We start from the raw sequence: 71491 nt of genomic DNA, 5'->3' as shown, positions 1-71491 counted from the left end.
GCTGGCTAGTAGCTGGGTGGCAAGGCCCAGACCCTCTTTAGAGCAGCATTATCCATTAGAAATACAATTTGTTGTTGTTGTTCAGTCGCTAAGCCGTGTCTGATTCTTTGCAAATCCATGGACTGTATATAGCACACCAGGCTCCTCTGCAGGTTATGCATGGAATATGATATGAGCTAACTATGTAATCTTGAATTTTCTAGTAACCACTTTCAAAGTAAAAATAAACAGGAGAAATTGATTTTATAGCTATATTTAATGCAATTGATCCAAAATATATTTTAATATGTAATCTATGTAAAAATTACTAATAAGATTTTTGCATTTTTTTCAGCTAAATCTTTATGTATTTCACACTTACATACACACTTTCACACTTACATTGGGAATTTCATCCCAATTCAGACAAACCACATTTCAGGTGCCCAAGAAGAGCCACATGTGGCTTAGTGGCACCCACACTGGACAGGGTAGCTTTAAGCTGATTTAGTGAAATCAGACGTGAAAGAGAAGAATATCTCTGCTTCATTCTTGGCTGGGGATTCCCTGGTGGCTCAGGTAGAGAATCTGACCACAATGCAGGAGATACAGGTTTGTTCCCTGGGTTGAAAAGATCCCCTGGAGGAGGAGATGGCAATCCATTCCAGTATTTTTGCCTGGAGAACCCTATGGACAGAGGAGCCTGGCGGACTACATTCATGGGGTCACAGAGAGTCAGACAAGACCGAGAGCCTGAGCGCACACGCATTAATCCGTGGCCAGAGTGGCTGGCTAGAATGGTGTTCCTTCTGTCCTCACTGCCCTTCAATGCCCCTCCTGAGGCAATTTTAAAAATGGGCAAAGACATTTAAATAAAAAACCCAAACTTTAAGAAAAGGAATGGCAAGGCTTCAGGCAAAGCTTGCTGAGGGGGAGGGGTATTAGTCTGCTCCAGCTGATGTAACAAAGCACCACAGCCTGGGTAGCTTAAACAACAGAAATTTGTTTTCTTACAATTGCAGAGGCTGGAAGTCCCAGATCAAGCTGTTGGCAGGGTTAACTTCCTTCTGAAGCCTCTCTGCTTGGCTTGTGGATGGGAATCTTCTCCCTGTGTCTTCACAAGCTCTTCCCTCTGTATGTGTCTGTGTCCTGATCACCTCGTCTTATCAGAACAATTACAGGGCGTAGGGCTCACCTGTGTGACCTCATATTAACTTAATCGCCTCTTTAAAGACCCTGTCTTCAAATATCCACTCTGAGTTGGGACTTCAACATCTGAATCTTGGGGAAGACAATTCAACCTGTAACACAGAAAAACACAGGGATACTCTGAGATTAAATGTTAGCTACAAGTCCCAAGATCCTTGAAATTTCAATAGGAGAGGCAGAAGCTAAGAACAGGAAGGAGCCTATATTTTCAAAGCTTCAAGCAGGTCTCCATGTCACCAGAGTTGAATTTGCCTCTAGGGAAGACAGCCTTTTATTTGATGACAAATCTACACTGTATGTCTCACAGTTGTGAAGACATAAAGCAAACATTCCTGTAGCTATGGAGATGGTAGAGACAGCTGTGGCTCCGAGGAACCAGATGAATCCATGAGATGCAGGGAAAGGTCATCTGTGTGAGTAAGTGGTACCCTGCAGAGTGGGAGAGAAAAGCTTCTTGCACTAGTCAAGGATGTCACTATCCTGTACAAAGAAAAAAAAATTTATCCTTAGGAAGCTCTGTGGTCTTATTCAGGCAATACTCGCAGAAGATGAGAAACTGAGGCCTGGTCTTCACTGAGAGCTGGAGAAAGAAAGTGAAGTCGCTCAGTCATGTCCAACTCTTTGCAACCCCATGGACTGTAGCCTACCAGGTTCGTCCGTCCATGGGATTTTTCGGGCAAGAATACTGGAATGGGTTGCCATTTCCTCCTCCAGGAGATCTTCCCAACCCAAGGATTGAACCCAGGTCTCCTGCATTGTAGGTAGACACTTTACCGTGTGAGAGAGCTGGAGAAGAGACTGTAAAAGGAACCTGGGCCAGACTGTTAACGTCCACCTCATGATGCCATTCAAGACTGAGGTTGCTGGGGACTGGTATGGTTCTACTACCCAGCTGACTAAACAAAAAAAGAAAATTTATTCAGGAGGAGATTTGAGACGAAACACCTAGAAGTAACACCCAAAACCACGGCCCAAAAGGAAACTACCAGCCATGCCAAGCTCTATAAGCTTCAGGAACCAGCCCAGCTGCAGTCACTACCATAGCCAGCACTGTTTTCACTTCTGCATCAGGAGCTTGACTTTGCCACCTCTGGGACGCACCATCATGGCAGCCGCCACCACCAAAAGCTGGGCACCTGTGCTGCCATCCACACCAGCAAACATGGCAGCCTCACCCAAGCCTGCTTCTTCCTGTGGCTCCCATCTGAAGCAAGGTCCGCATGGATGCATCTGACAGGTGGAGCCGGGTCACAGGCCTGCATCCCAGTCCCAGGGCAGGTGGGAGTGTGGCTTCTGACTTCCTCACTGGGAAGACAGAGGAGGAATTTCCCCAGATACACAAGGACACTGGGCAGCACTAGATGAAAAGAGTTCTGTGGATGGCTGGTGGCGATGGTTACACAATAATGTGAATGTACTTGATACCACTGAACTCATGCTTAAAAATGGTTAAGATGGTAAATCTTATATGTATTTGGCCACAATTAAAAAAAAAAAAAGACACTAGGCAGCTATGAATATATCAAATGACCACTGCTGATCTCAACGAACGTTTAGTGAATAAGTAAATAAAGGGAATGGGTGGGGGTGCCGGACTCCCAGACACACAGCAGTTGTCACCAGCCACTGTTTAACATTTCTCAGTGTACTGAACAATTCCTGGTATACTTAGTACTTCCTGCTATCAGAGCTCATACCACACAGGATGACTGTTGTTTACATAATTACAGCTAATTTGTATAAGTGTTTACAATGTGCCTGGTGCTTACACACGTTATCTCAATTACTCCTCGCAATAACCTGGGAGGTGGGTGATGGGTGACCTCATTGCTCAGAGGCAGTAATTCATACTGGAGGAGGAAGACGGTATCAGTCAACAGAAATAGAAAGTGAACTCAGGGCAAACATCCAGAAGAACCTGTGGAGAAGCAGTGATTATAAAAAGAGAAACATCAGCCTGTTTTGGGGGGACCACAATAGCAAGGGGCCTGGAAGAGGCTGGAACAAAGGGGAAGTGTAACTAAATAAGGTCAGGCTAAAACAGCATATGCCCTATATCCAGTAGCCCTGGCAACAAGCCCTCACTCTACAGTCTGATATTATAATGAGAAAAGCCACATACAAAGAAAGCAGTCAACCCAGACGGGGCCACATAGAGTCCAGCTGGTACTACACTAAGGAAAGTTCTGGGAGGAGTTTGAGAGGAGTTTGTGCCACAACTGGAGGTCAAGAGAGATATCATCTGAACCGTGCATGATAAAGAATTAACCTGGGGCTTCCCTGGTGATCCAGCAGTTAAGAAACTGCCTTGCAATGTTGGGGTCACCGGTTCGATACCTGGTCTTGAAAAAGCCCACATGCCCCTGCGCCACAACTACTGAGTCTGCACTGGTGAGCCCTCAAGCTGCAACTACGGAGCCCACAAGCCTTTGGGTCTGTGCTCTGCAACAAGAGAAGCCAGCGCACCGCAACTAGAGAGGAGCCCCTGCTCGCTGCCACTAGAGAAAGCCTAAGCACAGCAACGAAGAACCAGAGCAGCCTACATAAATAAATATACAAGGGTCTGAAAAACACCCATCAGACTCTTAAAAAAAAAAATTAACTTGAACTACACACTCAAGGGAACCTATTGGTCCAGGCTGTAGCTGTTGCTTCTGCCACAGAGTTTGATCCAAGTCTGTGAGATGAGTCGACTGTGCGTGTGCTCATCCAAATGGTCTCACTGGATGTTCCTCCCTGGCATCTCTGCCTGGAAGGAACTCCAGGCTGGAAAAGTGTAGAAGTTCACTCCCTAGTTTGAAACTGAGCCGCTGCAGCCGCCCTCTACCTACACTGCTCTCTTAACCCCCTACTACAACCCAGCTGGAAGTAAAAAAGTGAGTTAGTCACACTCAGTCGTGTCCCTCTCTTTGCGATACCACAGACTGTAGCCTGCCAGGCTCCTCTGTCCATGCAATTCTCCAGGTAAGAATACTGGAGTGGGCTGCCATTCCCTTCTCCAGGGGAATCTTTCCAAAACAGGGATCAAACTCGAGTTTCCTGCGCTGTAGAATTCTTTACCATCTGAGCTGAATTCTTTACCATTCTTTACCATGGGAGGCCCATGACCCAGGTGATGCTAGTGGTAAAGAATCCACTGGGAAGATCCCCTAGAGGAGGGGAAAGCAACCCACTTCAGTATTCTTGCTGGGAAAATTCCATGGACAGAGGAGTCTGGAGGGCTACAGTCCAGAGCGACAGCAAAGAGTGGAACATGACTGAAGCGACTTAGCACACACACACATGGGAATGCAGAAAGTACGAAATCTAAGGATCTTCCACAAAAAAAAAAAATTAATTTTATTTCATCGAGGACAAGATAGCGGGGCAAGATGAGGGTGACCTGGCTCTGTCTTCAAGGGCAGTGATGTGGCCAGTGAATGGGCCTGGGGCAAAATCTGTAGGAAGGGTACCCTCCTATCTCCTTCCATCAAGGAAATGGGTTTAGCTAAGCCAGAGATTCTTAACTTTGGCCACACATTGTTATCACATGGGCAGTTTTTTTAAAATGCTGCCACCTGGCCCCACCTCCAGATGTTCTATGTTCAATGGTCAGGCATGAGAACCCCTAAGCCAGGCAAAGATGCAGTTCTTGGGCTAACTGGGGTGCAGGAGAAGGAGGGAGCATGAACACGGTTTTTTGTATCAAGGAAGTAAAAGGACCAGTGAGGAGAATATCGCTGAGGCCCTAGACACAAGCGCTGGGCATTCATGACAAGAGCAGAACAGAGCCCCTGCTTCCCAGCGGGCAGCTGCAGGTGTCACGGGCAAGACTTCAGAGCCGCAGACACGAGGTACATGCCTCCATCAGCCTGCATGGGTGTTAACTGTGTCCAACTTTTAGTGACCCCATGGGCTGTAGCCCACCAGGCTCCTCTGTCCATGGGATTCTCCAGGCAAAAATGCAGGAGTAGGTTGCCATTTCCTACTCCAGGGGATCTTCCCAACCCATGAATCCAACGTTCATCTCCTGCATCTCCCACATTGGCAGGCAGATTCTTTACCACCGAGACACGGCTTATTGCAAGAGCTGCTCACCAGGCTACATGAAAAGGAAGGTTATAACTCCAGCTCTGTATCTGGCCTGCCTGACCATGGGAGGAGAGCTGCATGGCCGCCTGGAAATGGTCTGTTGTGTTTCCAGAGTCAGATAAATAAAATGCATTATTTTATTAGCGACTCTTAAAAGCTCCTGCAGTGGCGTGAGTTACAACAGATACCACTACTTTCATATATTCATTTTATGTGTTTAGTGCTTAATTCACACTCACTTGCATTGCAAAACACTCAACTATAACACATTTTTACTATGTTCTGTTCTTCTACATTCATCAGACTTTATTGATTACTCACCGTCAGGACTTCTGGAAAGCAGCTGCCTTGTTCCTAATCATCCCCTTCTTGTGTCGGTCTTAATCTGTCATCTTTGTTACCATAGAATCTGCTCTCCACGTTGCTTTCTTTCATTAGTCTTTCTTCTATGGTTTCTCAGAGTTCTTACCATTAGTCCACCATTTTGTGCTTCTTAAAATACTAAGACATAAGATTTGATTGAGGAAAATACTCAGGAAACTTTTTTCTTATCCCCCCACCCCAACGGCAGGGCCCCAACCATAAACCCACACCCCTGTCTTTCAGTGTCATCTTCCCCATCTTCCACCCAGCTTCACTGGTTCTAGAATTTCTGAGGCCCCGCCTTCTGCTCCCTCGTTGCTCATTGGACAAACTCAACCCCAGGTTCCTCTCCTTGGACCCATCTCTGGTTCAGCTGTTCCACCCAAACCCCTCCTCAGGCTCCTCCTCCACCCAGGCCCCGCCCCCACCAGCATAGGCTCCTCCCTAATCCCCGCCCCTCAACCCGAGAAGCACCGCCCTCAGAGCCTGAGCCCTAAGTCCTGGCCCCTTTCGCTCCGACAGCAGGTCCGAAGGTTCCAGAATCATGGCTCCCAGGCCTCCGGGGGCACTGAACTCAGACTTCGGGGCTCCCGGCTCTGGCCACTGGTCGAAAACTCAATTCTTATTTAAAAAAAAAAACAAAAAACCTTTCATGCTCTATATAAAGCCCAGAGGATGAGATGGTTGGGTGGCATCACCGACTCAATGGGCATGAGTTTGGGTAAACTCTGGGAGTTGGTGATGGACAGGGAGGCCAGGAGTGCTGTAGTCCATGGGGGTCACAAAGAGTCGGACACGACTGAGCAACTGAACTGAACTGAACTGAGTAAAGCCCAGAATTGATGGTATGTTGAACATTGCCTGGTGTAGAAATTCTATGCTTAGCTTTCCAAAAAAGGAATAAAAGTTCAGAAACAGGCATAGACCTTTTCATCAGTAGTCACCACCTCTGTCCATCTGGGTCCTCCAGGAAGCAGATGATGGACTGGAATTAGCAGACCCAGAGCTGGGCTTCCCAGGTGGCACAGTCGTAAATCCGCCTGCTAATGCAGGAGGAGATGCAGGAGACGAGGGTTTGATCCCTGGGTGGGGAAGATCCCCTGGAGAAGGAAATGGCAACCCACTTCAGTATTCTTGCCTTGAAAGTCCATGGACAAAGGAGCCTGGTGGGCTACAGTCAGTGGGGTCGCAAAGAATCTGACACGGCTTAGCGACTGAGCACACAAAAAAACACACAGGTACAGGCTGGAGTTAGAAGTGAAAGATTTGTTGGAGAGCCATAACTGTGAAAGATAAAGGGTGAGGAGGCAAGACGGAGCAGGGAAAGCTTTCCAGAGGCCATGCAGACCCTATCTTGTGTAACAAAAGACAGAGAGAAAGAAAAAAAGGCCGGGATCTTCTCAGACCACAGCGCAGATCACGCAAAGTCTTGGGCAACGCAATGGGAGGAGAAAAAGTTGCCTATTGAAGGGTCTGCCAAGGGGCATGGTAGGTGCTGGCAACTCCACCACGCTCAGACATTGGTTTGGGGGCTGTCGGGGAGGAGCCTGAAGCTGGCTGAGGAGCTGCTGCTGGAGGCGATCAGCTAACCGCGTTCTTCGCAGCTGAAAGGAACACAAGTTCTTTCTTGAAGGGAGATCCGAGCGCTGCGGATCTGCGGCGGCCGCGCCCCCTCCCATCTCCTGACAGTATAAACCTTTATAAATGAAAGGCTCGGCATTCGCCAAGGTTACTAAATGCCTGTCTTTTCCCGGCCTGGCAAGATCAAGTAAACTGCACTGTAGGAAAAATGCAATTAAACGTTGTACAGAGGTATACAATTGATTGACAGTCAGTGGTAGGGCCCTGGGTAACTTTTCTTTCTGCTTTTCTCTACGTTCCAAATTTTAGACCTTGATTATTTATTTTCTTCTTGATTGGAAAACATTTTTCAATTAATTTTTTTTAATTAGAGGATTATTGCTTTACAATGTAGTGTTGGTTTCTGCCATACAACTAGAATCAGTCATAATTATATATTTACCAGTCTTATTTATCAGGCTTCCCTGGTGGCTCAGCTGGTAAAGAATCTGCCTGCTATGCGGGAGACCTGGGTTGGATCCCTGGGTTGGGAAGATGCCCTGGAGAAGGGAACAGCTACCCACTCCAGTAATCTGGCCTGGAGAATTCCATGGACTACAGTCCATGGTATCACAAAGAGTCGGACACGACTGAACAACTTTCACTCACTAATATATATGTCCCTGGAGAAAACAACAGCTACCCACTCCAGTATTCTTGCCTGGAGACTTCCATGAACAGAGGAACTATATCTCCTCCCTTTAGAGCCTCCCTCCCACTTACTCCACCCCAGTCCTTGATGGAAAACCTTTATAATGAACATTTTAAAATCAGTCTTCATATCATACCTTTTTGATCCAAAATGGCATTTCCCAATTTGATAGCCCAACAAATTGCTTTCAACAAAGAGAACATGGTATTTGACCAAGCATGGCTTTGAGCTCAGACAGATTTGAGCTTGAATCCTGGCCCTGGGACTACTCTTCTATACTCCGGGCAGACCTTTCATCAGGAAAGGGAGATTCATGTCCTTACTTCTCAGCTTTGCTTTAATAAAACATTTTTAAATTGATTTTTAAGGCTTTCAAAACTGCTAGTGGCTTCCCTAATAGCTCAGAGGTAAAGGATATGCCCACCAATGCAGAAGACTTGCAGGAGACACGGGTTCCATCCTTGGATCGGGAAGATCCCCTGGAGTAGGAAATGGCTAATTTCTCCAGTATTCTTGCCTGGGAAATCCCATGAACAGAGGATCCCGGCGAGCTACATACAGACCATGGGGTCGCAAAACAGTCAAACACAACTGGGCAACCAAACAACAAAGCAATACAACTGCTAGCAATTTCTAAAAAATCACATTCAAAGGACAAAAAGTGGCCATAGCTTAGGAAATCCAAAATAATTTCTGGGAAAGTCCCAAAAAGGAGTTCTAAAAACCGCCTTGGTAGCAATTGCTCTTCTAGGTATACAGGCCAAAGAATTGAAAGTAGAGACTCAAACATGTATTTGTACATCCATGTATTCATAGAGCAGCATTATTCTCAATAGCTGGAAGGTAGAAACAATCCAAAAGTTCACTGACAGATGAATGGATAAACAAAGGGTGGCATATTCATACTATTGAATATTATTCAGGCTTCAAAAAAAAAAAAAGAAGGAAATTCCAATGCACACTGTAACACAGGTGAACTTTGAAGACATCATGCTAAGTGAAATAAGCCAGATACAAAAGGGTACATACTGTATGATTCCACTTATATGAAGTACCTGAAATAGTCAAGTTCATAAGGACCAAAAGTAGAATAGAGGTTACCAAGGGCTGGAGGGAGGAGAGAATGGGGAGTTAGTATTTAATGAGTACTGAGCTTCAGTTTGGGATGAGAAAAAGTTTTGGAAATGGATGGTGGTGATGGTTGCACAACAGTGCGAATGTACTTAATGCCACTGAATTGAACACTTAAAAATGTTACAATGGTTTTGTAGATTTCACCACAATAAAAAAAGAATTTTTAAAACTGTGTTAAACTTCCCCCAGAGGAACAGGGTGGATAGGGGTCTGCCTGCTGATGCAGAAGACATGGGTTCAATCCCTGGTCCAGGAAGATTTCACATGCCGTGGAGCAACTAAGCCCATCTACCACAACTGCTGAAGCCCACACACCCTAGAACCTGTGCTCTGCAACAAGAGAGGTCACGGCAATGAGAAGCCCACACACCACAAGGAAGGGTAGCCCTCTGCTCCCTGCAACTAAAGAAAGCCCAAGCACAGCAACAAAGACCCAGCATAGCTAAAAATAAATGAATTTTAAAATAATGAAACAAAATAACTACAACCCACCCCAAAAAAACTCTTTTGTCGATGCAGTGTTACTACTTACAGGAAGCAAAGCTGAGCTGCCTGCAGGAGTTTCTCAGGTAGAAAAGCAACACACACTTTCTGCAATTCATTGTATTTTTCATCACTTTTAATTATAAACACAAGAAAACCACATCACAGAAAGATTTGAAAGTAAAGAAAAAATTCATAATCCCCTTTCTTTTCTTCTTTACAGGAATTTTTTTTTTAGACCTAGTTGTAATCATACTGTTGGGACAAGTCCCAAAAGTGACTTCCGGAAATCGCCTTGGCCCAGAGCAAGATAATCACTATGATTTCTCTTGTGATGCTTAGCCGTGCTTCTCCCAGAGTAGGAAGCGTCCATTCTCTGGTGGATGTGGAGGGCTGAAGGAGAGTAGGAAGAGAGAAGGCTGATGGCCCTCTATGATCCCTTTATACTGTCACCGGGTCATTGGCACACGTGTGCATGTATGTGTACAAGTACACGCATGCACGTGGGTTCTCCTCAGGATGAGGGTCTATAACATACCCAAGGCTCTGTTTTGGGTTAAAATCCAAAAAGAATGTTGAGGTAGCCCCAGACCCTGAACACAAGGACAACCTAGTTGATGGCTGAGACCCTCTGCAAGGAGCCCAGGACAGGGTACCCTGGGGAAAATGAAGTGGAACTATGGCCTCCTATTCAGTTTGATTCACACCAGGACAGCAGAATACAAGTCTAGGACTGGACACACCCAGGTTCGAGTCTCAGTACAGCCTTAAGGATGTGATTTGCTTTCATCCGAACCTCAATTTCCTTAGCTTTAAAATAGGAGTCATATTTCCTACCTCCTGATGGTATTATGAGGCCTGAAAGAGAAACCATGCAAAGTGCTTGGCAGGGAGCCCTCGCTAAGTGGAGGCTATAGCAGATACAGCCCTCCTAAAGCCCCAGAAGCAACTCCACTGACCCAACAAATAACTGAAAACCTTTCCACTAGGGACATGGTTGTGAACTCAAGTGAAGAACTCACCAAAATTATTTTAACATTGTAAAGAAACACTGGAAAAACATAATAAAAGGTTTACTTAAGTATTTTCAGAAATACATGGAACACTTAGGAAATTTAATTATATTCAAACCTTAACAAATTTCAAACGTTTGGCTTCCTGTCACTTTTTCTAATGATATAATTAAATTTGAAATCAGTTACAAAACTAGGGGGGAAATGTGTTTGGAAATTAAGGAGCACATTTTCAAAAGTCATGGGTTAAATAATAAATCAGTGGAAGGACCTCCCTGGTGGTCCAGTGGCCAAGACTCTGCATTCCCAATGCAGGGGACCCAGGTTCAATCCCTGGTCAGGGAAACTAGATCCCACATTCCACAACTAAGAGTTCTCATGACGCAACTAAAGACCCAGTACAGCCAAATAGATAAACAATTTTTTAAATAAAATAAACCAGGAATTTTAAAAATACTTAGAACTCTACAGTAACAATAATACTACATGTTAAAACTTTTTTTTTAACCTAAAGCATTATGGTGGTAGTAGGAATGTACACTTTTACGTTTTTATTACATAATAAGTTTTTTAAAAAAGACTGGAAAACTAATAGTAGAACAAACCCAAAGAAAGTTGTAAGAAAGGGAATAATACAAATAAGAACACAGAATGATGAAAAATAAAATAAATATATACCGAAGAATCAACAAAACAAAAATTATGCTATTTTAAAAGATTAATAACACTAACAAACCTCTGGCAACATAAATCAAGAAAAAAATAACATAAGGCATAATATTAGGAATGAAAAATAGCATATAACTGCAGGTGCCACATAGATTGAAAAGATGGAGAATATTATGCACAATTTTATGCTAATAAATTTGAAAACTTAAAAGCAAATGTACAAATTCCTAAGAAAACGAGCTGACTCAAGAAGAAGAAATTTAAAATCTGAATAACCCTATAACCATTGAAGAAATCATAATAGTAGATTAACATCTCAAAACAAAAAAAAAAACAGGTTCAGATGGTTTTACTACTAACTTCTATCATTCAAGGATCAAATAACTCCAATATTTAAACTCCAATATTAATTCTTTAAATTATAGTAAATGAAGAAACACTTCTGGATTTTTTTTTTTTTTGGTATTATAATTCACACCAGGGTTTCCCTGGTGGCTCAGTGCTAAACAATCTGCCTGCCAATTCAGGAGACACGGTTCGATCCCTGACCTGGGAAGATCCCACATAGCAAGGAGCAACTAAGCCCTTACGCCACAACTATTGAGCCCATGCTCTAGAGCCCCGGGAGCCACAAACCACGAAATCCTGCACATGCTAGAGCCTGTGCTCTACAACAAGAGGAGCCACCGCAATGAGAAGCCCATGCACCGCAACTAGAGAGGAGTCCCACTCACTGCGACTCAGAAAAGCCCGCAGAGCATCGAAGACCCAGCACAGCCAAAAATAAATAAGACTTATAACAAAATTAATACCAAAACTGATAAGAACACTGCACAAAACTTACAAGACAATTTCACAGATGAACACAGACACAAAACTCTTCTTTAAAAATTACCAAGCTAGTTCCAGCAATGTATAAAACAAGCTTGACCAAGTTTGTTTTTGCAGGAATCCAAGACTATTTAATGTTAAAAGGCCAATTCATATAATTCAAAGATTTAAAGGAAAAAAATATGATCATCTCAGTAAATGGAAAGTTTTGATAAGTTTAAATATTCATTCATGATTTAAAAAAAAATATTTTAAAAAGCCTTAGAAAGCTAGTAGAATCTCCTCAACCTCCTAAAGTTGACAACAAAAATCCTATTTACTGTGAAACACTGAATGTTTTCTCTTTAAAGACAAAAAGACAAAAAAAAAAAAAGACAAAAAGAGAATACCTGCTAATATCTGAATTCAACATTATATTGGAGTAAGAGAAGAGAACTAAAGGTATAAGGATTGGAAAAAATGAATCAAACATTTATTATTCTTATATATTATTGCTATGCAGAAAACACAAAAATCTATAGAGAAATGATTACTTGTAATAAAAGTTTAGCAAGGTGAATGAATAAAAAGTTAATATACAAAAGTCAATGACTTTCTACTATCAGTAACAAATGAAAAGGTAATTATTAACAAGATAATCATGCCAAAAATATTAAATGAAATGAATAAATCTAACAAAAACTATGTAAATGCTTTACAGAGAAAATAATGAAACTTTTGGAAAACACTAAAGATCTAAATAAATGGGGGGTTGTGGCTACTTTTTCATTTTAATATATTTTTCTTCTAAAAGCTCAAAATCAATTCTTGGGAAACATATATAAAAACAATTTTAATTTTAAATATTTTATTATATTCACTCAAACATCTCTGGCCAAACTACAGAGCATCCAGACAGAAACAATTACAGTTAAATTCAGTCATATCTACTGTTTTGCAAATTTCAATAATAGTAATTACATCGTTGTCCATGTATTTTTATGCATAGGTATGCATATCTATTTTTTGACCTTGCTATTAGGAGGGTGCATTTGTCAGGGTAGGAGGATGGAATACATTTAGCACTTTGTTAGCCTGATTCACAACTTTTAAATATTTGGACAGAGGGTATTTGAGCCTTGGTATTTTGTCTTCTTGTCATGGGATCCTCTGACATTAGGGGCAGGCCTGAAGGCATTGCAGAGGTCCTGGCTATGGGCAAGGAACACATTTCTGGCTCCTATAGACTCCCTCAGCAGGTGCCAACCCAGGTGAGTCAGGACATGTTGTACTTGGAAACGTCAGTCAAACCCCATGAAGTTGGTTCTTGGGAGGAAGCTAGAGCACCTTCAGGGCAAACCTATTCAAGCTGCCAAGAGGGAAACTTAAGCATTTCAAAGCTTCTCACTCTGGGGCTATGTTGAGTCAGGGCTGGGAGACAGGCATGTGTGGTAAGAAGTTCTAGACAGGAGGCTGGGGATCACAAGAGGAGAAAGAAAAGCCATTGCCCCTTTCTGTCTGTGCATGAGCAAAGCTGCAATTCATTCAACAAACATTTCCAGAGTGCTAGTCATGGTCACCATCATCAAAATGGCTAAAATTTATCAAGCACTTATGTCCTGGGACCTGGTGAAGCGACTTTTACACAAAATCATGCGTAATACATGTTATAAAGGATAGTCAGTTGAACTAGATATAATACTATTATTTTCTCAATTTTATGTCTGAGGAAACAGAGGCTGGTGGTTAAATGACTCATCCAGGGTCATGGACCCTGGACATTTGGACATTTGGACCCTAGAATTTGGACATGACAGAGCCAGGATTTGAATCTGGAGAAACTTGGATGTGTGCCTGGGTCTACACATCGGGCCATGAGCCAGTGAAGAAGCTATAGAAATGAGTCATGGTCTCAGTTCAGTTCAGTTCAGTTCAGTCGCTCAGTCGTGTCCAACTCTTTGCGACCCCATGAATCGCAGCATGCCAGGCCTCCCTGCCCATCACCAACTCCTGGAGTTTACTCAAACTCATGTCCATCGAGCTGGTGATGCCATCCAGCCATCTCATCCTCTGTCGTCCCCTTCTCCTCCTGCCCCCAATCCCTCCCAGCATCAGGGTCTTTTCCATTGAGTCAATTCTTCGCATGAGGTGGCCAAAGTACTAGAGTTTGAGCTTCAGCATCAGTCCTTCCAATGATCACCCAGGACTTATCTCCTTTAGGATGGACTGGTTGGATCTCCTTGCAGTCCAAGAGACTCTCGAGAGTCTTCTCCAACACCACAGTTCAAAAGCATCAATTTTTCGGCGCTCAGCTTTCTTCACAGTCCAACTCTCACGTCCATACGTAACCACTGGAAAAACCATAGTCATGGTCTAGTGGCAGTCAAATATGCACACGGAAGTGTTCTGATAACCCAACTTGGATAAAACTAGATGATCAGGAGGGACGTATAGGAACTTCCCTCATGGTCCAGCGGTTAAGAGTGACAGATCATGCTAGAAGTACAGTGAGGGACATATCAGATTCAGCGGGGGTGGGGGGGCGGGCAGACATAGAAACAGCATGAATAAGTAGCAACCAAGTTAGCTTAATATTGGATTGTGGGTAGGGCTTGCAGCTGTTTATCTAGCCAAGGGAAACTAGTTAAGATAAAGACCAGGAATAATAAGAAGGTACTATCAGGAATGAGACATAATCTTGAAAAATGAGTTATGAACACTACATAGCAATAAAGGAATGCTTGTAAGGATAAGTGAAAAGACCAGAATTTTTAAATTCACATGTACACAAGAATACAAATCTCTCTTTAAAGCCTCCCCCCAAAAAAAATACCCAAACAAATTAAGTGAATTAGCCTATCCCAAAATCCTATTTTTAGTTCATTAGTGTTATGGAATGAATTGTGTACCCACCCCACCATTGGACTTCCCCGGTGGCTCAGCAGGTAAAGAATCCACCTGCAATGATGGACGTATAGGAGATGCAGGCTCAACCCCTGGGTTGGGAAGATCCTCTGGAGGAGGAAATGGCAACCCACTCCAGTATTCTTGCCTGGAGAATCCCATGGAAAGAGAAGCCTGGGGGGGGGGGGGGGGCACTACAGTCCAAAGGGTTTGTGACTAGGCACAAACAAAAACAAATGCCTACCTAAAATTTGTAGGTTGAAGCCCTAACCCCCAGTATAGCTATATTTGGAGATAGGGCCTTTAAGGAGGTAAATACAATTAAGGTTAGATAAAGTTAGAAGGGTGGGGCCCTGATCCAATAGGACTGCTGACCTTGTAAGGAGAGGAAAAACACCAGAGTCCTCTCTGTGCACATAAAGTAAAGGCCATGTGAGCACAGAGCAGGAAGTCACCATCTACAAATTAAGAAGAGAGACCTCACCAGAAACTAATACCACCAGCTCCTTGATCTTGGACTTCTACCTCCAGAGCTCTGAGGAGATAGGTGTGCATTGTTAAAGCCACCAAGTCTGTGGTATTTTGTTATGACAGCCCAAGCAGGCTAATATAGTTAACCAGCCAGCCACCAAGTCCTGTCCACTCTTTCTTTGCAATACTCACTTTAAAAAAAAAAAAAAAAATACTGCTGAATTTTTAAATAATACTTTCTTTTTCTTAATTATTTTTCTTAATTATTAATTTTATTTATTTACTTTTATTTTGGCTGCGCTAGGTCTTCACTGTAGCACATGCAGGCTTTTCTTGTTGTGGAACACACAGGCTCTAGAATGTCCAGGCTCTCTAGTTCCTAGGCAACGTGTGAGATCTTAGTTCCCTGATCAGGTATCAAACCTGGGTCCTCTGCATTGGAAGGCAGATTCTTAACCACTGGACCACCAGGGAAGTCCCTGTAAGTCTTGCTTTCTTCTTCACTGTGTCTACTGTCAGCATAGCTCAAGATCATCTTATGCCCGGATGAATGCAATCAACTCCGTTATCTTCTCTGGCTTTGCATTTTCTGACTTGCTTCTTTTTTTTTCCCCCACATTCACCCTTTGGTCCTAGTTTAATCCACTTTTTCCTCAGAAGTTGACAAGCATCCCTATTGTTCATCACAGTTAGTTACTCAAGAACTTTTAAAACAGTTGTAATTGCTTTCTTGAGCTCTCCTTTTCTAAATCCTTGCGTGCTCAATCACTAAGTAGTGTCTGACTCTTTTGAGACCCCATGAACTGTAGCCTGGCAGTCTCCTCTGTCCATGGGGTCTCCCAGGAAAGAATACTGGAGTGGGTTGCCATTTCCTTCTCCAGGGCATTTTCCCGAAGCAGAAACTGAATCCAAGTCTCCTGCATTGGCAGGTGGGTTCTTTGCCAATGAGCCAGCAGGGACACTGACTTTCGAAGAGATGGATTTGCTCACATCTCTCACAAGTCCTGAGCGTGAACAAAGGTTGACTCCTGAGGGTCCAACTGACCCGTACTTCATTAATCCAAAAGAGTGGAGAAGTGGATGGATCAGGATCATGGGAAAAGGAAGCTCTTCTGGGGTACCCACCTGACCAGGATAGACCTTCTGTGCTTGTCCCCTCTGACCCAGTGGGACAAGAGGCCCTTGATGCCAGCTGGGAACACAAGGCCAGTGGGCAGGGAGATGAGAGCAGAGGTTCTGGGGAAAAAGGGGCCCAGCATAGACTGGTACCCATAGGGCCTGAGACATGGCAGCACCAGGGGGCCTCCCCTGTCCCATCCCAAAGACAGGTATGTATTATTACAGCAACAACCACTGAGGGACTGGCTCCAAAAGACAAAGACAACCAGATAATGTTTATATAATTTTTCTTCCAGATTAGATTGTTCACATTAGTATTTTTCTAAATAGCCTCAATCATATCAGTTATTTTACATCTAAAGCATTTTGAATCTCTTTAATGATCCAATCTGTTCTCCTTTTTATTAATATGTGCTTTGGATTGGCAAAGACAATCTTAAATTATGGCAGTTACAAATCAGTGATTCTCCGAGTCTGGCTTTACCGGTATAGATTAGAGTTTACATAAGACTTTTCTCCATCTATGTCTTGTTTAAAAATATGACAACATCCTTGTTTCCAGTCACAAATGGTTAGACTCTAATACTCTTCTACGTCAATTTTTATTTATTTCAAAGACCTTTTCCTCATCTTCGGTTCCTTTTCTGATTTATTTTCTTTACAGTAAGTTCTTGTTGGTTATCTATTTTCAATAAGACAGTGTGTACATGGCAATCCCAAACTCTTAATCTACCCCTCCCTCTCACCCTTTCCCCCTAGTAACTATAAATTCATTCTCTAAATCTGTGAGTCTACGTCTGTTTTACAAATAAGCTCATTTGTCTCATTTTTTTAGATTCCACATATAAGTGACATCATATGGTATTTGTCTGACTTCATGTAGTAGAATAATCTCCAGGCCCATCCATGCTGCTGCAAATAGCATCATCTCACTCTTTTTAATGGCTGAATAATATCCCATTGTGTGTATATACAACATAAATACAATGACTTGCTTATCATATTCCCAGCCACTGATCCCTACCTTGCCTATCATTTCAAACATTTGAAATGTTTCAATCTGACCCCTAGTATTTGCCTCGAGAACCAACATTTGGCCTCCCTGCACTCACCTCTCAGGGGCAAGTTCTCTGGCCTCTCCAGATGAACTAGAGTTTTTGCTCCTTTTTTTTTTTTTTCGGCCACACCACGTGGCATGCGGGGATCTTAGTTCCTGACCAGGGGTCGATCCCATGCCCCAGGCAGGGAAAGTGCAGAGTATAACCACTGGATCACCAGGGAGTTTTTGCATTTTAAGTGTGCCCTACATGCATATGTGTCAGTAATATCAGAAGGATCTGTTCTTAGCAATGACATTTTGCTAGGGCAACTGATGTTCTTTCAAATGTACACTTTAAATTTTGATAGACACCAGATTGCCTTCTACAGGACTTGTACCAAATTAAACTCTACCCAATAACATATAAAAGAGCCTGTTTCCCCATAACCGTCACCAGCAGTCTTTCCCATGTCTTTGATCTCTGACAAACCAAAAGGTAAAAATAGTATTCTGCTTTTGTTTCAATATAAATCATTTATAAATATAAATGACAAAGGCTGAGTCATCCAGTTCAGGCAAGCACTCAAATAGCTGGCATGAAGACAGTCTCTTTCCACCTTTCCTGCCTCATCTCTGTGGTCTTTCCTTCATTCCACATTCCCAGACTTCTATTTCAGACAGAATTTTCCACATGGAAGGAAAGAGGACCACCAGCAGCCATAACCCTAAATCATCCCAACCTATCCAGCAAACTTCATAGGAAAGCGAAGTGTCTTTCTCTCACCATCCATAAGTCAAATTCCAGGAAGGGCTGTGACTGGTGTTTCTTGGGTCAAGGGTCTGCTCCTGAGTCTGGCCAAGAAGAAAGAAGATTCCTCTAGGCCAGAACTAGGTCTTCACACTATTGTTTGCAAGAGCAAGAGAAGTCCCTACTACCAGAAGAGGAAAGAGATATTGAGCAGATAAAAACAAATGTCTACTCCATGCTATATTTTAAATGGATAACCAACAAGGACCTACTGTATAGCACAGGGAGCTCTGCTCAATGTTATGTGGCAGCCTGGATGCGAGGGGAGTTTGGGAGAGAATGCTGTACTGAGCTAAGTCACTTCATTGTCCAACTCTGTGCAACCCCATGGACTGTAGCCCGCCAGCCTCCTTTGTCCATGGGATTTCCCAGGCAAGAATACTGGAGCGGGTTGCCGTTCCGTTCTCCAGGGGATCTTCCCAATCCAGGGATCAAACCCATGTCTCTTATGTCTCCTGCAGGTTCTTTACCACTAGCACCACCTGGAAGCCTCTAGGGGAGAATGGATACATGTATATGTGTGGCTGAGTCCCTTTGCTGTTCATCTGAAACTATCATCACATTGTTTGTTAAACAGCTATACCCCAATACAAAATCAAAAGTTAAAAAAAAATGTTTACCCATCCAGGTGACACCTGAGCTGATGCAACCCAGCACACAGAGCACCTTTCCCAGGGTCATGCTTACTGACTTTGCCACATCCCAGCAGAAATGAATCAGACGGCACCCACCCCCACCAGACAGAGCCTGGCATCCTGCGCTGCCCCACACCTTTGGGGCCATAGGTAACCTATTCTGATTGCTAATCCAGGAGAGAAGCATTTGAGCGCTTCTTGGAACAACAGGAATGTTTTTCTTGTACAGTGATTCACATAAATTTGGCCGTAGGGTTTTTACAGAGAAAGGAAAATACACATTGGCATCTCTGATGCAGAACTGTGAGTCCTCTCAGAACAAAGTTGAGCCTCAGTTGGACAGGAAGGATTGGGGGGTGTGACGCAAAGGAGGAAAGTCTGTTGGTTTTAAAGGTTAGGTTAACACTGGTATAGAGCACAAAGTCAGTCTGCAGAAGCTGCATCCTGGGGGATCCCTTTAAATACAATGAGCCAAGGCTGGCAATGGAAAAGTGAATTGGGCACATGTGTATGTTGTTGGTGGGTTGTAAGCTACTATAAGCCTTTCCAAGAGCAGTTTGGCAATCCTGTCTCTAAAATGCCAATACCCTTGAATCCACAAATTTCATTTCTGAGAAGCCACTCCAAGAAAACAATACAAAGTGCTGAATATGTTTTAGACCAAAAAAGATGTCCACTATGCTCATTATTTATAACAGTGAAAGTTTATAAACAACATAAAAGAATAGTAAGATACATTATGGGGAATCCTCCCCATGGGATATTTTTCAGTAACTAAAAAAAGAAGTCTAGGGCTTCCCTGGTGGTCCAGTGGTTAAGAATCTACCTTGAAATACAAAGGACACCAGTTCCATCCCTGGTCCAGGAAGATCCCACATGCTGCGGGACAGCTAAACCCATAAGCAACAACTAATGAATCCCTCGAACCTAGAGCCTACGCTTTGCAACAAGAGCAGCCACCCTAATGAGAAGCCTAAGCGCTGCAATTAGACAGGAGCCCCTCCTCGTCGCAACCAGAGAAAGCAACACTCCAGCACAGTCAAAAATAAAACACCTAATTTTTTAAAAAAGTAAAGTCTAGTCAGTCCACAGAGAACAAAATATAAGTGGCTTGGAAAGATTAGTCTTTCTCGTAAGAAAAATTTGTATTAAAAATGAAATACTATTTTTACCTTTCAGTTTGTCAAAGGTCAAAAACATTGTGGACACTGTGCTGGAAATAGTATGGAGAAACAGGAAATTTTATATCTTGTCGGGTAGAGTTTAGTTCAGTACAAGCCCTGTAGAAGGCAATCTGATGGTGTCGATCAAAATTTAATGGTGCACATTTTAAAATACATCAGCTGCCCTAGGAAAATTTCTCCTCTACAAATTTATCCTACAGATGCTACTGACACATGTGCGTGAAGGGCAGCACTACTGCTTGAAACACTGTTTATAGGAACAAAAGAAAAGAATAGTCTTCAATAGGAGACTAGATAATACACTGTGGTACATCCAGGCAATATATTTTATCAGCCGTTAAAAAGACCATGTCAAGATCATATGTGCTTTTGTGAGATGATTTCCAAGATACATTAAGTGAAACAGACAAGAAAGCAGGTGCAAACCAATATAACTGGTATTCTACCTTTTGTGTTGAAAAGCCTGTTTATATTTGAATAAGCATAAAATTTCTCTGGATATACAAGAAAATTGTGACAATGTTTCCTCTGGAAAGAATACCTGAGGTCAAGGGTGGGAAAGAGATTTTTTATTGTACACCCTGCACTATTCAAAAATTTTTAAATCATAAGTATGTATGCCCATTTCAAAATAAAAGACAATAAAAACAATAAAATACATAAGCTATAAAAAGGATGTCTACATATATTTAGTTATATAAATATCTATATTGTAACAAGCAAAAAAATAAATTAAAATTATTCATATAGTATATTCAGTTATGTGAAAAGAGAAAAATGGTCAGAAAAAAATTAGAAGAAAATACTGTCCTAAAATGTTACCCTTCAAACTAAGAGTGACTGACTTATCTTTCAACTTTTTCTGTAGCTTCCAAAATGTATTTAATAATCACATTTTACTCTTACAAAAGAAAAAAATAAACTTTAAAAAAACTATGTTAAATTAAAATATAGTATCCATCCATCTTTATAATCCAAATGCAGCAGGTAAAATCAGGTGAGACAAGAAGTATTAACTTTTCAATTCCATGATTCTGCATTAAAGAAGTTTGTTGTGGTTTCTTAACTCCTTTTCACTTTTCCAGCTTGGCAACTGCTACCAATAAACACAAGACCTAGTTCATAAATCAGTCATGAGCAAACTGTATTTATAATACCCAATATCAGTGGATATGGAGATGGATGAGTTTTATCAGACATTAACTGCAGGCAAATTGATACCACTTTTTTTTTTTTTTTTACTGTAGGCAAATTGATACCACACCAAAGCAACCTGGCTATATGAATCTGAAGCTATAAAAAGTGTTTAGGCCCCATCATCCAGTAATTTGACTTTCGGAATCTTAAAGAAAAAAAAAAAACCTGAAATACTGGTGAAGTTTACACATAAAGGTCTTAATTAAGAGTGGTATGCAACCATAAGAAATTATAATGATGAATAACATGTAGCAACATGGGGGAAATTTATGATACAGTGTTGAATAAACAAAAAGAATACAGAAAAGTGTATATCCTACAATTTACAACCACTTCATAAAATGCACATGGAAAAATCCCAGAAGAGCTTTACACCAGCATGCTCACAGTGCTTGTGTTCAGGTGGTGGACTCCTGGGGGAATTCTTGGTATTTTTCTCCTTTTCTCTTTTCCAAAATGTTTATAGTATATTTTTAAATAGTATATGTTTATAAACACTTAAAAATTTGAAGTCTTGGCTGTTCCACAGGAAATAATTACTCTCTAAGTCACCATGTCTCTAGTTCCATTAACTGAAAATAAAATTCCTTCATCTCACATAACAAGTCACTGATATTTATTAAGCAACAACTTTCTGCCAAGCTCTTTACATTTTCGGTTCCATGAATTCAATGAAGAAATTCTTATTACCATGCAGATGTGGAAAACTGAGGCTCAGGCTGGCTAGATGGCACAACCAACACCAGGACTCAAACCCAGGTTATTCTAGCTTCCAATCCAGTTCTTTATACCACGTCACAACAAAGACCCAAAGCAGTTCTCAGGGTTCAGGGTGTGTGCAAGGGAGGGTGCTAGTGCATTACACACATTCTTTCATTTAATAACCTTGCAGATGTAGGTGGTGCCTTCATTTTATAAAATGAGGAAATAGTGGCTGGGGGAGGTTAAGTCATCAGTACAGCTGGTAAGAGAGAGAACCGGGATTCTTTTTTTGCGGGGGGTGGAGGTGGGGGGGAGGGTGCAGCTCTGCAGGGTATGCGGGATTTTAGTTCCCCGACCAGGAGTTGAACCTGTGCCCCCTGCAGCAGAAGCTTGGAGTCTTAACCACTGGACCGTCAGGGAAGGCCCAGAACCCGTGTTGGGAACCACAACGCTGTGTGGTGCCTTCCCACAACAAGGAAAAACCCAGAGCCTCCGAGCCTGGGGCGCAGGGCATCATCATCTCTGGTGCAGCCACTATCGAAAAGGAAGCACCTGGCAGGAAGGTGGCAGACAGCAGGAGGAGGTGGGCTGCCCAGCTCTGCGGCCTGCGCTCACCGCACACCTGAGGCCCGGGCCGGCTCAGCTGGTGCTGCGCACAGACATCCATGTGGCCTGGCCCGCGGCCAGCACAGATGTCACGTCCTCCTGCCAGAACTGACAGTGCTGGTGCTAATCTGCCAAAAGGCCTCCAGTAAAGCCCTTAAAGCTCTCTGTAAGGATTCCTGGTTCTGGGAGGCGTGGAGAGACAATGCACTGCCTCTTCCACGGTGGAAAATTCCAGTGCCACCTGGCTTGGCAAGAGAAAGGGATGTCTAACCTCCTTGACCCCCAGGAGCCAGAGGGCCCTGTGGGGCTCAGGGTCCAGGACAAGGCTGAAGCCATGTGCCTCCACCCAGAGGCTGAGCCAACAAAAGGAGCCAGGGCTCTAACTCTCTGGGAAACAGGAAGTTCAGATCAGCCTGGGGGGCAGCAGGGGAATCAGATCAGAAGAGCTCAGGCCAGAGGCCAAATGAGGCCTGAGTAAGGCCAAGGGGCCCCTGAGACATGGACACAGCTAAGTGGACAGACCAGCACCAAGGAGCGCTCTGAGATCACGGAGTGTTAGGAACACTCATACCCTGCTGGTGGAAGGTCAGTGGACTCCAGCACTTGGGAGATAGTTTGGCGTGGTCCAGTCCACACTCTATGACCCAGTCAGTCCTTCTACTCCTCACAGTGCTCCTAGAGAAATTCTTTCACCACGTGGGCCCCAGGATGTTCACAGCAACAGTGCTCGTAAGCTCAAATAGCCCAGACCCCTGTGGACATGAGAACGGGTTAAAAAATATATATTCTCTCTTCAAAAATAGACCTTGGTTGCCAACGGGGAAAGGGGTAGGGGAGGGATGGACTGGGAGTGTGGGGTTAATAGGTGCAAACTATTACCTATAGAGTGGCTAAACAACAAGGTCCTATTGTATAGCACAGAAAACTAAATTCAATATCCTGGGATAAACCATAATAGCAAAGAATATAAAAAAGAATGTACACTCGTGTGTGACTGAGTCACTCATCTAGACAGCAGAAATTAACACAACACTGTAAATCAACTATACTTCAATTTAAAAAATTAAAATTAAAAAAATATATTCCCTATTCATACAAGGGGATACTATATAGTCTTGAAAATAAATATGCTACAACTTCATGAGTGAATCCCATAAACACGAAGTTAATCACATAAGGTAAATTAGAATATAATATATACAATGTGATTTTATTTAACAGAAGTCCAAAAAACTCTCCAGACTAAACAATGTATTGATCAGGGACATATGCCTATGTGGTGTAACTATACAAGCAAGACAAAGACAAATACAAAATTAAGGTTGGTGATTATCTGCCAGGGGTAAGGGGTAAGGGTAGGATTTGAGGAGAGCATTAGGGGCAGGGGGTCAGGAAGTACTGGAAACATTAATAAATTAGGGGCTGGGTATGTGGGTATTTATTTTTATTATTTGCTAAGCTGACCCTATTCATCTTATACACTCGTGGATGTATTTTTTGTTGATTAGTCGCTAAGTCATGTCCAACTCTTTTGCAACCTTCTGGACTGTAACCCACCAGGTTCCTCTGTCTATGGGATATCCCAGGCAAAAATACGGGAGTGGGTTGCTATTTCCTTCTCCAGTGGGGATCTTCCTGACCAAGGGATTGACCCTGTGTCTCCTGCATTGGCAGGCGAATTCTTTACCACTGAGCCACCAGGGAAGCCCAATGTGTCAATATTTTCTTTATGAGTTATAAGAAAGGCATCATACTAAATAAGAAGCCAATAATGGGGGAAACTAGGCATGAGATGCATGGGACCTCTCTGTGCCATCCTCTTGATTTCTCTGAAAGCCTAGAAATAAAGTCTATTAATTCAAATTATACATAAATATATTTATGTATGCAAATATATAGTTATATATAAAAATTATAAAATATACATATATTTAAGACAACGGATAAAAGGGACCAAGGGAAGGAGGAAAGGAGGAGAGGGGGTGTTGGCCAGGCCCTAAGCCTCTGTCTTCAGGACCTGCTTTTCGGCAGGTGGGTGGCGGGGTTGTCCGGCAGACCCTGCCGCAGACTCACATGTCCTTACTGCTGTCGCCCCTAGCGACCGTGACGCTACCCCGTGTACACTGTGTCTTCCCTACACCCCTGTCCCACCCTCTTCGGGGAACTGAGAAATTGCTCTTTATTTCATAATTCTCACCATTGACATTTCACATTTGTCATCTCCTCTCCCAAATCAGACCCAGAGCCTGGCAAATCACTGTGCGCACACAGAAAGTCCCCCTGAACTGGGAGCTTTCTCCCCTCACAGTCAGGAGCTCCCATCAAAACAGAGATGGTCTCTCAGTTAACGTGGAATCACAGGATCTTTGAGGCCACCCACCCTCAAGCCCTCATGTTATCAGATAAGCTGAGGCCCAGAGGGTCTATGTGGTTTTGTGTAAAATCATAGCTAGTTTGAAAGCAGGGCTAGAATTGGGATCAAGGACTCCTGAGCCCCCGTCTCTTCCCTAGCATTGTGCTCTCTCCCTGTGGCTGATGTTGAATGGACTTCTGATTCTGGCCGACTAGACACTCCAAACTCCTTCCTACTGAAGCATTCAAAAGGCTGGATAAAATATTGTCAGTCCTTGAAAGCCATCAAGTGAACCTGCAAGAAGGGTTAAGAATAATCAGAGGCCAAAAAGGAAAGGAAAGCAGGAACCCAGAGAGGATGCAGAAGCTGGCTTTCTCCCTGAGGAGCCAAGCCAAAGCCAAGCTGAGCATTCATTTTCAAGGCCTTGTGGAGTCCAGGCACAAGGAGACAAACCCTGGCTCAGTCCAGGTGAAGAATTTTTGGAGAGCTTCCCATAAGGCTGGGCCCTATCTCCAGTCAAGAGTAGGCTAGAAATATACTTCTGTTCCCCAGAGGGGAGCAAGGAAAATTATCTATGTTAAACATTGGAAGTAGGTGGGAAAAAAAAAAAAAAAAACTTTTACCCTGAGAATTCTTTAACCACAAGCCAGCTCTTATACTTCAATGCATAGATAGTGGGTGAAAATCCTCAAGCCGATTGAGCAAGGCTGTAGGGGAGGGCAAGAGTTATTTCTAAGTCTCTCTGAGACAGAACAGTCCAGGCAGGCGGAGATGATCGCCAACTCAAAGGCCCTAAGGCAGAGTCATGCCAGGCTTGTTCCAGGAACACGAGAAGGCCCAAGGGGCTGGGGTGGAGAGAGCCAAGGAGAAGAGAAGGAGATGAAATCACATAATAGGAGATCCGGTTGGACAAGTCCTGACGTGCTGTTCTAAGACCCTAGATTCTCCCTAAGACCTTGGACTCCTCCTCCGGAGTGTGGGGTCCATTAGGGGACTTTGAGCACAGGCGTGAGGTGGTCTACTTATATGTTACAAGGATCACCCTGTGGTGATGGTTGTACAACGATGTGAAGGTACTTAATACCATTCAGCCGTACATGTTAAACTGGTAATTTTGTGTTATGCACATTTCACCACAATTGACATTCCAGGAATCTAAGTAAGAAATGATGGCTCCAGCAAGGATAGCAACAGGGTAAGGAATGAGACCATATTCTGGATGTGCTAAAAGTAAGGCAACAAAAAAGGGAGGATTGTGGTGACTGCAAGGTTTCTGGCCTGAGCAACTGGAAGGATAAAGTTGCCATCAACAGAAGAGGGATCAGGTTTATAGGAGAACAGAACAGTTAAGTTTGGGACTTGCTGGTTTTGGGGTATCTACTAAACTTTCAGGTGGAAACATCACCTGTTAGTGAAGATGTGGAGCAAGTGAAACTTTCACACACTGCTGAGGGAGTGAAAAATTGAAACACTATTGGAAAACCCTTTGGCCTGAAAGCTGAAAACGTGCATAATCTATGACAGTGATTCTAGTCCTAAATATATGGTAGCAGTGGTTTGGTTGCTAAATGGTGTCCAACTCTCTGCAATCCCATGGACTGTAGCCCACCAGGTTCCTCTGTCCATGAGATTTCCCAGGCAAGAATACTGGAGTGGGTTGCTATTTCCTTCTCCACCCTAGGTATATATCTGACAGCAAATCTGTCCATGTGTTCACCAAAAGATAGGAACAAAAATGTTTATAGTATCATTCTTCATAATACCCCAGAACTGGAAATGACCCATCAAAAACAGATTAGATAAATGATGATACAGTCACATAATGACATTTTATCAAGCAATGCAAATGAGCGAGCTACTGCTGTGCAATAATGTGGATGAATCTCTCATTAGAGAATATAATCTTCACAAAGTATAAAGTCAGACAGAAAATGAATCTGATCCAGCAATCCCACTCCTGGGGGATATATCTGGGCATATATCTCCTCTGTCTATGGGATTTTTCAGCCAACAATACTGGAGTGGGTTGCCACTGCCTCCTTCAAGGATCTTCCTGATGCAGGGATCAAACCCCTGTCTCCTGTGTCTCCTGCACTGCAGGTGGACGCTTTACCACTGAACCATTCGGGAAGCCCCAACAATTAAAAAAAAAAAGAAAGAAAGAAAGAATGTCATTTGCAGCTAAGTGAAGTAAGTCAGATAGAAAAAACAAATATCATATGATATCATTTATATGTGGAATGTAAAAAGTGATACAAATGAACTTATTTACAAAACAGAAATAGACTCACAGGTATAGAAAACAAATGGTTACCAAAGAGGGAGAAGAAAGGAAGGGACAAATTCGGAGTTTGGTGTTAATAGATACACACTATTATATATAAAATAGATAACAACAAGGACCCACTGTATAGCATGGGGAACTACAGTCAATATCCTGTAATAACCTATAATGGAAAGAATCTGAAAAAGAATATATATACATAAAATCATTTTTCTATGCACCTGAGACATTGCAAGTAAACTATACTTCAATTTAAGATAACTGATTCTTTTTTTTAAAAAAAAGCATATGTATCATGTGACCAACTTAAAAGTTTGAAAACAGATAAAATTGGTGCTGAAACAAAAATCTGTGCATGAATGTTCATAGCAGCACTGTTCAAGGTGGCAAAAAGGTGGAAATAACCCATACATCCATCACCTGATGAATGGATAAAGAAATGTGGTGCAGAAATACAATGGAATGCTATTCAGCCATTAAAAAGGAATAAACCACTGACACATGCTACAACATGGGTGAACCTTGAAAACGTCTTGCTAAGTGAGAGACACCAGACACAAAAGGCCATGAATCATGTGATTCCATTTACATGAAATGTCTAGAAGAGGCAAGTCCATGGAGACATAAAGCACATCAGTGGTTGCCAAGGGCTCAGGAGAATGGGGGCTGGGGAGCACTAATGGGTGTGGGTTTCCTTCTGAAGTCATGAAAAGGTCCTGAAACTAGGTCATGCTGAAGGCTGCACAACATCGTGAGTGTACTCCATGCCATTGAATTGCATTCTTCGAAAAGTTTAAGATGGTATATTTTATAAATATTTTACTGCAATCAAATTTAAAAATGATAAAACTCATCTATGGTGTTGTTAAGTCTGGATACTGGTTATACTGGGGTGTAGGGAGGGGTAAGTGATTGGGAGGAGGACAGGGCTTCCGGGGGTACTGATAATAGTCCTTCTTTTAAAAAACCCAGATGGTAATTACACGAGTGTGTTCCTTTTGTACAGATTCATTGAGCAAAAGAGACAAGTACAGACAATACTTGCAAGGTGTCTTGCTGCAGAGCGGGGCTGAGAAAGTGGGCAGGAGTTAGATGGAGAAGCGGGATTACGGGAGAGTTGTTTTCAAATGGGAGAAATGATAGTGGTTTCTGTGCACAGTCTAAGCAGAATGATCTGGTGAGGAAAGAGAAACAGACGATGTCAGAAAGGGAGGAGAGAATTGCTTAAGTGGGTCTCAGTGAGGGAGGCGACCTCACGCATGCGCATGCGCGGTGAGTCCGGCCGCGAGCCGGTGACAGGAACTTATAAGAAGCCGGAAGCTTATCATAGGGTTGTCAGCGCTGGGTTGAAGGGGCTGGGGAGGCAGGGAGGTCAGTGGTGAGTCTGTGGAAGTTCACTCCTGGCGTATTACCAGGTTTCTTGCCCCCAGTTTACTGGTGAGCAAACAGACTCGGGGAGCAGAGAAGATGGCGCACCGTCACACCGCTGGGGCCAGGCGTGGGAGGCAGGGCTCCCTGACGCCACGTGCAGGGCACGGTGATGCCCACGGGCCTCCGGCCCATCTCTCCACCATGGAAAGGAGCTGCTTTCTGTGGTTTGCCCTGAAACAACTTCCCAAACTCAGAAAGAGCACCCTAGGCTTCCGAGGACTCCCGTTCTGCCTTGTGGCTATGCCGTATATACAAAAAGACTGTAGTTCCATCTCCTCCTCAGCCTCCATCTTTCCCTGCTGGAGAAGTCTCACTGTAGAGTTTGCCCTGATGGTAAAAGCCATGCGTCACTCCATTATCTGGCCCTTTTCCAGTTCTGTTACGTCTTTTTTGGAATGCAGAGGGCATAACAACAGAAACCACAGTGGCTTCCATTTTGAAGAGCTGTTTACAGGGACAAGGGCCCCATTTATGCATTCAAGCCCATGGTCAGCGAGCCTGTGGTCTGCCCAAGGTCACACACAGTGTCAACAATAGAGCCCAGAGGAGAATTCCAAGCACTGCGCTCTCCCCCCCACATCCCACTGCCGGCATGCAGGACTCCAAATGGACACACGTGTCAGCCAGGGCACATTCAGCAGCAAAGGACGGCGGGAAAGTCATGTAATGTTGGCTGAAAGCAGTAAGGAGGATTTACTGAATTACATAACCGGAAGTCCTGAAGCAGGCAGGCTTCCGGGTTGGTCCACAGAGGCTCGATGATGTCACCTTGGTCCCAATTTCATTGTCTGGCCACCCACGGAGGCTGTAGTGGGTTAAATGGCAGTCTCCCAAAAGATATGTCTCCGTCCTAACCCCTGGACCTGGGTAAGTGACCTTATTTGGGAAAAGGGTGTTTGTAGATGCAATTAAGGATCTTGTGATGAGGTCATCCAGGATAACCCAGTGGGCCCTAAATCTGATGAAAAGTACCCTTATGAGAGACAGAAGAGGAGAAGACAGGCACGGATGGAGAAGTAAGGCAGTGCCTGGGGTGAGTAGCTACAAGCCAAGGATGCCAGCCGCCAGCGCAGGATGAAAGAGTCAAGAAACAGCGTCTCTGCTAGAGCCTCAGGGGCTCAGCCCTGCCAATAACTTGATTTTGAACTCCTGGACTCCAGAACTACAAGAAAATTCATTTCTGTTGTCTAACGCCACCAAGGTCGTAGTTATTTGTTAAGCAGGCCTAGGAGAGGAATACAGAAGACAGGAAATACAGATCAACTTAGGCCTGATCCCCGGGCCCCACCCCTACGCCCAGGGGCGGAGTTAGTTTCCCCCAAGGTCCACAAGCGGCGCAAGAAAGGGGTGGTCATCAAGAGGAGGGCCACAGATATTAAGTGAGGCATCCAGAGTGTCCACCCCACACACCACGTGCAAGAAAGGGGCCATGTCTGAACATCTGCTCTCTGAGCACAGGAAGGACAGAGGGTGCCCTTGACGTGTGACCTTCACAGGCGAAGTTCAAGGTGGAGGGCTACACAGCGCCCCGGGGGGGAGTCCTCCACACCCTGAGAGCAAAGTAGAACATCTGCAACAAGGAGCACCTTCCTCTTGAAATAGTGGGTGTGAAAGGTCTTATGAATCTAGTGGTCACTCACTCTTTAGAGACCATTCCATCCACCTGGTTCTCCAAACCAGGACAGCCCTCGAGGTCAGCCCAGACTCTTTCCTCTCCCTCACTGTACCCTTACAGGAGACCTGTCCCCCTTAAATACATAGTCCCTGTCTGTTCCTCCCCATCCATCTCTAGAGCCGTCACCCTAGTTTAGGCCCCCCTCCTCCCTTAACTAGATTACAGCCCCAAGACTGGCCTCCCTGGCTTGGGTCTCAGCCTCCTCTCACCAAGAACTAGGAGGTTCTTTTGAAAATGAAAATCTACCCATCACACATTCCTGCTAAGAACCCTTCAAGCTTCTTGGCATATCTTTCAAGGACTCTTGCTTACCTGACTTCATCCCTCACCATGTCCCCAAATACATGAGACCTTCTCACACCTGGAGGCTTCTCTACACACAGCCCCCTCTGCCTGGCTGATCCTCCACCCACTTCATGGCCAAGTCCTCTAGCTCTCAGCTTCTAGGTTGTCTCCTTTTAGGGGTCTCCTTGACCTGTCACTCCTTCATCAGGGTTCCCACCATACCCTGGGCCTACATAGTTCTCCCGCGGTGATAGAAGGGTCGATGTCTGTGCTGTCAGCTTCCCCATAGACTCTGGGCTCCCTGAAAGCAGGAACCATTCCATCCTGAGTAGACAGTATGTAGCAGGTGTTCAGGAATAAATTGATGAATAAAGATAGAGTCTATGTGGGATTCTCCTGGTTTTTCTGAAACAAAATTCATTCCGCATGCTAAGTTGATTCAGTCGTGTCCAGTTCTTTGTGAACTATGGACTATAGCCTGCCAGGCTCCTGTGTCCATGGGATTCCCCAGGCAAGAATGCTGGAGTGGGTTGCCATGCCCTCCTCTGGGGGATCTCCCCGAACCAGAGATTGAACCGGTGTCTCTCATATCTCCTGCATTGGCAGACAGGTTCTTTACCACTAGCGCCCCCTGGAAAGCCTAGATAATGAAAGTCGCTCAGTCATGTCCAACTCTGCGACCCCATGGGCTATACAGTCCATGGAATTCTCCAGGCCAGAACACTGGAGTGGGTAGCCTTTCCCTTCTCCCGGGGAGTCTTCTCAACCCAGGGATTGAACCCAGTTTTCCTGCATTGGCAAGTGGATTCTTTACCACTAGCACCACCTGAGAAGCCTAGGCTTTTGCTAAATCTAGATGTTTCCCATCCCAGTAGAGCAAGCATACAAGTCTGAAAACTTGGGAGTCAGATGACTTGCGTCACGATCTCTCCTCTTTGTGACTTTTGGCCAGTTCTCTTACCTCCCTGAGCCTCAGTGTCTCTTTCTGTAAAACAAGAATTATAAGCTTTGTAAGAAAAACCACGGAAGGTGTCATCTGGCAGAGGGATGTAGCACGATGCATTTGACTTTCCTGCGTACATACGCACACTTTGGTTGAAGTCAGCAAGCATATATTAAGCGCTTACTATGTGCCAGGCTCTGGGGTGGGTGTTGGGGTGAGGGGCGAGGGTGGGTGATGATGGCTCTTACCCTAAATTTCACAATAACCTTTTCTGAGAAAACTCCTCTAACAAATCAGGAGTAAATCCTGCCCGTGAACTCACAGGTGAGTCTGCTGATCAGCAGGAAGCCCACTAACAGGAAGGTAACCCTGAGCAAGCTGAGCGGCTCCTCCAGGGCCCCTGGCCCTCCCCGCGGGTCACACGGCACACAGCGCGTGGATGAGTCTGTACTGCCACCTGCTGGAGGAATGGGGTAAGGCTACAGGCGGCAGCCAGCAGAGATTCAGGCGCCTGTCTTGAGTTGCCAAACACATGGCTCTAAGGTCTATCTGCCACATTTGTTCAACAGCTCATGAGAAGCTGTCAGAGGAAATGACTTTTGAAATCACAATCACCTCACCGGAAAGGCGGGGGAAAAAGAAGAAAAGGAAAGCCAACTGTACCTTGCAATGGCAGAAAGTGGGAGCATGCCTCCTGGGGAAACCTCTCTCTGACTCAAAGTGGGAAGACCGGAGAACCCTGTAAGATGGAGAGAAATGCCTTCCCCTGAAACTGTGGCTGTGTTTTACTCCCCAGGCCCTGAGTGAGGACACATCCTGGTGGGACTCTCTCAACCCTGGTGCCCTGGGACCCAGCTGAACTCTCCTCCTGCCCATCAACACCTGCAAGATCTAGCTGAGTCCTGGAACCAGCGCCACAGAAACTGCCGGAAGCTGGGAGGCCGTGCTTTTCCAAAGGCCTTGGCTTTGCAGCCAGACTCGCTAAGTCAACACAGCAGGAGCCAGCCGTGCAGCTTGCCTTCCTGTTACACCCTCCCACTTCTCCTGGGCCTGCCACGCTCACACACACGTGTGCACATGCACACACGGAGTCCTGCAGATCCAGCAGTCTGTTATTTGGGTGGGGAATCTGCTCTGGGAGAACTGGGAGGCAGAATCCACATGGGCTACAGCCAGGGCACTGGGCTGTTGTGGGTTGTTCTGTTTTGTTTTTCTCTTTCTCCATATTCCAACCATCCTGGGAAAAGTTGGGTCCAGGAATGCGAACTCCGGAAAACCAAGGGCAGTGCAGTGCCAAGGTATTTACTAAGCCAATAAGCATGCTTCCTTCTCCCTGGAAGGCGATCTCGGGTTTCCTCAGGGCACTGCAGCCTTGCAGAGTCCAGTTGCTCCTGTACATAAAGACAGTGTGGTCTCTGCAGCCTTCACAGTCAACCCACCAAGCACCAAGCACCTGAGAGAGAGCTACAGGAAGCACCATCCCCCAACCCCCCAGGGTCTCATGATGAACACGCTGTCCCCACTATAAACACAGCACCAGGGACTTCCCTTCGCCTTCCAATGCAGGGGCTGTGGGTTTGACCCCCAGTTGGGGAGGTAAGATCCCATATGCCTCCCAGCCAAAAAACAAAACCAAAACATAAAAAGCAGAATCAATATTGTAAATTTGTAAATATTTACATAAAACATAAAAAGCAGAAGCAATAGTGTAAATGTTGTAAATTTGAATCTTGTAAATAATTCAATAAAAACTTTTTAAAAATAAACACAGCACCAAACTAATTTAGGGGTGAGGTGAAAGAGCACATTCCTCCAGACCTTCCAAAAGGGAAGAGAGCCATAACAGACAGAAACATGCCAGAGCCATACAAAAATACGCAACATAACTCACACAAATTGTGAATGGCACAATTCTGTTTGTTCTGCCACAATACAAAAATGGGGAGTTTTTCATCCAGATAGAAAATAAAAACGAAGCAAAAATTAGCAGCACTCTGATATGAATCAGCCCATGATGATACTTTCAATACACCATCATACCTACCCGATGATCTGGCCCCCTGCCCCCAGCAGTAATTCATTCTCATCTTGGCTTCTGTTAACTCTACGTTTCAGGGGTTCAAGAAGCAAAACAGTCGTCTCTTTGACCATCCCAGTTCCCGACCCTGAGCTTCCAAGTGTACCTTCTGGGGTTCACACTTTTTCAAGCACCTCAAGCAGTGCAAGACATCATCCGACATCCATCTTCACAGGTCTTTCCTGTCCCACGGCCCCTCTGGGTCCCTCCAGTTCTCTGCATGCTGAAGACCTGGGCATCTTTTGGGAGATGGTCCTGACTGCCTAGAAGCACCAACATCTATCATTCTGGGGACCTAACCCCCCGGGGTTCATAATTCCATCTGCTCTTAGCGTTTCCAGAGTGCTCTCTTTGTTCTCTCCATCTTCCTTCTCATAGACTAGGGGACTTTTTTTTTTTTGGCCTGGGGAAAAGTCTTTCTTCCCAAATTTCTACAAGATTCATAGTCTGTTGGCCCCAAACTCCTTTGCCTGCTTACCAAATATATACACATTTCTTTTTTAATTAAAAAATGCCTTTTTGTAAAACCGAAGCTAAAAAAAAAACAAAAAGTGTCTTGGCTGTTTTTGACTCTGTCATGTGCCTTCATGAAGGCAAGGAGCCTGCTTGCATAGACACAGGGCAGGAGAGAAACCAGGCACATCAGAAATGTCACCCAGACACACAAGAAACACGTTTTTCCTCTCCTTTCCACCCAAGTTTTTAAAGTGGTCAGATGTGGTTCCCTTCCTGGTTAATGAGATTGTTTGAAAGAAACACCAGAATAAGAGTTTCTCCTCTGTCCCCACTAACAGTCCCTTCCTGCCTCTATTTCTCCAGCAGCCTCTGCCCACGTCTGCCCCTCTCACTGGTCACTCCTTTTCTCTCCCATCACTGCCTCTTCCTGGCCTGGTTTGCACATTCTGAGAGAAGCTGGCCAGAAGTCACCATTGCCCCCAGTCCAGCCCAAGAGAAACAGCAGCACCAAAAGTTCGGGTGCATCCCTCAAAATGTGTTAGCCTGTGATGCTCCATCCCCACCCCTGCACCGACCCCAAGTCAACACGTTCTCCGAGCACTTTCTGATTCCCGCATCCCCAGACACCCTCTTCAGCCTGCATCTTACTTGGCCTCCAGAAGAGATGGCCACTCCCTCTTCCTTAAAAGTCTCTCCTCCTCAGATACAGCTTGAGTGGCGCCCACACTCGCCTGGGCTTTCCCCCTCCTGGGTCACAGCCTGCCCTCAGGATCCGATCCTTCTGTCAACCCGGGAATCCCTAATGCTCCCCAGGGTTCTGTTCTTGGTCCTCTTCTATTCCACCTGCCCTCCCTGAACAAGTTCAACCTCTCTCAATGCTGCGATGGCCTGCCAAACCCACAAAACATTCCCTTCCCCCACTTCCCCCCTCCAACCCCTCCCCCTTCCCCCCTCTACCTTCTTCCCCTCCCCCAATCTCTCAACTTCTGACACATGTTTGCAAGTCCCTAGAAAAGGAAAAGCTGGAGAGAGGATAAGAGTGCTCATTTCCTACAATGGAAAAAAATATCAGGACCGCAGTGCAGACCAGGACCACCGGATGGCTAGACTCCAACTCCACACCAGAGAGGATTTTCCAGCAAGTAGCACTAACCAGCAGTGGACGGGCTCCTTCTGAGGGAATGAGCTCCCCGTGCCCGGAAGTAGGGAGAGATGATTCCTACACACACAAGCAGGCCAAACTAAGCAACATCCATGTTCTCTCCCTATTCTGAGATTGTACCGCTCAGCTCAGAAATCAGAGATTCAGATATATAGTAGCTTTTTGGCTTTGGGTTTTGTGGTTTGTGTTTTTTGAGTACCAAAAATGAAAGTTCTTCACTACAGGATGCTGGCTAGAAGTCACTGTGACGTTTCCTTTTTATTCAATTATTTCTTATATAACCATGATTTATTGTTTATCTGATAGTCTGTATCACAAACTCATTTGTCATACACACACTCTATAGTGTTTGGAGAACAAAGTTCACATGGTCATTGACTGAAGGCTTTCAGAGTAAAGGATGGTTGCAAATCTGACCACTTCTGGACGTTTCTCTCTGTCCTATTCCTATACACCTTCTTAAAGAAACAGGGAGGCTGAGGAGTCAGACATGGTCCTGCCTTCAGGGAGCTCTCACTCTGAGGAAGGAAGTGGACCCAAATGCCGGCGACTGCAGCAGAGGTGGGCAGGTGCTGTGATACTTGTCAGAGAGAATGGGGAAGACAAGGCAGAGGCGGCATCTTGTTTTATGATAACAACGTGTCTTTAAATACATCACTGCAAAATCTATATTAAAAAAACAAAAATACAAAAGCAAATTGCCAACACCTCCACTGTCTGATCAAATTGTTTCCATTTGTCCATGTTAATCCTTATCCCTTACATATGCCATTTTTTCAGGTTTCCAATAATATCAGAGTGGTTCTAGAGTCTGGTATTTTCACTTATTATATCATTAGTATTTTTCCAAGTCCCCATTTTTTTTTTTTTCTTACTCGCACTTCACCCCCTTGAGATAACCAGGGTTCACAGCCTGGGGAGTCACCCACCTGTCTACACCCTTCTGTTTGATCCACCCTAGAAGAGGGCATCAGAATGAGACCTAAACCAGAACAACTGACTAACCCCTCCCCTCTTTTCCTGTTCTCCTGACATACCCAACTTTCAATTGTAAAAACCATTCTAACGTCTTTAAGAGAATATTGCTGGGAAGACCCAGAAGAATGGCAGAGAGTAACTTTTAAAAAGCAACAAGAGTCCAAACACACCACCATTCCATGGACCACGGCAGCCTGTCAATTTTCTTTGCTCAGTTACTCACGCACATGTGCTTCTTACTTTCTTCCTTCCCTCCGACATACATGCAATCTCCCCACCTCGTGACTTCTGCTTCTACTGTTTCAGCTGCCTCGTAACTGCACACGCACCCACATAACCTGCCCCTACCACCAGTTTTCTTTTTGGTGACTCTGCCATGGTCCCCAAGTCCTCAATGTTTCTTGGCTCAATTTCTCAAGGTCCTCTTTTCACATCAGACATACTCATGGTCTCATCAGCCATGCGCTGGGAGGAGTACAGCAATAGTGGTGTGGGGGTGTGGTCTACGACTGTCTCTCCAGGAAGGACAGCGGAAGAGACCGTTTTTCTCCCTAGGACAGTCTTGGCCATGAGGGCTCCTCACAGTCAAAGCCACTGCCCTCCCTCATATGGTGCTGCCTTATTCACGCATTTTACACATGCATCCTTAGTTGTTCAGTCGTGTCCAACTCTTTGCAACCCTATGGACAGTAGCCCGCCAGGCTCTTCTGTCCATGGGATTCTCCAGGCAAGAATACTGGAATGGGTTGCCATGCCCTCCTCCAGGGTATCTTCCCAACCCAGGGATCAAACCCACTTCTCTTTCATCTAACCTACATTGGCAGGCAGGTTCTTTACCACTAGCACCACCTGGGAAGCCCAGCACACTTTTTATGGGGCCCCCAAAAATTTGCTTAAATGGTTTATTGTTCATTTAACTGCTGTGAAGTGGACTCAGGTTTCAAGTCTGAAACTTTTTCTTGATTCAGTTTCATTAAGGAGGCAGGGAGGTAAGACACAATTCCTCAGGCTGCCAAGGGGCAAGTGTGACTGACTCGGTCTGGGGCATCACAAACCTGCTGAGGTGTGGCCCCCCAGGTCCCTCCTCCAGACTCACACACTCACATACACGCACACACGAGGGCAACCACAGGAAGACTTCAGAGTCGTGTGTGGGATCAAGTCACACAAGTCTCCAGCCGTGTGATCTGGGAGAGGTCAAAACATTTTGGGCCTTATTTTCCTCCTCTCTAACATGAGGTTAAAAAAAAAAATTTTAAGTGACTTTCTCGTAAGGATTAGAAGATTAAATGGAAAACAGAGTGTAAAATCCTTTCAGGCCAATTGAGGGTTATACAATTGCTGCTTTAATTAACTTGCCATTTCATTTTCCATCCTGCAGAAAGTCCTTGTTAACTAAGTAAATGGTCAATTTTCCACAACAGGAATACAAGTCAGCCGTGAAGTCACCAGCGTCTCTTGGGTCCCAGTTTCTGGTCAGTAGCACCAGATCCACAGAGGCCAAACTAAAATATTGCTTTCCTTCACAGAGTCGTTTAATCTTTCATCTCAAGATACGTCAATCCTGAAAATGGACTGAAGGGTTTTAAATGAAGGAGAGGAAGCTTTGCTCAGAATTATCTAATGAAAAAGGGGGAGGAAGTAGGCAAAAGCACACTGACTTTTTTCTTCTTTTATTTATAAAGAACACGATTCCTCCCCCTAACACAGACATAAACACTCACACATTCCAAGGAGGAGCTTATAAAAACAACAACAGAACCAGGGCACTCAGGACCTTATTTAACACCAGTCCGTTTGCCCGACTGGGGGACGACTGGGAATGTTTCCTCAGATGTGACCTCTCACACCTCAAAGAAAGGAGACCTTGACCTGAGGGGCCCACCTACCCACCCGCCAGGCAAAGTGACACCCTCAGTCTTCCGCATCATCAAACTGTCCCGTTTCAAAGACCATCTTGGAATAATGGGGTATCAGTGGAGGCGGATGGTGCCAACTGGGGTCATAGATCATATCTCCTTGCGGGGCACAGCACACCCAGGGTCTGACCTCTTGAGAAAGGCAACCTTGGATGTCGTCAGCATCTGCAGGCAGTTTTAAAAGACAGATTAAAAGGAAGGAGGGAGTGTGACAAGAGAGACCCAAAAATATCTAGGGGACAGACACTTGCTTAAACATATGCACAGGCAGGCACACACGCATGCACACGTCTTCCGTTGCTGGAGAATCCCAAGCACCTTCATTCTAAGGCCACCCACAGTCCCGCTTCTCTGACACAGGTTTTTAGCAGCGCAGGGAAAGCAACGAGAGCACTTCTGTCTGCGGCTGCTCCATTCATACAAAGATATTTGGAGAGAGTGACATTGTTTCAACATTCAAACAGACCCATACTGTTGTAAAATAAAATGCAAAACTGGCACTTCCCCCACCCACCCCCACCTCCAATATGAAAGAGGAGCTGTCACAGAAATTTCAGACCTGTAAGAGCTATCAGGCAAAACTAATAGATGTGGCTCCCTCTTCCAAACTGTTTAGGGGTTAATCTGGTAGGAGGGTCTCAGGAGCCTGGCCTGTGTGTGCTCAGTTGCGTCTCTTTGTGACCCCATAGACTACATGTAGCCTGCCAGGATCCTCTGTCCATGGGACTTTCCTGGCAAGAATACTGGAATGGGTTGCCATCTCCTATTCCAGGGGATCTTCCCAACCCAGGGATCAAACCCTCATCTCTTGCATCTCCCGCACTGGCAGGCAGATTCTTTCCAACTGCACTAGAGCCTGGCCTAGGACCCCAGAAACCCCGCACCTACCATATGGATTCCCCTGATCTGCTTTCAACTCCAGGTCCCAATCCTCATGAAAAAGATCACCAGCCTGTTCCTTGGGTAGACAGCCGGACATCCCTTCTGACAGCTCCCGGGGACTTGGTTCCCCATCAAAATCCTCGTCATCTTCAGCAAAGCCTTCCTCTTCACAATGGGTGCCCTCACCATGGGCAGGACTATCGTGAGGGATGCTCTGTGCTCCGTTGGCTAAGAAATTGACAAAAGGAAGAACAGCTTAAAACAACCTGGTCATGTTCTGCTAGGAAGATGTTCAGCAAACTTCCTGAGAGGGCAACAGTCACAAGCGGGCAGAGCCCCTTAGCCACCAGAGCACTTATTTAAAAACTGTTGTTTTGCTCCCAGTTTTACAAGTAGGGTTGATAATTTATTTTCAATAAGATGTTGTGTCTTAAACGAGGCCATTCATTACCAGGTCTTTTCACTCACATGAGGAAATCAGGCACAGTGTGTATTTTCAGGTGGTTTAAATGACACGGAGGAAAAGGGCTTCTGGCAATGATAAGCTTTCACAGTACAGACTTCCTTGGTGTCTCCCAAGAGCCACCCCAGGCTCTGCTGCCTACTTGCCTAGTCGATCTGTGGTGTTCTCAGTCGCTCTCTCCTGATTGGAGTGGTCAGTTGGGGCAAAGGCAGCCTGCGGAAAGAAGAAACAAGGACCCAGGACTTGGATATCTCGGGAATGGCCAGTATTTCAGCCCCATATCCACCCTTTCAGACCCTCCTTTGCAACGCTGGGTGAGACCCTGCAACCCACATTTCTACTGTGCCCTGTTACACTGGGACTTGCTGCTTCCCATTCCTGTGGGCATCACCCCTGCCGGCAGGATCACCTGCCTTCACAGAGTGCCTACTAAATCCAGTGTACAGTCTGCCAGCACATACAGAGGCAGTCTCCTCGCTGGGCCCTATCTTTTTTTATTTTTTAATATTTATTTAGCTGTACCATCTCTTAGTTGCAGCACTTGGGATCTTTAATTTTGGCATGTGAACTCTTTGCTGCAGCATGTGGGATCTAGTTCCCTGACCAGGGATCAAACCTAGGCTGCCTGTATTGAAGCGTAGAGTCTTCGCCACTGAACCACCAAGAAAGTCCCTCACCGGGCCCTCTCCTGATTGGTCTGGGCCCTCAGGACTCCTCCTCCAAGCTCAGAGACTCCAAACTAGCCAGGACAGGACAGTACCCCCGCCTCAGAGGCTGGAATTTCAGATCCCTGAAATTCTCCTCTGAGCTTGTACATTTTAGTCATTCCAATCTCACCCCTTTGTTCCCTCAGCGCAGTGGATACCACCGTGTTCATCTTTACCTTTACTTTTTATCTAGCTAATAGCTCTTTTATCAAATTTCATCTCCTGACTGACACATGAGGACAAAAGAGCTTTAGTTGTTGAAGGGAAATCGGCAGTTGTTGATGGGAAACCGTCTTCCTTCATAGCCATCGCTAGGTTTCTCTGCTCCCATTGCTCAAAAGTTCTGAAATCCTGGGACTTCCCTGGCGATCCAGTGGCTAAGACTCCACGCTTCCAATGCAGGGGGCATGGGTTCAATGCCTGGTCGGGGAACTGAGATCCCACATCTGGGCAGTATGGCCAAAAACAAAAAAGAAAGAGTTCCTGAAATCCTATCACCTGTGAAGACCTCTTTCTAAGTGAGGTGAGAAATGTTCACAGCCTGCATGAGAAGACCTGACTTCAATCCCATACACTCAATCCCAGGTGTACCTGGGACACCATTTCAGCCACTGTGCCTGGGTTTCCATCTCTGGAAGTTGGGGATGATTGTTCTAACCTGGCAGGAGGTTTATAATGAGCTTACACTGATGAAGACACCTAGCACACAGCAGGAACATAACATTTATTGAGCTGAAATCCACCTTCTTTGCCCGTACATTTAAACTGCGCTTGGTACCTGCCCCAGTTCATCACAGTCTAGTCCTACCTGAATTTAATGAGCTAATTCCAACTCCAGTAGTCAGTGACAACTCCCGGTCACTCCTGCTGACCAGTAGTGGGACTTCTCACCTCTTCTATTGCTAGAGCTCCCTAACTGCCTTCCCACTCACCCACTTTTTCTTTTTTTTAAATTTGGCTGCACCAGGTATTAGTTGCAGCATATGGGAGCCCCCACCAGCGTTCCCTGCATTGGGAGCACAGAGTCTTAGCCCCTGGACCACCAGGGTCCCACACTCACCCATCTGGCCGCAGCCTCACACCGGAAATCACCACTCTGCCCAGAAACCTCAACAGGCCTCCACTGCTAGAGCACAAAATTCGCCATGGCATCCACATCGCCCCTTCAGGCTCTATCAACGTGTGCAGCACAGTTCTCTCTCCAAGCTCCCAGCCATTTGCCCTGCACATCCTCACCTCCCTACCTCTGCTAGGACCACCATCCTCTCATCTTGGAGAGGAAGTGCAGGAACCTTCCTGCTGTGGCCTGACAAAATCAGTCTCATCCTACCTGCCCGCTAAAGTAATTTTCTTTATAAGCCTACCACTACGTTTTTCCTATCTTATTTTGGTTAGGATGTCTCTGATGCTTAGACAAGCATTCCTCTTCCATCCAGTTAATAAATATGCGTGTCTAAGGTGCCAGGCACTACGCTACGCACCGGGTTTACAGCACTAAATAGAGCGTTCCTACCTTCAAAGAGCTCACCGTCTAAAAGGGATTACTGAACAAGGGCAGGACATGACTATAACAGCGGTCTTTGAGAAACCAGGAGCTGTCTGGCGCGCAAAAGAAAACAAGTTTCTAGAAAGCCTGCGTCAAACGCGGCCTTTTGGTTTCAGTGAAAAGGAGCGCGCGCAGGAGACATCATCCGGTGCTCTGGCTTAGCTGAGCATCCCCACCATGGGACACGGATGCTTCCGGGAAAGTCGCTTTCCTCGCCGCCCTCACCCGGCCCCAGCCCGGACCCCCCAGCAGCAGTCCCAGCTGTCGGTCAGCAGCATCACCTCCCATTTGGCAAGGACGCAAAGGCGCCCTGGAGCCAACAGCCAGCCCTCCCAGCCCGGTGAGCCCACCCACGTCCTCGAGGTTGCCCCGCCCCGCAGTCCCGCGGCCCGGCAGTTTCCAGATCGGGCGCGCGCCTGAACGGCCGGGCTGCCCGAAGCTGGCCGGGAGCGCTTCCCCGGCTTCGTGGCCCCGGCCCCGCGAGCCCCCACAACTTCCCGCCGCCGGGCGCAGGTGGTGGCCGCGCCCAGGCCCCGCGCCGCGCTCACCCCCGGGCTCGGGGCCGCCTCCCGCCCGCTCGGCAGCTGCAGACCCCGCGTCTGGTCCGCGGCCCTCAGCGCCTGGGCCCCGGCGGTCGGAGGGTCCATGCCTGTCTGCCCGCGGCTCGGCGCCCAGGACGCCGCTCGGCCACGTGATGCGCCGGCCTGGCTGCCAGCCCGAGGATACGCCGTTGAGGGCCAATCAGCCAGGGGTGCTCTCGGCCCGGGGGCGGGGCGCGGGGGGTCAAGAGGGAACCAAGGGCGGGGCAACGGACGGGGCGGAGTAAGGGGCGGGGCGTGCCCGCCTCCGAAAGCCCCGTCTACCCAACCGTCCCGAAATCTGATTTTTGTAGCCACTGGCGACGCAGATCCCAAGGCTAAACGATTAGCTGGGTCTGGAACGCCCGAGTGTTACCCCCACCCAATCACAATGGACATGCTTTCCTTCAAAACCTGTTAGAACAGTCAATTACCCGCGTCTACCTAATAGTGCATAAAATAGTGGGTAAGAGCTTAAAAACTTTTTAGGCCAATTGTAGCTCTAATCCCATTTTCTTTTCTCTATTAACAGGTTTCTCTAGAACTTGGGCTGGAATCAGGCTACAACCCTCCCACAAATGGATGAGACAACTCAGGAGCCCAGTGACTCTCACCCTGAGCTAATGACAGGTCTTTGCGTTAACCCATTTAGAAACCAAGCCAGGTTGATCAAAACTCCTCTAACATTTCAGACACCCTTATAGGCTATGACACTCGGTCACAGTAACCCTAAACATCCTGCACTGTGCCCGTAGTCTCACCTAGGCGCCTATCTTTCAGTGCTCCAAGTCTGGCCCTCTACAGCCGAGGGCAGCATAAGTTAGGCAGCACCTGAGCTGGGGAACACCAAATTCTAAAGACAGCCCTTGCTGCCTTTCCTTCCCTGCGCTGCCTGAACCTCCGTAACAAATCTGCTCAAGCTGTGATAATCACCTTAACCTGTATGTAGCAGAAAAGCTGGAAGCTGGGATTCTTTGTTCATCACGCCATTTTATGACAATCTGACATTACACTATTTCTCCAAATCTCTCAAAGAATGTTGTCTATACATTACATAAGACATTTGAAAAATAGCCCAACAGTTGATAGGTAACATTTTTTTCCTCTATGCAGGCTTTCCTACAAGAGAGTGTGACATTTGTCTTCTGCTCTGACCCATGAGTCAGTTTCCCCAGATCTAACTGGGTCTAGGTCAAGTGTCTAGCAGAACCTTATTTGATGGTGGAAATAAAAGTTTTATCTGTGCTGTTCAGGAAACCACGGGGCTGGGTGAGCACTTGAAAATGTGTCCAGTGTAAATGGAAGATTGAATTATCTAATTTCAATATATGTAAGTCCCCACATGTGGCTGGAAGCCACCGTATCAGCAGAGCTCAGAGTGAACTTTTCATTATCTGCGATGTTAAGAACCAGGTACAGGATGTGATGGCCCAGGGTGATCCATCTTCACAGCCATGCTGGAAGAACAACCACAACCCTTTTAACTCTCATCTCTTATGTGCTCTTTCCTAAAATAAAAAAAGCCCCTTAAGGATTTAAATGTTGAACTTCCCAAGACTTAGTGGAGAAGACAGAGGTTTCTTATTTTAGAATAAATGACACACAACCACCCACTAGGGTACAAAAGCTCCTAATAAAGGTGTCCTGAAGCAGACTGATACTCATGGAGATTTAATACACAATAAAGGTAAATCAAAATCAGCATTAAGAAAAATGGCCACAATGGTGGTGTAGAAAATTTAGTTAACTGCTTGGGGTAAACAGAGTTGTCCTCAGCAGGAGATGGGTTTTCAACAATAGAAATCATACACACACATACAAAACCTCTGAACACCAAAAAATACACACACACACACACAAAAAGCTGGGAGCAAATTATCTGTTAGAAAACACAAGCTAAAGATTACTATTCTAAAAAAAAAAAAAAAGATTACTATTCTTAGTACATAAGAAACTTACAAATTTGTAAAAAAAAAAAAAAAAATTAAAAAATTTAAAAATAAGTCAAACATGAAAAGAGAACTAGGAAAAACACAGTAACACAGTCTAACATATTAAGATACACTAACATTAAAGAAATGCACATTAAAAAAAAACAAGGATATATCACTTTTCACTTATTAAAATGGTAAAAAATATATAAAATACCCATGATGCTTGGAAGTATTTTCATACATTGCAAACTGGCAATACTTAGCAATACTCTTTAAAATAATTATATTCTTTAACACAGAAATTCTGTCAGATGTCAGTCTTCCAAAGAAATAACCAGCGATGTGAACAAGATATTTAAGAATCTTCACCAACAGCACTTTTAAGAAAAAATGGCACACGGTCCAACCACAAGCGATTAATAAATAAGTCATGACTCATCTATACAATGGAATGCTACGGATTTATTTCACGTTTTCAAGGCTATTTAATAACATGGAAAACAACATAATATTAAGTGAAACACTTAAGTCAAACTGTACTGAATGCTTCTCCCAGTGACATCATGTTACGTTGAAGGATATACAACTCAAACAACCACTTCCTCTGCTCCAAGAATGCCCGTCTCTGCTCTAAGCCACCCTCCATCCTTGCCTCTGGAGCCTTTCTCTTTCTAAGCTACTCCCTACCTCTGCCTTTCCTTGTTACTGGGTCTCTCCAGTGTAATTATTTCTCTCCAGATCAGTCCCAGAGACAAAAACACTTTTGTAATTTCTTAAAATCTTCTCAAAGAACAACTTTTTCCCTAATACCTAGCATCCTCTTCTGCTGCTTCAACCAACTCAGGACATCAGCTCTATTCCTTTCATCCCCACTTCCATCCCAAAAGCTTGTCTTCTTTCTTGCCCGTGACAGGGACTCAATGAATGAATGAATAAATGACCTAACAGTATAAATCCAATTCTAACAAAGGAAATCATACCAGTGAGTTAAGTCCAGATGACAAGATTACAACATTACTCTATTCCCTCCTTACTTTTACAATAAATGCATACCACATATACTTCTATAAGGAGAAAACAGAACTGTATTTTCATCCCCATTTTAACTGAACAGAGGTCTAGATTAGAGCTACTCAAGCATGACCAAGTGTAGTAAAACATCAGTTACATCGTTTCCATGTATTCTGAAAAACATTTAGGACCTACATAGTCTGGCCTCAACAACTGGTTTCTGGCCATTAAACAGCAGCTCTCTTTTCTGGAATTCAAGATTAACATGTCAACAAAATTAAAGCAGGCCTCAAAATGAGACACCATCTCGGCAAACTGCAGATGACTGCATAAAACAAATGTGCCCAGAGGGCTTATAGCACTATTTCACAAAGGTGACTGTGCTCTTCCTCTTTTCACAAACGGCCGGCTTGATGCAGAGCATGTTTAGACATAAACTGCTCTACTGACTCTCCCTGCAACATTTTCATGGCTCGCCAATAGAGCTGTCCGCAGTTCTCAGGTCTACCAAGTGGGTGGTTCAATTCTTCTTTGATGTAATCCATCCAGAGATCTTTAAAGGGAATCCAAACATACAGTGAGATAACTGACAAGGCTTTATTAGGTCAACTTAATTATTTAATATCAATTCAACCCAAGATTTCTAAGAAACAACTCTGTGCAGTTATTTTCCTAGAAAACTATGTGAAATAATACCTCTCTCAGTTTCTTACTTTAGAAAGGAGTGGCTTCTAGCTAAAATAATACCTCTCTCCCTTCTTTCTTTGGAAGGGAACGCCTACCCACTCCAGCATCCTGGCCTGGAGAATCCCATGGACTATTCCACGCAGTTGAAAAGAGTAGGACAAGACTGAGCAACTTTCACTTTCAGCTTCTTTAGTACGAAACATCAAAACCTTTTGTTTTTAAGTAGACAACTTCACTTTAATCATGACAGTCTACTTATCTCGTAAACTCAAAAATGCTAAGTATTTTAGAGGGAGGATTTTGCTGAGTCTCTTTCAACATTCAACTTACCTCATTGAGTTTATTAGAACCTTGTCACCATGCTTAATAAAACCTGCTTAACGTTAGTAAAAATGCTGTTTTCATTCATTTCACCAGAAGGCATGCTGAAACCTTGTAAAACCTAATGTATGATTTAAAATCTGAGTTTAACATCTGTAAGTGTAATTTTTTAAGTTCCTAAGTCAACAGACTTTACATGACATACTTATACCTAGAAATAGGTTTTACAAGTCCTTTAAGTTAAGACAATGTGGCAATAGCCCATGACAACCTTTGTCAATTATTATCACCACTCCTCTGACATAATACCCACTCCATTTTGTTCTGACGTACCTTAATCTTTTCCTTACAAATACCACATTTTTTAAAAGAACCAAACCAAGCAAATCTCCCTCTAATCCAGAGTTCTTAATAAAAGACCCATGGAGTTTGTTCTGGGCTTGTAAACTTGAAATCAGCAGTAAAATTATGTCTGCAGCTATTACATACAAAGTAAGGGAGGAGGCAGAGGAAGGATGCTAAGTTTTATTCTCAAGGAGGGCCATGACCCAAAAATAGTTAAGAAATACGATCTTAAGCATAATGATAGGTTACAGACCACACATGCAAACAGGCTTGTGTGTCAATAACTGAAGTTTACTTACCAGAATCGACAGTTCCAAATTCTCTCAAAGCCCTCTCATAATACTCTCTTAAGTTTTCCATCTTACAGGATTCCTATAAATAATCAGACAATCTTGCCTCAAAAGTCTAATTTGTAATGTCACAAATTCATTCCACACATATTGTTACTACTGTCTATTAGGTATTTGAAGGGGAGGAAAGATGGGTTTAAATGAACACAGTCTGACTCTGAACTTATCCAGAGAAAAGTCAAATGCACTATGTGGCAGAGAGAAATAAATGTCAAACAGTGACAAAAGCACTTTGCTCTGTTGGCTTGCAAAAAGCCTAATCAATTCTCACTTGAGGGAACAACGGCAGCTCCACAGGAAAGTATATGTGAAACCCTACAGGACTTAAATAAATAAATGGGGAAGGTTCTATTTCCTATGGTGAGGGACTTCTTCCTTGAATATATGGGCTCTAGCACATACTAGCCATACTCACCTTAAAAAATTGTTTCTATCAAGGCACAGTATATAAATACTAGTTACATGAACTTTAGCAGGTTTTTTGAACCCTCTGACCTTCAAGTTTCCTCACCCATAAAATGAGAGTAACAGTATCTCTTAGAGCAACTATAAGGATTCAATTAAAATACTGATGAATTATTCACCAAGCAGAGTAGCCACTACCGTGTGTGTGTCTGTGTGGCGGGGCGAGGGCAGTGCAGCACCGCACAGCTTCTGGGATTTCAGTTCCCTGACCAGGGATTGAACCTGAGCCTCAGCATTAAAAGCCCAGAGTCCCAGTCACTAAACCGCCAGGGAGCAGCTCCCTGCCAGTACTACCTTTACAACCAACAAATGTTAATTCTTCACCTCTGCTTTGTTTCCTCTGTTTCATTTTCAAAGCAGATAAACATCTTCAGTTTAAAAATCTTTTTATGTAGTCAAATAAGTATGTCCTCATTCCAATTTCTCTTTGCTGAGACTGTACTATCTTACAGAAAGCCAGTTTACTTCGTGTCTTACACACATATGAAAGACAGAATCACACTTTAGGAAGGGCTCATAGTAAATGTGTAACTAGGCAAAGTCCTTTCCATCCAGTCTTCCATCAGATCTCATATATCCCCCTGAAACAGATATTACGACCTCCTTTACAGGTGAGTATGTCAAAGGTTAAAATTAAGTGACTTGTCCAAGGTACATGACCACTGTGTTTTTAATCCAAAGTCAGGCTATGAATTATTATGCTAGATTATCTCCCATACTATAAAAACAAATCACTGACCCACATAGGGGTGAAAACCTTAAAAGTAAGAGTTCAACCTCATTATCAATTTTTCAAAATTCAAAGAAAAATAATAAACACAAATCAAAATACCAAAGAGAAAACAAAACTGAACACATGGAGAAGATATGGAGAAAACAAGTATAATGATATACATATATATGCAGCGATGATCACCGTAAGTATAACTTTTAGAAAACTATCTGGCAATATGTAAATAAAGAACCATTAAAAAAAAAGCCAGTATTCTCCAATCCTAGAAATTTATCTCAAGAAAGTAATTCAAATGGGAAAAAAAAAAATCTATACAAATAAAATGCTTGCAGCACTGTTTTCAATACCAAAAATCTGGGAACATCCTATACATAATGGGATGGTTAAGAAAACTTACAGGTTTAGCAAGACAACCATTCAAATGATACCATATAAAAACACAGGAATATGTTTACAAAATAATGTTAAGGAAAAAAAGAAAAACTCCACGTATAACATCAGAAGTAAAACAGTACAAAACTGCATAGGTAAATAAAGGATTAAAAAAACAACAAAAATAAAAATAAATATGGTTGGTTGTGTTACTGGTGATGGGAATACAGATATATTTGGACTTTTTTTAACTGACATTTTCCTGTGTTTTTCCTCATTCACAAGTTCAGTTAAAAACACCAGCCACAGTTATGAGTGCCTTCTCTCTACTGCACAGCCCAAAACAAGAGACAACCGGGGCACTGTGGAGACAGGGGGTAGCTTGCTATATGAGCTGATGTCTGAGTTGTCTAGTTTCCAGACAGGTTTCTCTTCTTCTTTGCTTGACTACCATTCCTAAAATCACATCTATGGAAAAGGGGCTAGAAGAAGAGACCAGAAATTATACTGTATTATGATGAGAGGTTCTTAAACAACAAAATGCTGCCATTGATTAGTATGTGCTAATCCATTTTCCCAACAAGAAATGCACAGACAGGACACTTACTTGCTCCTTCTCAAACTCAATCATCTTCCTGAAAAAATTAACTGAAAATGGACGGTTTTCCTGTAAACTAAAGAGGAAGGGGGGAAATGTTATCTTCCACAGAGACAGAAAGCCTCTTACAAACCATGAATGTAAATACTGGGCCAGGGCCCCCACCACACATGGTCTGATAAAGTTCTGGCTGCGATTCAGTGCGGGGACTGGACCTGACCACCAGTCACTCACCATTTCCAGTCTCCAATGCCTAAACTCCTCACCACCACCAAACACCTACCCAGTTTTCTTCCTGTTCTCTTCTTTCTCACTTTTAGGGTTTTAAGTTCCCTCTCCTTCATCTCAAGGTCTTTTTGAAGGAAACCAATAAGCCCATTTCTAAGAATATATTCTGAGAAAATAATTTCCAAAATGGACAAAGAATATTTGTGCAGTAGGGTTCATCAAGGCAGTTACTGTGGCCAAATAAATTATGGCATATCCATGTTATTTTTAATAAATGTTAAAGAATTGTTACTGACAGGAAAAAGGCAAGTCTAAGGTTCATCAATAAAAGTGGTACACTGCATGCAATTATAGTATAATCTCAGATATGTGAAAAACAAACTTAACAGAAGAGTTATTTTTAGTATTTGTTTGGCTGATCATGTGGGATCTTTCACTGTGGCATATGGACTCTAGTTGTGGTGCAAGGGCTCAGTAGTTGCAGTGGGCAGGCTTAGCTGCTCTGCATGTCTTTCCCCAACCAGGGATCAAACCCATATTCCCTGCATTGCAAGGGACTACCAGAAAAGTCCCTTTAATTTTTATTGGGGTGAAAGACAAATTTTAAAGATTATTAAAATGCTTTTTCTCTTGATGATGGGATTATAATGAATTATTCGCTACCTACCTCCTTCTTTCTCTTTTTAAAAAAAATTTTTCACAGTGGGCATGAACCAAAAGGCTCTTAAGATTTATTCCTCACATATAATCTGGGTACCAAGGGCTGGGTATAGGGTGGAGAGACAAGCAACAGCTGCACGTGCCTGTAAGTACCTTTTAAATACATCTCTGGCCTTTTTGTAACCACCACTTCGATAAGCCCAAGCCAGGTACATTTCCTTCATAGTGGCTGAGTCATCTCCTTGGAGACGAAAGACAGCTCTCTAAAATTTAAAAGAAAAAAGAAACAAGCTACATAAGGAGACATCTAGGTATCAAGACAAATTTCCCAAAACCATCCCAGAGCACTGAATTAACAGTGCTTTAGGAAAAAACCCTTCGAAAGCTAGTCAACCAGCTTATTTGCTAATTACCCACACATGAGACTTACGAGAAGGGGCCTGTACCTTATAGATCATTTCAGCTTCTTCTTGCTTTCCGGTCTCTTCACTCCACTTTGCCCAAATAAACCACAATGGAAGACAAATCTGCTCACAATACAACAGTTAGAAAATGACAGCTTAGAAAAAAAAAAAAAGAAAAAAAAAAAAAAAAGAAAATGACAGCTTAGTGCCATGCTCTGAAAACTAGTCACGATAAAGTTATGTTCCCCCGAAATAATATGTGAAATATGAAATCATTCCCAGTCTGTCCTCATGGAACCCTTGGTGCCTGGCAGGAATGGTATGCCAAAACCGACAGCCTTTGGACTCAGTCACCCAAAGTAACACTATTCTGTTAATTCTACTTCCCCTCTCCTGGGGACTACTGCCTAAAGTTACTATTATCAATGATCTGTTAGTTAAGCACTCAACAACCCACAATTACACCCAAGCTATCCAGGTCATTATGTACGATCTGGAGTCTGCTGTGCAGGATCACAACGCAAGTGCCAACTAATCCAGGCTGAACTGCCTGGACTTCACTCACGTCCCAGCAGCTCACATAGATAAGCAATAAAGTAATTATGATTTCTCTCCACTTTAACCCCTAGAATGCTTTTCTCCTACAAGTATGAGATTCACCATGAAGGTTTAAAGCTTATTCTTTTAAACATAAAAATTTTTTTTCAATTTTAAAATAAACTTTATAGAGTTTAGAAATATATATGTTTAAAATGAGACTTAAGTTCAGCTTTGGAAGCATGTGAAAATAATATTCTATTAATATTTTTCACTTATCAGATACAGAAGTAGAAAAGTTTACATAATTTAGTCTATTTTCAAATAAGACGTAGAAACATGCTAGTAAATGGAAGTTATTCTTCCACCCGTGATCCTTCAACCATCACCATGAATGCACTCTGAGGACAGCTCTCCTCTGACAAGTCTACTCCAAATGCACTTTGGCTGAAGTCTTAAAAGTTTTCCCAAATAGAATGAAATGCAAAAGACCCAACTCACAGACCTGGGGTTTCAGGTACTCAAAGGCTTGGTTAAAAACCTTGCTTATCTCCTGGCTCTTTGACGAAATCATGGCCTCCAGCTTCACGTGCCACATCTCCTCTGATTTTCTGAACAATTTCACCCCAGCGTCTGCCACCTCCAGGGATTCCTTTAACAACTCTCGGTACAGCAACAACTTGCTCTGCAGAAAACAAAGGGTCATCCAAGAGTCACTGCTGAGATCTACGTTATCTAATTGGAATTTCGCCTCCACTCCTGTTCCTATCCCCAAAGACTATCGAAAAAACAGAAAAAAGCCAAAAAGCAAAGGGCCTAAATAATTTAGATTGAAAGCTAAATTGTTAATAACATAGTTCACTGCAATAAAACCCACACCCACCAAACAGAATATAAAAATCAGTAAAGATAAAACTATTATCTGTGTTGTGGTAAAGAACTCATTCAATCAAACAAGAGCCTGGAATACTACAAACTGGTACCATTTCTCTGAAAAGTCATAAGCGTGTTCATGCATAAACTTGTGGAGTCTTACTTTAGCAAGTATGACCCAAGAATAAATGAACAGGAGGAAATCTGTTCAAAAATGCTTGTGTCCACACTACTGTAACAGGGACAGAAAAATCTAAAACCAATCATTATAAAATTGTGAAGCAGTAAGTAAATGGCCATATGTAATCCATTCATTCAACAAGCATGTAACTGCACACTGTGTATTATTACTGAATCTTCAATAATGAGGAGGTAAGGTGTGTTCCCTAATGGCCACAGCGCCTCCAGTCTAGCACCAGAGACAATGTGATGTGTATGATCACAGAAAAAGAATCATACGCTACAGGAGTACAAAGCACTGTCTTTGGCAGTGATCAGAAAGGGCTCCCCAAATGGAAGTCCCATCTAGCCGAGACTTTAGGAAGATCAGGCATTATTCAGGTGAAAGCAGAGATTGCCAGGAAAAGAGAAGACTCTCCCACCGACATGAGCAAGAGGCTAAAGATGATAGAAACTTTGGATCCAAAAGGAAATCGAAGCACAGGATGACTGGAGGGCTGGGATATAAACTGGAGGGATTGGAAATTCCTCGGTGGCCAAATTAAGGAGACTGAGCAGCTTTATCCAAAGGACAATGGGAAGCCACAGGATAACCTGATAATCGATTTTAAAAGATCATTCTGTGGAGAATAATCTGGAGAAAGGATGGGTGTACAATCAGCCAAGCATTTGAAGTTAAGAGGCAGTGCAGTGAAGGACTCCCACAAAAGGCAAGGTCACTAGATCAGTGATAAGCAGGGAGGTCTGGAAGGGTTACTGCCAGAAATGTAAAGAGGAGATGATGTCTGAAATGGCCAGAGCAGGCCTGCCCTGGTGGTCCAGTGGTCAAGACTCCATGCCCCCAATGCAGGGAATGCAGGGTCAATCCTTGGTTGGGGAAGTAAGATGCCACATGAAACACAGTGCGGCCAAAACTTAAAAATAAATAAATATATAAAAATAAAAATGAGTGCTCGCTTCGGCAGCACATATACTAAAATTGGAACGATACAGAGAAGATTAGCATGGCCCCTGCGCAAGGATGACACGCAAATTTGTGAAGCGTTCCATATTTTTTCATGACTGAGGCCCCTCCCCCCGCCCTGGCCACACTGACAGTAAAGTTGCCATGACTTTGAAAAAAAAAAATAAATAAATAAAAATGAAATGGTTAGAGTTATGACTGGCAAAAGAAACCAATAATGGAACGTGAACAGGACTACCAAGGCACTCCGAGACATCCAGCTGAACGAATGTACAGCTGAACGAATGACTGTCTTGCCAGTATTCAATAACAGCTCAAACATGGCATTTGAACTCATCCAGATAGGGGATTTTTCACAGCTAAGATGCTATAACGGATGAAGGGCAACCCACTCTATAACACGATACACTACTAACATGTTGCTTATGTAGATCCATGTAAAAAGTACAGAAAAAATATTAACACAAAAACAGAATACAAAATAGCAAAACATCAATGGCAGTTATGTAAAAACTACGTATATTATATAAATAAAAAGAACTGTACAAATAAAAGGTAATCAATAAATACAGATTTTTGTCCTTTCTTCCCCTACAAAAGTATTTAAATACATTAACATTCACAATCTCATGTAATGCTCCCAACAGTTTCACGAGGTGGCAAAAACAAGGATCACTATCACTCTAAAATCAAGTCAACAATCTCAGAAGGGTTAAGCAGTCTGCCTATTACATGGCAAAATCCAGTCTAGACCTGTGCATTCCCACACTACTACTATTAATAATAATAATAATAACCCCACTATTATTCTGGTCTCTATTAATCTTTACCCACTTCAGAACATAAGGATGGGTTAATATGCTTCTTACTAAAATGTCCTTTAAAACACTAGAATTTATCTGTCTTTACTGTACAAACAGTTACTCTGAGCCAAGCATAGGTTCAGGAAAACATGAACAGACAGACAAAATACACCCAAGTATGACTCTTGAGTGTTTCCCACTATGCACTAAATGACACTCCTCCCTCTACTGGTACAGATTTCATTTCTGGCCCATACCAAATACTGACAGCCAAATACTAAACTCTACATCTACCATGCCAATCTTCCAAATGAGCTTAGTTATAAAACCATATATATTAAAAAACACGACACAAGCATAAGCCAACCACAATGAAGTACGTGTAATTGGCATGAATGTGTCCTTACCAACTGCCTGTACTGGAGTTCTGGTAAAAGTTTCAGCTCATGTGCCTTCCAGAATGTAGCCATGGTTCTTTCCAGCCTCTGAAATCAAATAAATCTTTTCAGTTCATTACAAAGATCCTAGCAGGGGCCTTTGGCCTCTGACAGGAACAGACGCAGTTTTACTTCTGAGAATTCAGAGAAGGGACTGAGGTGGTTTCACTTACGACTCCCGGCTTTGGGCAGCTGCACCAGGCACAGCCCAGTAAGAGCGCCCCCACCATGGCGGCCAGAACTAGAGCAAGCAGCTGACTCAGACCTTTCAAGTCAGGAAAAAGTGCGTAGGCATGACCTTCTTGGAAACACCAGACCCCAAGAAGCTGTGCCCATGTTCTTTCAGAAAACACTTTCCGCAACTTCCCTGGTGGTCCAGTGGGTAAGACTCTGTGCTTCCAACGCAAGAGGCATGGGTTAAGTAAGATCCCCACGTGCCATGAAGCCCTTCACACCCCGCCAAAAAAAAAAAAAGTGTGTGTGTGTGCATATGTATGAAAAAAAGAAGACATTGTCTACTCAGCCACTTTAACCACTTAGAAGTCAATACCTTCTTTCTGAGGAGGCGACTGCTTGTCTTCTTAGTAAACCTCTCCATGCAGAAGTTCATGTAACACTTCCACATAGCCTCTGAAAAAGTCAAAGCTTATGTTAATCAGACCACCACCAATTATTTTAGTCTAACAGTCCTCACATCTTCTCAGGAAAAACTCCTGAGGAAAAGTTTGAAGTGGAAAAAAATAAATTATTCTGATTACAGTCTATCAAATATCTCAAATATTGAGGGCAAAACAACTGAGAAATGGCAGAAATATAAACATTAAAAGCCTTAAAAAAAAAAAAAAAGCCTATCCATGTTAGGTACCCGCTACTCTTCCCAGTATTACAAAATTTGTGAAGTAAATGTGTAACAGGAAATAATCAAGGAATGATGACTAAGCACTCTTCTGAAATATCATTTCCTCAGTATAATTTCGGCTTCCCTGATAGATCAGTTGGTAAAGAATCTGCCTGCAATGCAGGAGATCCTGGTTCAATTCCTGGGTCAGGAAGATCCGCCGGAGAAGGGATAGGCTACCCACTCCAGTATTCTTGGGGTCCCTGTGGCTCAGCTGGGAAAGAATCCACCTGCAATGAGGGAGACCTGGGTTCAATCCCTGGGTTGGGAAGATCCCCTGCAGAAGGGAACAGATACCCACTCCAGTATTTTGGCCTGGAGAATTCCACGGACTGTACAGTCCATGGGGCCACTTTAACTGTGTGGATCACAACGAACTGTGGAAAATTCTTCATGAGATGGGAATACGAGACCACCTGACCTGCCTCCTGAGAAATCTGTATGCAAGTCAAGAAGCAACAGTCAGAACTGGACATGGAACAATATGGTTCCAAAGCAGGAGTACGTCAAGGCTGTATATTGTCACCCTGCTTATTTAACTTATATGCAAACTATGCGAAATGTCTGGCTGGATGAAGCACAAGCTGGACTCAAGATTGCAAGAAGAAATATCAATAACCTCAGATAAACAGAGGAAAACAACAGAATGGCAGAGACAAGAGACCTCTTTAAGAAAATTAGAGATACCAAGGGAACATTTCATGCAAAGATGGGCTCAATAAAGGACAGAAATGGTATGGACCTAACAGAAACAGAAGGTACTAAAAAGAGGTGGCAAGAATACACTGAAAATCTATACCAAAAAAGATCTTCATGACCCAGATAACCACAATGGTGTGATCACTCACCTAGAACCAGACATCCTGGAATGCAAAGTCAAGTGGGCCTTAGGAAGCATCACTATGAACAAAGCTAGAGGAGGTGATGAATTCCAGTTGAGCAATTTCAAATCCTAAAAGATGATGCTGTTAAAGTACTGCACTCAATATGCCAGCAAATTTGGAAAACTCGGCAGTGGCCACAGGACTGGAAAAGGTTAGTTTTCATTCCAATCCCAAAGAAAGACAAAGCCAAAGAATGCTCTAATTACCACACAATTGCACTCATCTCACAGGCTAGCAAAGTAATGCTCAAAATTCTCCAAGCCAGGCTTCGGCAGCATGTGAACCGTGAACTTCCAGATGTTCAAGCTGGATTTAGAAAAGGCAGAGAACCAGAGATCAAATTGCCAACTCGCTCACCAAAAAGCAAGCGAGTTTGAGAAAAACATCTATTTCTGCTTTATTGACTACGCCAAAGCCTCTGACTGTGGATCACAACAAACTGTGGAAAATTCTTCAAGAGATGGGAATACCAGACCACCTGATCTGCCTCTTGAGAAATCTGTATGCGGGTCAAGCAACAGTTAGAACCAGACATGAAACAACAGACTGGTTCCAAGTGGGGAAAGGCATATGTCAAGGCTGTATATTGTCACCCTGCTTATTTAACTCATATGCAGAATGTATCATGAGAAACACTGGGCTGGATGGAGCACAAGCTGGAATCAAGACTGCCGAGAGAAATATGAATAACCGCAGGTATGCAGATGACACCACCCTTATGGCAGAAAGCAAAGAACTGAAGAGTCTCTTGATGAAAGTGAAAGAGGAGAGTGAAAAAAGTTGACTTAAAATTCAACATTCAGAAAACTAAGATCATGGCATCTGGTCCCATCACTTCATGGCAAATAGATGGGGAAACAAGTGACAGACTATTTTCTGGAGCTCCAAAATCACCGCAGATGGTGACTGCAGCCATGAAATTAAAAGACGCTTGCTCCTTGGAAGAAAAGCTATGACCAACCTAGACAGGATATTAAGAAGCAGAGACATTATTTTGCCAACAAAGGTCCGTCTAGTCAAAGCTATGGCTTTTCCAGTAGTCACACACAGATGTGAGAGTTAGACTATTGAAGAAAGCTGAGCACCCAAGTGATGCTCCTTAACTGCGGTGTTGGAGAAGACTCTTAAGAGTCCCTTGGACAGCTGGGAGATCCAACCAGTCCATCCTAAAGGAAATCAGTCCTCAATATTCATTGGAAGGACTGATGCTGAAGCTGAAACTCCAATGCTTTGGCCACCTGCTGTGAAGAACCAACTCAGTGGAAAAGACCCTGATGCTGGGAAAGATTGAAGGCGGGAGGAGACGGGGACAACAGAGGATGAGATGGTTAGATGGCATCACCAATTTGATGGACAGGAGTTTGAGCAAGCTCCAAGAGTTGGTGATGGACAGGAAAGCCTGGCGTGCTGCAGTCCATGGGGTTGCAAAGAGTCGGACACAACAGACCAACTGAACTGAAGTATAATTTATTTCCCCAAATAAATGAACAAATGCCACAGCTCTCAGGGAAGATCATAAAAGAGAAAGAAGTGGAAAGCCAGCCAGGCACACTGTAAGCTACCACAGAGGTTCCAGAACTGATTCTGTTCCTGACAATGAAGCTCCAGGTTCCCACTCAGGAACACCATCGCTGCTCGGGGCACAGGGCCTGGGGAAGCTCACCTGTGGGCAGAGTTTTTACCGCCTCCTCGTACACAGCACAGCACCTCTCTTCCCGGCGGCCCACCTCCTTCGCTTTGGCTTGTTTAGTTGTAGGCAGCTCTTCTCCTGGCTGTGATTTAATCACTAATTCTTGCCGGGCCACATAGTCCCAAGTAAGGGGGTCGTCTGTGTGCAGAGCCTTAAGGCTAAAAAATAGTGATATCAACCTAGGACATGTAACTGATTCAGACTATCAGAACAGAGAGTCCCAATGCTCTGAAAATGTACGGTGAACACTTCTTTATCAATTCCCTCATCACAAGAGTCATTTCCCACAGGCTCTTCAGATGTCTTCACCCTCACTATGTAAATATCAATGAATGAGAACGGTCCATCCATTAACAAGCATCCACACTTGTTAACTGCAGACTCTCATTCATAAATATTAGCTTACAAATTAGATGTCAAAGTCAAAGGCAGGTATGTGTGACAAGATTGGTTGTCCTGGTTCTCGAGCCCAGGAGAACCTTCTCATAACCAGGCTCTGGGTTTTCTCTAATAGGAGTCTAATCCTCTACCAAAAACCTAAAGGTATCCACAGAGCAAACAGATCCAAGTTCTATCTTACCTCCTATCAAAGTAAGAGTCCTCCCAAGAGTGAAGGACCCACAAGTTAGGCTGCAAATAATTCTTCAACCATACAACCAGACATTAAAACAATAAAGTCTGATTACCTGTAGCACTGAACTATAAACATTCACTCACTCTCATCTTAAGGACAAAAAACACGTCAGGAAAGCAAGAATAGACTTTTACATAAGCTATAGGATATATTTCTTGCTGAACAAAGATAAACTATTTCCCAAGGAAAGCCAGTAAGTGAGTCAAACAACTTCTCCAAAAATACATTTTTCAGGGACTACCCCGGCAGTCCTGTGGTTAAGACTCCATGCTCCAAATGCAGGAGGTCTGGGTTCGATCTTTGGTCAGGGAACTAGATCCCACATGCCACAACTAAGGCCTGGTATAGCCAAATAAATATTTTTAAAAAATACATTTATGTACTGTGATATAATAGTCCAAAACCAGCTTTCTCCCCAAGAATTTTATGTATCTTCCTCCCCCTTCTCTAAATATCCAACTTAAATCACTACCCTAAGATCAAAACTGACATATTCACCTTTCCACTACTTTACTTACTCATTGTAAATTTCTCTTTGCAGATCTTTGGCAAAGTCGAACAGCTGTGCAATTGAAAGCAGTGACACATGAAATTTTGCACCTAAAATTTTAAAAGCAGGGGAGTGGAGTAAGACTCTAAAGAAGCACTTTCTCGAAGTACTAGCATTAGTTTTGTTTTTTTTTATAAAATGGGAAGAGAAAATGGGGAAGAAAATAACAGTCCCACTATACAGAGTCTTCGTTAGTATCTGAGTACTCATTAAGTACTTTTAACTTTTATTCTAAGTGTCTTAGGGCAAAAAGGAACTTAATTAAATCATTTACTTCTTTTCAACTTCCCACATGATTTAGGTACTCAAAAACTTATCAAAACATGGTTATAACCCAAGGGGAAATCTGCATTTTCTTAAAGAAACAGGACACTATTTCCTACAATCATGAGTTTTACACATTCCAACAGAAATTTTCAAAACAGGCTAATGGTCTTCCTCATTATAAATAGAGTGTTTCATTTTCCCACCATAAATAAGTTTTCAAAAGATACCTACTTTTAATTACACTTATAGAATTCTTATAGACGATCCGTGCCAACTCGCCCGTAAGGACTTCTTCAGCATGCTTGAGATTCCCCTAAAGAGTGTGATGTTAAACAACTGAACAGATGGTGGTCACAAGTAGAAAAAGCACTAGGGTGAAAATTAACAACCCTAGACTAACTGTGCCACATGACAACAATCACACATGACACAAATCACACCTCTCTCTAGGCCAGTTTCCCTCAGTTGTCAAATGTGCAGCCTGAACAAGATCTTTGATCTTACAACTGCATTCCCAGGCTCCTAGAGTTATAGCAAGATCACACGGCTTAAGGCCCTACTCTCCATTTTGCCGTTAATAGGTCAGGTTTTACATGCTTTGTTTACCCTTCTATGTAAAATTTTAGCTAGTTTAAAAAGTTCAGAGCTGGAAACCACTGTAACAGATAGCGAAGTTCCTTTTTCAGCTCTGACATCCTCAAACTTACTTCTTTAAACTCACTCTGTCAGGTAAAAAATTACATGAATAAAAAAACAAAGAAAGCTAGGGATCATACATTTCACCACCTTTCTTGAGCTCCTTAGAACCATTAACATATCACTGAATGAGATCATAAAGAAGAGTTTTTGGCCATTCCATCAGGAATAATTTCAAGGGCCACTCCAATGAGTCCAAGAGTTTATTTTAAAAGCACAGAATTCCATCTTTACTACTAGGCCCATGTTAATTAAGTCAATGCAGGACATTAGAAGTTTCCAAATATTAAGCTGGAATGAAAAATACATTCTGGGACTTCCTGGATGGTCCGCATGCCAATGCAGAGGATATGTGTTCGATTCCTGGTCCAGAAAGATTCCACATGCCTTGGAGAACTAAGTCCATGTGCTCCAACTACTGAGCCCACGTGCTACAACTACTAAAGCCTGCACACTCTAGGACCCATATACAACAACTAGAGTAGCTCCCGCTCACAACTAGAGAAAGCCCCCATGAAGCAATAAAGGCCCAGTGCAGCGAACAATAAATTTTAAAAAAGAAAAAAAGAAAAACTCTAAAGATTTTCTTTTTATCTCACTTTGTCTCCAAGACCTTAAACCGAGAGCCTCCAGGCAGTCAGTCACATGGTGCTGGAGCTGCTATGGCACTGGAATGGAACCCACCGGCCACAGGCAGACCAGAAGGTCACGAACAGTGCTCCCAAAGACTTTCTTTTACTCCTAAGCAGATTCCAAACACTCTTATCTTTTTAACAAGTGACAGTATATTAGGATCTTACCACATCCATGTCGGCTTTTTCAAACTCTTGTTTTTCCTTCCTCAATTTTTCAGCATGCATCAACTCCATCCTAAAGTACTACACAAAAAGGAAATAACAAACTAATTACCTTTGGAGATAATTTTTTAGTTAGAAATATGTAAGATGATACTTCTTACTTGTAAGTATCAGATCTGAAAAGTTTGGAGAGACTGTTGTATTTTACCTTATTATGAAACTAGCTGACATTGATAAGGTATGGTTTTTTGCTCTTTTGCTTTTGGCCATGCCAGATTTTACAGAAAAAAGAGCAAAAGAAGCAGGAAGGGAGACGAGGGGAGGAAGAAGTGGACGGGAGGAGACGATGGGAGGGGAGAGTCAATAAACGAGTGCATATATACATATGTACAAAAGTATAAAGATGAACCTTAAGCCTCAACTAAAGAAAGGTAAGGTTCAGCTCCCTATCCCTCCCACCATAATGGGAAGGTAGGAGTCTCCATCTCTCACTAAAAATGAACAACGTAAACACCTACTACTGGCCAAGAAATAAATACTCTTCTGGCCCCTTTTCCCCAGCAGCTCCCTTACTTATCCTGAGACTCCATAAATCAAAGCCTTTTTAACTTAATGAAGCATACATGTCTTCTCCAGAGGACCAAACAGAGCCATTACTCTCATCTTATGTGCACACACACTCACTTCTTCATAAAGTTTCGGGTAACGTGGGTGAAAGCGCAGAGCCCGAAGAAATAGCTGTCTTGCACTTTCTGCAGAAAAGCAGTCTTCCATTTCCCATTTGGCCGCCAAAATCCACAAACCTATAGTGGAAGACATCCAACTTCATTTCAATCAAGTAATCAAGTCAGGTATGAAAAGACCAATGCTCCCATTTTTATATCCAACTTTTTTTAACCTTGACAATCAAGAAGAAGGGGATGGAGATACTGAGTTTCCAACAGTTTATAAAGTACTGCTCCTTTATCTAAAACGAAAAAGTGTTCTGAACCGAACTCGTAAATGTTAACATCTGTGGGTACTCATGTGTCTATTACTCTATTTCATCAGATCCAAGGTCAATCATCTCATTTTTAAGTCACATAAAAATTTTAAAAGTGTTAAAACGCTGGGAAAAATTGTGCATCTTAGAGTCAATTAAATAAATTATTTTGCTCTTTTCTCTGTATTTAAATCATTTTTCATTTAAATGAAAAATGACTTAAATATTAATGATTTCTTTCAAATGACTCATAATTTAAAATTTTTTCTACTGTACCTACTGGGAATAAAGGCTTTAAAAGAAAAAAACCTTTGCCCTTCTACATGAGAAATTAACCTTGAGTTAACATTCTAGCTCTCTCCTAGAAACTTCACAGAATCAGCTATTACCAGAGAAGACTGCTTTTGGTAAAAATGGCCCATGATTGTTAACTGTGTCTGGACTAGGAGAACTCTGAACAGTACAGAGCCACTGCTTTGCACTTTCTTGAGCATGTGACTTTTGAAACAAGAGTTTTGAGCAGAGTTCATATATACAATACCTGGAAGCTACATGCCTCCAGGGGTCTTCTCTCCTCTGCCCACTCATGTGTTCTCATGCTCTCACATCTGAGACAAACCTCCAGGCTGCTGAAAGCACTACCGCCTTCCAGCTGAATCCTTCTGAATCAACTGCTGCCAAACGCAGCCAATTCTGAATCTTGTGTAGGGTAAGCCTAATACTCGAGGACACTGAAGCATCTCCACTATAAAATATCGCTGTTCACAAGAGGAGGTTTTCTCCTTGAGTTCCTCCCTGTGCAGTGCAACTGCTGCTCTTAGTCACTAAGTCGCGTCCAACTCGTTGTGATCCATGGACTGTAACCCGCCCACAATTTTCCAGGCAAGAATACTGTGGGCTGCCATTTGCTTCTCCAGGGGACCTTCCCAACCCACTCAGCAGGTGGATTCTTTACCATTGAGCTGTCCAGGAATAACCCTTGTAAAAATCTGTATTCCTATTTCCCCCTTTAAGTTTCTGAAATCCTCAGATTTGAGTGCCTCCAAACAGAATACCCCTCAAAGCACTGAAGAGTTCCACCATCAGTTAAAAAGAACTGCAGTCCTTCTTGCCCACAGATACAGTATCTAGTAGCTTAGTTACTAGTATACAGCAGGCAGTGATGAACTAAAAGGCAGCTAATTTAGGAATAAAACCTGCTGAGGCCAAGATCCTAAGCTCAGGTCCTGAAAATAATTCTTTCAGGTTTATAAAGCAAAATAAATTCCAAAATGGCTTGAGTCCACAAAAAAAGGTAGATAAAGAACTAACGAGGATATCACCATACCTGGCTTGTTCGAATGAAAGGCCAACAAGGAAGAAAATAACTTGCTAAGTTGAACGTTGGCAGCCTATAAAAGAAAACGGAAAATTCTACTTCCTGCACAGCAAAGGCATTGCTATGAACCTCTAAGTGATCTGGACTATACTGTAACCCCCTGTAAAATCCAATGAGGCGAGATCTGTTATTGCTAGGGAGATATAAACAAAGATTCACTCAGAGCTTTCTTCTACCTAAACAACTACAGATAAATATTTTACATTATCTAAAAAATGTTTTCAACTTTAATGAACAAATACACATAAAGGTCATTTTCCTTTCAACTGATATAGAAGCCATCTACACAGTCATTCAGACACACAAATGTTACACTGAAGTCCCACATTCTTGAGTTCTCTTCCTGTTTGCTAACCTTCCCTACATCTTAGGATAAAACAGAGTTCAGCAATCAAGTATGAGGTTTAACATGCAGGCTAACCAAAAGAAGGAAAAAGGGAGCAAGACAGGGCTGCCCAATACTCACCCACTTCCTACAAAAGACTACAAAAGACAGCCAAAGTTTAACATCATCCTGCAAAAAAAGCAATGTAGTAAGTTGCCTGAATTTGAAATTTTATATACATCTTTGCATTCATTAATTTTGTTTCCAACAGAGGAAGATTTCAGAAATTCCAATGTGTTATATACCACATCCCTCAGCCTATCAGGCTGTCTCTCACCCAGTCTTTAGATCTCTTAACCATGATAACTGTCTGTCTCCCCCTCACCCCCACCTCCCATGCTCTAAGACAAAAATCTATCCAATTTGTTTGATGCACTTTTGAGGGATTTGCCTGGCACTCCAGTGGTTAAGACTCCATGCTTGCAATGCGAGGGGCACAGGTTTAATCACTGGCTGGGGAACTAAGATCCCACATGCCATGCATCACAGCCAAGGAAATATATTTTTTTAAATGCACTTCTCAAAAAAAAAAAAAAGAAGAAGCACTTCTGAAATGGTCTCAATTAGGAGTCGCAAATTAAAATTTGTCATTCCCAAGAAACCAGAGTACTTCCCAGATATTATATCCTGGCCCCAGAACCAAACTTGAAGAAAAAAACCAACTTACTGAGCTGCTGCCCCTACTCTCAAGGTCAAACCAGTCCATCCTAAAGGAAATCAACCCTGAATATTCATTGGAAGGACTGATGCTGAAGCTGAAACTCCAATACTTTGGCCACCTGATGCAAAAAGCCTACTCACTGGAAAAGACCCTGACACTGGGAAAGACTGAGGGCAGGAGGAGAAGGGGGCGACAGGATGAGATGGTTCGATGGCATCATCGACTCAATGGAAAAACTCTGGGAGATAATGAAGGGAAGATAGACAGGGAAGCCTGGCATGGGGTTGCAAAGTCAGACACCACTTAGCAACTGAACAACAACTCTCACCTTTTCTTCCACCTCAAGTCTTCAGGGTATTTTACTTAGAGACATAACCACACACACCTCAGATAATTTTATGATCCTTAAATATGTATGAAATCCACTGTTTTCAGCATCATCCTCAAAAAATAACTCTAAGGTAATGCAATCAATTTTCTTAATGGTTGATAATATGGTTTCAAGTAATGATACTATCACCAGAATAAGCATCAAGATACCCATGATAAGAATCCACAACCTCACATTTGAGCATCCAAGTCATAACACATACATGTCCTCACATCTCTTACAGTTAAGGACACACTGAACACTTACTTTCCACTTAATCGATGCACGTTGGAAGACACTCTGTATCCGACGTATCATAGGGTCCTCAATCTCATCCTTCTTAAATGTATATCCAACACGCTGAAAAAGCACATTAAAAAAAAAAAAAGCCTCAGCTTAATCCCACTTATCCAAACCAGCATTCCCACTTGATCTTAAACAGTACTGACAGAGAAAGCACACAGTTAAAAATATCACTATGAGCACACTACCACACAATTATCAGTGCCAATTGCTTCCCAAACCCAAGTTCTAGAGTCATATTAATTAATACTGTATTTTTTCCAACTTTCAGAAAATCTACTTACAGCTCTTCTTTTCTGGATCAGCTCCAAAAGCTCAATTTCATACTGTGAAAGAAAAACATACATAAAAAAGAAAACCAAAAAAAAAAAAAAAGAAAACCAGAAATATTATAACCTTTTACTTAGAGGCTATAAAACTATAAAGTAAATAAAAATCAAGAGTATAAAACAGAAGATAACTTTCTATCAAGAAACCCTAATTTACGGTAAGTATCTAGCATTCTCTGAAAATGCACCTTACATCTATAAAACTCACAAATACATACATTAGAATACAAATATCTTAGATAAAAGAACACATATTACTAAAGCTGTAAGACTTATGATTTACTATATCAATCTAACCTAGTCTACAACAGTGTGTGCCAACTTTCAGTAAATCAACCATTCAAATATTTTAGCCGATGTACAAGCAAATAAAGCAGATAAACAGGGTTGTACTAGTTGAAACAGTCCCTAATTGGCTCTCCCTACCCTCACCTCTAAAGGACCCCTGAGAACCTCTAAGACTCTCCAAAAACCACTACTGTATAATTCCTCTCTAAGCCTGAAAACTACCGGGCAGGGAGGGGGGGCGGGAATACTAGAAAAAGAAAGCACAGAACCTTACAAGATCTCATGCTTCCTTTTAAAACTAACAAAATATTTCAAACATACAGAACATTCAAGCAGCTACCAGTTACATCAAAGCCTACATTTTACTGTATTTGCTTCAAGATATTTTTAGAAACAAAACATTTCAAATAAAGGCAAAGCCCCTATGAACCATGTCTGATTCTACTCTTCTTCTTCCCCAGAGGAAATGACTATCTTGACTGAGTTTATCATTAACAAGCATGACTTCAATTACTGTAATACAGTCTTAAATGCTCTTAAACTTGATACAAATGGTATCATACTGAACCCATCACTCCATTATTTTACTCAACATTATGACTTTAGATATATCCTTGTTGTCACACGGAATTCAAGTCCATTCATTTTAAGTGCTGTATTTCATTGTAAGAAAGTGCAATTTACCTATCCTTTCTCCTGTGATAGTATTTGTTTCCAATTTTTCTATTACAGAAAGTTGAAATTAATATTCTTCAACAGATCTTCTTGTAGATACATCCAGGAACTTTGCTACTAACATGTAAGCTCCTAAAGGCAATGATTTTTGTCTGTTTATTTTTGTACCCCCACTGGACTGGCTAGTGCCATGTACGTAACAGGCCCTTAATATACACTGTTATGAATGAATGAAACCACTGGGTCACAGAATACATGCATCTCCGATTTTATGATAGTGCCAAATTGCTCTTCAAAGTAGTGGAACAAACTATATACTAACAATGTCAATCTTTAAGATATCTGTAAATGTGATGCCATAAAGCAGTAGTGCACCCTGGTTTTAATCGATATTTACCTGATTACTAGAAAGGTGAACATCTTTTCATAAGTTTACCAATGACTGATGCTTCCCCTTTGTGAACTGCATGTTCCTAGCTCTCCTGTTTTCATTTTCTTTCCACTTGTCATTTTTTCTTGATTTTTAGTTCTTTACTTATTCTAGATTATTACTATATGTACTGCAAATATTTTATCTCATTTTGTGGCTTGTCTTTTTACATTACTTATCTTTTCCTTTTTGCACAGAAATTTCTACCTTTAAGAATCAAATTGGTCTTCTCTTTCATGGTTTGTGCTTAACAACTCACTCATAAAAAAAGAATGAAATAAGGCCATTTGCAGCAAAGTGGACAGACCTAGAGACTATTGGTGCTACTGCTGCTGCCAAGTCGTTTCAGTCATGTCTGACTCTTTGTGACCCCACAGACAGCAGCCCACCAGGCTCCCCCGTCCCTGGGATTCTCCAGGCAAGAACACTAGAGTGGGTTGCCATGTCCTTCTCCAACGCAGAAAAGTGACGTGAAGGTGAAGTCACCCAGTCGTGTCTGACTCTCAGCGCCCCCATGGATTGCAGCCTACTAGGCTCCTCCGTCCATGGGATTTTCCAGGCAAGAGTACAGGAGTGGGGTGCCACTGCCTTCTCTGATACACACACTACTATATATAAGATACATAAGCAACAAGGTCCTACTGTATATAGCACAGGGAACTATAATCAATATCATGTGATAACCCATAACGGAAAAGAATACGAAAAAGATTTTATGTGTATATGTACACACACATATATGTGTATGAATAGCTGAATCACTTTGCTATCCACCAGAAATGAACACAGCATAGTAAATCAACTACACTTCAATTTAAATAAGAAACCTTTCCTGAGGAGAAATCTCATACATCCTTTACATATGGAATCTTTAAAAAAAAAAAAAAAAAAGACACAAATGAACGTACTCACCAAACAGAAAGAGACTCAGAACACAGACTCATGGTTGCCAGAGGGAAGGAACAGTCACTTTGGGAAGGTCATGTACACACTACTACATTTAAAATGGATAACCAACAAAAAACCTATTGTATAGCACATGGAACTCTACTCAATGTTATGTGCCTGCCTGGGGGAGAATGAATACATGTATATATATGTATGGCTGAGTCCCTTCCCTGTTCACCTGAAATTATCACAACACTGTTAATCGGCTATACCGCAATACAAAATGTTCTTGGTGTTTAAAAGAAATAATAAAAACAAAATTTAAAAAACAAAAATAAAAAAGAAACTCTTCCCAACCTGAAGTCATTCATTATTTTTAGAAGATTTAAAGTTTTCCCAACACATTTAGCTATTCAACAGGAAGGGATCTAATTTCTGTTGAATCCAGCCCGGCATTTTGCATGATGTACTCTGCATGTAAGTTAAATAAGCAGGATGACGTACTCCTTTCCCAATTTGGAACCAGTCCATTATTCCACGTCCAGTTCTAACTGTTGCTTCTTGACCTGCATACAGGTTTCTTAAGAGGCAGGTAAGGTGGTCTGGTACTCCCATCTCTTTCAGAATTTTCCAGTATGTTGTGATCCACACAAAGGCTTTAGCATAGTCAACGAAGCAGAGGTAGATGTTTTTCTGAAATTCCCTTGCTTTTTCTATGATTCAGCGGATGTTGGCAATTTGATCTCTGGTTCCTCTGCCTTTTTTTTTTTCTCCCTCTGACTTTTATAACATCTGGAACATCTGGAAGTTCTTGGTTCATGTATTGCTGAAGCCTAGCTTGAAAGATTTTGAGCATTACTTTGCTAGCTTTTGAGATGAGTGCAACCGTGCATTAGTTTGAACATTGACATTGCCTTTCTTTGGGCTGAAAATGAAAACTAACCTTTTCCAGTCCTGTGACCATGCTGTTTTCCAAATTTGCTGGCCTATTAAGTGCAGCACTTTAACAGCACCATCTTTTACGGTTTGAAATAACTCAGCTAGAATTCCATCACCTCCACTAGCTTTGTTTGTAGTGATGCTTCTTAAGGCCCACTTGACTTCACACTATAGGATGTCTGGATCTAGGTGAGTGATCACACCATCATGGCCATCTGGGTCATGAAAATCTTTTTTGTGTAGTTCTTCCGTGTATTCTTGCCACCTCTTCTTAATATCTTCTGCTTCTGTTAGGTTCATACAGTTTCTGTCCTTTATTGTGCCCATCTTTGCCTGAAATGTTCCCTTGGTGTATCTATTTTTCTTGAAGAGATCTCTAGTCTTTCCCATTCTATTGTTTTCCTCTACTTCTTTGCACTGATCACTTAGAAAGGCTTTCTTATCTCTCCTTGCTATTCTATTAAACCTTAGCACCTTTCAAATACAAGATTCTTAGCCAGGTATCATTCTTAATCATATATCATTCATTAACTAGTTTTTTTTTTTTTTTTTTTAATCTAAGCTTTAGACCCTTTACTCTTATAATGTTTATTAGTCTTAAAGTGTAAGACTTACAACATCTCCTTATTGGGTTCTTTCTGAATCCTGAATTTGTCCTCCAACAGATTATTCTCGCCAAACTGAAAATTGATCTAGTATATATTTTATCTTCACTCAATTCTTCCATTCATTCACAGGACTGAAGAATCTTGTAGCAAATCTAACCTCTTTCTAAATCAACAGACTACAAGCATCTAATATTAACTTTCTAACCACCTGCTAGCATCAAACTCACGCTCCTTTATTTTTCCCCACAAGACATAATCAAATCTCTTGCTGAAATTCCAACACACCGGTTTTTTGGAATCTCTGATGTACTAACCCTACAGAATAATAAAAAGTTGTTTTCCAAGGACTAAAGCTTTAGCAGAGCAACACTATTCCCAAGTCACCTCTATTCCTGTTCAAAAACTGCCTTTCTACTCACCATCAGTTCCAGAAGTTCAAAAGAAACTGACATCAAGCTAACTATTCTATAACTGATTTTAAATTTGTGAGGGGATTCAGAGGTAGTAAAATTACTCACCTGAACATATCTGATAAAGCTGTCCTTTGAAAGACTTCTTCGCTGTATTCCATATTCTAGTTCTAAAGTCTTCCTAATGACTGCCCTGAGGAGAAAGCCACTTAAAATGTAACACTTGACATAGGCAGAAATTAAAGACTTTGGAATTTTAAAAGTCTATTTTCAATATATTTAAAACATATATTTGCCAAAACATTAATTCCCAAATAATTATCCTTCATTAAGCAAATATTCTCTTATACAATCACTTCTGTATTCTTTATTATTACTACTAAGGCATAATTGATTTACAATATTTATTAGTTTCAGGACTTATGTGGTCTCAAGAGCATGAAGATGTACTTTAAAACTTTCATGTAAATCACCTCAATTGACTGCCTGGACCACTGATAGTCCCACCAGCAAAGATTTCTTTTCCTCCAAATTCAGGTCACTTCAGTTTAAATAATAAACCAATTTCTTTCCTTATTATTTGTTAAATAATAAACAAATTTCTTTCTTTAGGAAAGAACAAGCAGATTTAGGAAAAAACAAGCAGATTAGGAAAAACACCAACCTGGATTGTCTCTACCAGTATCATTACTACAAAGGGCTTATGGTGCAAGACTCGCTGTATTTAAGAAATGAACATGGGTATATTAGAATTAAAGCAAGATGTGCAAGACCAAAAATCGCCTCTATTTAACGGTAACAATAACATTTACTAAACAATTATTAAAGAATTAACAATATGTTATGTTTCATTAACAAATGTTAAAGGTTCCCATAGTTACAGTACTGCATTTGCAGTCACTGTAAAATGAAAAAAGTCACAGAAAGCTATTAAAAACGATTAAACTAAATTTTAACAAACTAATGAATAACTACATGCTGGTCGTGGTTCACTAAGCCCTAGGATAAAACATGAAACAGAATTAAATGATCCCCAAAGTCAAGTCTTCAGAAAAAACTATCACTCGTGGACCGACGGTCCAGTGGTAAAGAGACGCAAGAGACGCCGGTTCAATCCCTGGGTCGGGAATATCCCTTGAAGTAGGAAATGGGGACCCACTCCAGCATTCTTGCCTGTAAAACTCTATGGACTGAGGAACCTAGCGGGCTACAGTCTGTTCATGGTGTCGCAGAGTGAGACGCAACAGAGCACTCACACATACCCCTAGGCGCACAGCACTCTGTTGGCATCTTTAGGCAGTACACTCGGCTACAAGCAACTTACAGCACACTGTACCGTGAAAAAAATGTTTCACTTGTCTGACTCCCCTTCCGACCCCCGCTACTGTGTCGGGGCTGCTGCTAGCTGTTAACCGTTAGGGGTCCTGGTTTTATCACCTTTATAGCCTCAAAATTCGGCTCCATGAAGAAACATACTGTTTGCGGGGTAAAAGGACGCATCCCGTAGCAATGAATGAGAAATTAATTCTAGGTAACATAAATATCTGTAAACGGCCTTCCGCCATATTAGCAAAAAATAAAAACCCAACTGCCCCCTATATCCGCCCCCGCCACACACACGCCACTGCCTCTCCTCTGCCCGCCCCAGCCCTTCCTCTTTCCTCCGCTCTCTCACCTAATCTCCGCCTCACTGAAGAGTCCAGTGCGCTCCAGCTGTTGTAATTCGGGAAGTCGATCCTCTACACGTTCCTGAGTTATTTCCGCCATGATAGCCGAACTCCACAACCCACCACAGGTCCTCTCACCGACGACACACGAAGGAAATGGCCACCCTCTAATCCCGAGAACCGACCAAACCGTTACGTGCTGACGTAACGAGCGCCCTAAGTCCCGCCTTTTCCGCTTCCGCCGCCTCCACCATAGGACAGGGCTTCCTGGCTCTTGCGGCCGCTGTCTCCTCCTGGTGGCTGACTGTGGGGTTGCAGCGAGTACCTCCTCAACTCTTGTACTGGAGGTCTGGAGTTGGGGCGCGGGGCTAGGATGGGGGCGGCACTAAATACGCGCACGGATAGACCTGGCCTGGGACCGGGAAAAGCACCTCGCGGTCTGGAGGGTTTACC

General features: G+C 43.0%; 2 protein-coding genes, 1 long non-coding RNA gene and 3 other non-coding genes across 7 annotated transcripts in view; 2 read left to right on the top strand and 4 right to left on the bottom strand.

The window, feature by feature from the left end:
* The window catches only part of LOC122694412, a 10193-nt gene extending 4439 nt beyond the window's left edge, over positions 1-5754 (bottom strand). The window contains exons 1-2 of the long non-coding RNA XR_006341183.1: positions 5581-5754; positions 1175-1280 (exon numbers count right to left, since the gene is read on the bottom strand). This is a non-coding gene — a long non-coding RNA (uncharacterized LOC122694412). The remainder of the gene's footprint in view (positions 1-1174; positions 1281-5580) is intronic.
* A 5042-nt stretch (positions 5755-10796) lies between these two features.
* On the top strand, positions 10797-10869 carry TRNAG-CCC. The gene has a single exon. It is a non-coding gene; the product is annotated as a tRNA-Gly (tRNA).
* Positions 10870-37969: 27100 nt separating this feature from the next.
* On the bottom strand, positions 37970-42578 carry COPRS (coordinator of PRMT5 and differentiation stimulator). The gene is made up of 4 exons (XM_043903114.1): positions 42378-42578; positions 39723-39789; positions 39120-39341; positions 37970-38396 (listed from the first exon to the last, which is right to left on the bottom strand). The coding sequence occupies exons 1-4, from the start codon at positions 42474-42476 to the stop codon at positions 38227-38229; spliced, it is 558 nt and encodes a 185-aa protein (XP_043759049.1). The 5' UTR covers positions 42477-42578; the 3' UTR covers positions 37970-38226.
* Positions 42579-44062: 1484 nt separating this feature from the next.
* On the bottom strand, positions 44063-71230 carry UTP6 (UTP6 small subunit processome component). Of its 2 annotated transcripts, XM_043903110.1 has the most exons (19): positions 71047-71228; positions 69480-69564; positions 65089-65130; positions 64769-64861; positions 63552-63599; positions 63035-63098; positions 61410-61528; positions 60729-60806; positions 59464-59545; positions 58934-59015; positions 57755-57939; positions 54860-54939; positions 54280-54357; positions 51558-51737; positions 50558-50638; positions 50265-50374; positions 49233-49299; positions 47005-47077; positions 44063-45905 (listed from the first exon to the last, which is right to left on the bottom strand). In XM_043903110.1, the coding sequence occupies exons 1-19, from the start codon at positions 71136-71138 to the stop codon at positions 45748-45750; spliced, it is 1797 nt and encodes a 598-aa protein (XP_043759045.1). In that variant the 5' UTR covers positions 71139-71228; the 3' UTR covers positions 44063-45747. The 2 variants fall into 2 exon arrangements, with proteins under 2 accessions (XP_043759045.1, XP_043759046.1); XM_043903111.1 differs by lacking the exon at positions 54280-54357 and having other exon boundaries at positions 71047-71230.
* LOC122695732 lies at positions 53055-53161 on the top strand. Its single transcript, XR_006341489.1, has one exon. It is a non-coding gene; the product is annotated as a U6 spliceosomal RNA (small nuclear RNA).
* LOC122695903 lies at positions 60527-60649 on the bottom strand. Its single transcript, XR_006341639.1, has one exon. It is a non-coding gene; the product is annotated as a small nucleolar RNA SNORA54 (small nucleolar RNA).
* Positions 71231-71491: the final 261 nt, after the last annotated feature.

The sequence above is a fragment of the Cervus elaphus genome, chromosome 5 (genome assembly GCF_910594005.1).
Source record: "Cervus elaphus chromosome 5, mCerEla1.1, whole genome shotgun sequence".
Taxonomy (NCBI): Eukaryota; Metazoa; Chordata; class Mammalia; order Artiodactyla; family Cervidae; genus Cervus; species Cervus elaphus.
Note: the sequence above shows the minus strand (reverse complement) of the source record. Positions and strands in the feature narration are given on the sequence as shown.

Excerpts from the sequence above, each read along its gene's own strand:
- UTP6 (XM_043903110.1), bottom strand. The coding sequence starts at position 71,138 with ATGGCGGAAATAACTCAGGAACGTGTAGAGGATCGACTTCCCGAATTA. Across the intron at positions 50,639-51,557 it reads TTGAGTACCTGAAACCCCAG|ATTTGTCTTCCATTGTGGTT; the intron begins GTCTGTGAGTTG and ends TATTGTGAGCAG. Across the intron at positions 50,375-50,557 it reads AAGCTGAAATGATCTATAAG|AGAGCTGTCTTTCGTCTCCA; the intron begins GTACAGGCCCCT and ends TTTAAATTTTAG.
- COPRS (XM_043903114.1), bottom strand. The coding sequence starts at position 42,476 with ATGGACCCTCCGACCGCCGGGGCCCAGGCGCTGAGGGCCGCGGACCAG. Across the intron at positions 39,790-42,377 it reads AGGCGGCCCCGAGCCCGGGG|GCTGCCTTTGCCCCAACTGA; the intron begins GTGAGCGCGGCG and ends TTCTTTCCGCAG. Across the intron at positions 39,342-39,722 it reads GAACACCACAGATCGACTAG|CCAACGGAGCACAGAGCATC; the intron begins GCAAGTAGGCAG and ends TCAATTTCTTAG.